This window comes from Toxorhynchites rutilus, chromosome 1, assembly GCF_029784135.1.
Source record: "Toxorhynchites rutilus septentrionalis strain SRP chromosome 1, ASM2978413v1, whole genome shotgun sequence".
NCBI lineage: Eukaryota > Metazoa > Arthropoda > Insecta > Diptera > Culicidae > Toxorhynchites > Toxorhynchites rutilus.
In genome coordinates, this window is record NC_073744.1 from 172576583 (window position 1) to 172645759 (window position 69177).

Consider the following 69177-nt stretch of genomic DNA (forward strand, 5'->3'; position numbering starts at 1 on the left):
AATCATGGAAAGAGAGATCATCTCGCGAAGAAAGCCAAGTTTCGGACAGAGCAAAAACATCACAATTGAATTTATGAATTAAAAATTTGAATGTATCCAATTTAGGGATGAGACTACGACAATTCCACTGTAAAACAGTGATATCTCCGACCTCTCTATTTAAATTAGTCATCAAGAGAGATAATCATTGCAAGGAGGGGCCATGTTTGCATCAATTGTTGCAAAATTGTCTTTAATACTGGAAGCATTGAGATGACAATGGTTCTGATGGAGTCGAAAACATTAAAACACTTGAAGATTTGATCCAGAAGGTCAGACAACTTTATAAATCCCGATTGGGAAGTTGAACTGGACGAAAAAATAGGGACAGTTGGGGTTTTTGATGTCCCCTCGAGTGCTGGGTCGTTCGAAGGTGAACTATTCCCACGGAAGCCAGGAGGAACCTGATTTTGCTTGTCCGCGGCACTCGATTTTTTAGGCAAGCTAACAGGGGGTATCACCGGGGGGACTTGTTCTTGAACTTTGGGAGTGGTCACATTCTTGCGCCGGGGATTCCCTTTGGAAATAAACGGTGTGTCCCCGCTAGCTGTGTCCGCTTCCATTTCATCAACTGGCAACGAGGAAAAAGTATTGTGTGTTGAGATTGGTTGTTGTTGTTGTTGGGTCAGTGGAGAAGCGCCCTTTAAAATTTCCGCAAATGTGCGCTTCGAGCGTTCCTTTAAAGAGCGCTTCTGTTTCTCCCAGCGACTCTTATAAGTTTCACAAGCTGAGAGCGCGTGTGGAGTTCCCCCGCAATATGGACATTTATGCTCAGTCGCACTGCAGGATTCCCCCACATGTTGCTCTCTGCAAGTTGCACAGCGCTCCTTGTTGGCACAATAATCTGAAGTGTGACCAACTGACTTGCATTTGTTGCAAGTCATGGGCTTTGGCACAAAGAGTCGCACCGGCAGTCTCAATTTGTCCACCATAACGTAGTCAGGGAGAGCGGAACCAGCAAAAGTTACTCGAAACGAGTCGGACGGCGTGAATTTAGTTTCTCCCCCTTCCTGGGAGACTTTGCCTAATTGGCGACAGTCCAAGATCTCGACTTCCATCGAGGGGAGCTTCTTGAACTTTCCATTTCCTTTTTTAATAAATTCACACGTCAGACCCGTTTCTGTAATCACTCCCGCAATTTCTACGTTATGGCAGGGCACGTATGCGCGATATTCTAAAATGAACCGCTTGTCGACAACAATAGCGTTAGCTTGCTTCCGATCAGCCACGACAACACGCAGTTTGTTCGGGCGAACCTTGGAAATTTCGACCACGGAGGAATAATTTTTTGTCAAATCTTTCATGATCTGAATGACATTCAGAGATTTTCCTTTAGGTTTAGGTCGGAAGAAAACAACCCATGGGCCAGTTCCAGTTGCATTTTCTGGATAAACCTTGACACGGGGTGGAGACACAACAGGAGAGGAAAGCGGGGTCGATTGTTGAGCGGAAGCGGAAACAGCAGGGTTGGGTGGCGTGATCGGGAGTTCAGCGGGAGCGGGAGCGTGAGGGGGAGCGAGAACGGGAGTGGGAGCGAGAGGGAGAGCGAGAACGGGAGCGAGAGGAGGAACGGGAGCAGGAGATTGAGGGGGTGAAGAGGAGAGGTTTGCAAATTTTCTTGAGGGGGGCTTGTTTAGGTGGGTTAATTCCTCCCCCAAAAAGACTTCTTCTGAAGGGGGAACGCGTTTAAGCGACTTCCCACCTCCCGTAGATGTGGAGGGACAGACAGTGGATTCAATCTCCATGTCAACGGGTTCTCCGCATTCTGCCATATAAAGTGGCAGATGTACAGTTTTTCAGTGATTTCTCAATCTTTTTTTCTGATTATTTCTTAAACTAAAAACCTTAATCTAATAAAAAATATACTTATATCGCACACCCGTGCGGTTGAATTAGAACGGTTCCCAGCGAACCGCGTGTCGATCGTACAGCACAGCTGCAACGGTGTATGGCTCCACAGTGCGATGATGATTTCGATGACGATGATATGGCGATAAACACGCCAGCACACAGCGCCCGCGATGCAGGTCTTCTTCCTTCCGCTTTGTTTGCTTCACACTATTGCAGTCCAAAAATCCCGTTTGGGTGAAACAATTATTTCACCAGCAGCGAAAGTAACGGTATCACAACAGTATCACAAGATAACGGTATCACCAGACGGGAGAAAATACACCCGGCGGCCTCGACTTCACGAAGACGAATCTTCATATTTTTATATAGAAAAATTTTCATTTCAGAAAAATAAATATTAGAATACTAGGTCAATTGACTAAAGTTTGACGACTAGTGGTGCATGGATCATTTTACGGAAATGTAAATATTAATTCCTAGAAATCGACGAAATTCCAATACTTTGAAAAATTGCAACTTTTCGAAAAAAAATACAATAAATTGATTTTACACGTAATTCGGCATGAGAAACTATGCAGGCATTATTATCCTAAGACCAACTGTTCTCGAGATAGAAAAAATCTATAGAAAATTATATATGATGAAAAAGCTATATGCGTAATATCATGAAAACTCAACCATAATGGAATCGTTTAATTTTCATAGTTTTGGCCAATTAAAGTTTATGCATAACCCATGTCTATAAAAGTCATAGGATCATAGGAAATAGCCTGGTCCTTCACAGTTTACGTGAGTTATTTTCAGAATATATATTTCAATTATGAAGAATGATATTAGTTAAAATATATCTAGCAGGCAGCTCAATTCGTTTATTGATAAATATGGAATACTCAGATTTGGCAGAATGTTTTTAAAGTCTTCAATACGGAACAGTTTTTATTTAATCTAGAATGTATCGGTAATTGTATTTGAAAAAAATATATATTATTCGTGTCCACGTGGACATAGTCTATACCCCCTCTCCCTTTCCGTGGACAAGCGTGGACATTTTCATACCCCCTACCCACTCCCAAAAGTTGTCCACGTGATATGTGGACAGCCCCTTAGACAATTTTAGGGGTGAGAGTCAAGAAACGCACCGCCTTGAATTCATTTTCATCACGGCGTAATCAATAATATAGAATAATACGAACAAAATTTTAATTCCAGTTTTCTGCTTGGAATCATTGAATGGTATAGAGGGCTGTCCACACATCACTTAGACAATTTTAGGGGCGATAGGGATTATGGAAATGTTCACAGTTATCGACGGTGAGTGGAAACGTTAGATAAATATTTGAAAAATAACTGGTATTTCAATAGGGACGCTACAAAAGTAGACCAATAGGGACAGCAAACGACGCAATACTTTTTCCCGCTCTCTTGACATTTCGCTTCAGTAAGGATTGCCATTTCATAATAGAAAGATATACGATCCAACAACGAGTCGAGATTATTGAAACTTACTACCGAAATTCGGAGTCAATGGCCTCAACTTTAAGAGCGCTACGTCCAATTTATGGTCGTCATAATCGTCCTGCCAGATCAATAATTGATCGTCTAGTGGAAAATTCTGCAACCACAGGCACAGTACAAAATGTTCCCGTACCAGTGAGACAAAGAAGTGCCCGTAGTGTCGAGGATATTGCTGTTGCTAGCGCATCAATTGAGGAAGACGCAAATCAGTCTCTCACACATCGTTCTCAAGCGTTGGGCATCTTTGTGACGTCATTGTGGCGAATTTTTCGAAAAGATTTCGGCCTTACAAGATCAAATTGACGCAAGAGCTGAAGCCGCTCGACCACCAGAATGTTCGTAAATTGGGCTGAGCAACAACTTGAAAATGATCCGAATTTTCATCGAAAAATCATCACACCTACTCCATGAGTCACCATTGTATCCCAAAAAAATTACGGTTTATGGTCAGTAGAAGCGCTGTAATAAAATTATTATATAGTGCAGATTCCAACTGAAGCAATCTTTAGCAGTATTTCTTCCAACGTTATTGTTCTCTGAAATAAGATCTCCTGTGGTATATACAAGTATAGACATTGGATTTATTGTTTAAGCCAGTACTTGCTGTTTCAAGGCGAAAAATTTATTCTAAAAAAGAGGAAGGCAAAAACAGTCGGAGAGAGTTACGGAGTTGAATGATTTTGAAAGACAATGGAATTTATTTCAGTTAAGAACCGATGGTGAAACAAAAAGTAAGAAAGTTGTTTCTGAGACGCGCACTGGGGAAGAAAATCGAGCATATCGAAAACATAAAGAATATTAGCAGATATTCCGAAGGTACCTGGATCATGTAGAGCAGGAGCTTATCAATCTGAAAAAATAACCAAAAATGAATGAAATCAAGGTGTTTGGCGGCTTTTTTATGGGACGTATCAAACGTCGATGCATCATTCGGATTCTCCGATGTCGAAAATTTAGTGGGATTCCAGGAAAGTCTGAAAGGACCTGCTCGGGAAAGTACCCAGCAAACATTAAATCGCATAACAAGCGTATATATAACATCATATGCCCTAAAATTTGGTTGGCATATAATGCGCCTAACTGGCATATGCATGCAAAAGTGGTAGTGCACCCGTGGCCGAGTGGTTAGCGTCTCACATTATTATGCCGGGTGTTCGGGTTCGACTCCCGTTCTGGCCGGGGGATTTTTCGTCAGAGAAATTTCCTTTGACTTGCACTGTGGTCACGCGTATTCTAGAGCTTGCCCCTCGGAATACATTCAAGGCATGTTATTTGGCTTAAGAAATCTCAACTAAGTATTAATAAATGACGCTAGTTGATGCATACGATGAGACGGCTAAAGTTCCACAGGGAACGTTAACGCCATTCAAGAGAAGATGCAAGAGTTGAGGCCATATACATACATGGCAAATGCCTACCGAATTTGTTTGGATGAATATGCAACTTTGACCGGCTATAATAGCGATTATGTTCGAATTGAATTGCGATCTAATATGAATATATTCATGAATTGTCAAAGCACCAAATACGACTTTTGCCATACTCATATACGATTTATTACAGACATAGAAAAAAAACAAGCAAAATATTTTCGTGAAATATTTATTATAGCCTCACGAATCGCCATTTTTATATATGAGTATTTATGTTTGTAGAAATAATAATTGTTTGATTAACTTGTGTTGGGAGTGGAATATGAATGTTTGAAATGGCACAGATTGATGTTTGGTGAAAACTGTTCCGATGTGGGTTCGAACTCCGGTAGTCTGGATTATCATCCACCAGCTATCTCGCGCGGCTATCTGAAATTTAATTCAACAGCGGTTAATACTTTCGAGTGCATCAGCATTTCATTGACATTTCAATATGATGTAATATGTTCTTTATTAGGATCTAATATGATTCACTGTTTCATGATTTTCTTCAGCATGCAACACGAATACACGAACACTACAGTACTGAATCGATTTAAATAATATACGCATATGATGCGGCTTAAATATATTTTACGACAATGTGCATCATAAAATTGATGTTTATTATACCGAATTGCGACTTAATTTGATAATGGTATTTAAACTCGAGTTTTTACATTTAATGCGATTTCAAATATACACGATACATACTTTGATTGATATTATATGCGATTATGATTTATTCGGATTTCTTGTAAGACTTGGCACGTGCAAAATTATACGATTTAATGTTTGCTGGGCAGTCTAGTCAAAATGGCAATTAAAAAGGATTTATTAAACCCATTGATTAAAAATTTGCTACTGAAAAAGAGAGTTCCTAAGATGTTATGTTATGTCATGTCATGTTGTGAGTAGCTGACAACTACTGAGCCCCGTATCGTTATTCCGTGGCTGGACAAAGATGCAGTTGAAGAATGAGAATCGAAAATTGAGATGGATCGGCCTTCGCTGTGATCTGTCATATTCCGCAATGGGCAAGGCCACCATAGACATAATTCTAGTGAATAGTTAATTCAGTAGATATTATTTAGTTTCTCGATTTTCTCTTTTTGTTTTTTTTTCATATTTAAAACATCTACAAAATAAAAACAAACAAATAGTTATTAGGGAAGCTTCGTAAAAACTCATGAACAGGTCCACTGAACATTGAAATTCGTTTAGAAAAAGAGTAAACTATTCCATGGTTGAATAAAGCATTTTTTCTTGCTGTGGTGATTGAGAGCCGACAAACGACCGTAAAGGGCGAAATAGAATATATATGCTGTTCAATTACTTCTTGGATTGTTTAGATAGAAATATAAAAAAAATATTCACGTGGACAATAGGAGGAGGGGCTTAGAAAAAGTCCATTAACTTATCCACGTGGACTTTACCTGCGCCTCTTCTCCCATCATCATATACACGTGTGGACATTTTCATAACACCCTACCCTCCCTAAAATTGTCCACGTGGTATGTGCAGTGTTGCCACATTTTAATCTGTACCAGGGGGGTTAAAAATATTTCCCATCTGTACTATTTCATCCAAAAATCTGTACCATCGAAAACATTAGTTGTAGAAATTTAGCATGAAAAAATACTCATTTATTTACTACAAATACTACATTTATATTTGCAAGTCCTTCGTGTGTTTTATAATGCTTATATATATTTTTTTAAATCTAGATTGCGTACTATCAAGAACCAAAACTTTAAAAAATTGCTCCAAGCGATACTGCTGCGTAAAAGTCGTCATGTACCTTAACGTTGCTTTGTTCAATGTAAGAAATTTCACACGCGGAAAAATCTGTACCAATCTGTACCAAAAATAACGAAAAAATCTGTACCTTTCCTGATAAATCTATACGTGTGGCAACTATGGGTATGTGTACGGTTCCTAAGTTCATCTCCAATTCGCGATGACAGTGGTTCAGTGTCGACGTCTGGTGGAGATTTTCAATTAGGGGCCATAGTTTAGATCCCAAACTCGTTAGTGTAATCTCTATCGGATTAAAAGACATGAAACCAATTTTAAAATATAAAAATATGAATGAATAATTTCACACCATGTTTTTTAGTTACTTGAAACACGTATTTCTGATTTTTATTTAAGCATTTGTCTATACATTTCCAACATTGTTACTAAATCTTTCCATTATAATACAAAGTTGTCTTCAAAAACAATTTTCCTATGGAATTTTTTCGTCACCTGCCAAAAATGTGTTTTTCATTCAAATAGAATACTTATTTGATATGGAAAAGTTAATTTTCATTCATAATTTCAATTTTAGAAACGTGTTAATTTAGCCTGAGAATCAATTATTCTTTGACGTTCCTCTAACTTAAGGTGGCCGTACACTGTTTGTCTGACAGATAAAGTTTGGTTTTAAAATCAAGCAAACACTATTTTGTTTGCCATTATCATCATTGGTAAACAAAGTCAAACATCGAACATGGAAAAAATCGACTGAAATGTTTGAAGTAACCTAACCATGTACTGAAAGGTTTGATGAACAGACCGAAAAAACATTTTAGGCATCCAAGAACTGAATATTTGCTTGTCGTGTTTTGTGTCGAATATATTCGATCAGTGCGCATTGGTCAATTTTTAGCTGCCAAAAAAAGTCGAATATTTGGCTTCGGTCAAACAATGTATGAGCACCCTTAGTAAACGAAGCTCAATGCCGTCAACGCGATTTGTATTTGCGATCTAACGTACAAATCTACACCTAGGCGGCGCTGCGGTGAAAGTGATGATGGTTTTAAATTTTGCCATGTGAGCTTATGGAAGGTTTGTAGTTCTTTCCATGAATTACAATGTTATAATCATAAAAGATTATTTGATTGCGATGAGTTTGTAAGAAATTTAATTCTGCGCAATTTTATATATAACATGTTATTTATTTACCCCTTTCAGTAGTGAAAACTATAAAAATGTTGACAATGGTTGAATTAAAGAAGAAAATTCGAGAACACAATCAAACACAAGTAGAAAAATGTACGATTCCTGCATGTGAGAACTACCTTGTAAAGCCCGGAAGTAAAATATACGTGATTTGTTTTTGAGTTTTAGGTTACATTAGCATCATTTTCGCCAATTGGCGATCTAACGTACAAATCTACACCTAGGCGACGCTGCGGTGAAAGTGATGATGGTTTTAAATTTTGCCATGTGTGCTTATGGAAGGTTTGTAGTTCTTTCCATGAATTACAATGTTAAAATCATAAAAGATTATTTGATTGCGATGAGTTTGTAAGAAATTTAATTCTGCGCTGTTTTATATATAACATGTTATTTATTTACCTCTTTCAGTAGTGAAAACTATATAAATGTTGACAATGGTTGAATTAAAGAAGGAAATTTGAGAGCACAATCAAACACAAGTAGAAAAATGTACGATTCCGGCATGTGAGAACTACCTTGGAAAGCCCGGAAGTAAAATATACGTGATTTGTTTTTGAGTTTTAGGTTACATTAGCATCATTTTCTTAGTTCAAAATCAAAATCCAGATGTCTCACCGATCGTTTACGTTTTGCGTTAGATCGCCAATTGGCGATCTAACGTACAAATCTACACCTAGGCGGCGCTGCGGTGAAAGTGATGATGGTTTTAAATTTTGCAATGTGAGTTTATGGATGGTTTGTAGTTCTTTCCATAAATCACAATGTTATAGTTATGAAAGATTATTTGATTGCGATGAGTTTGGAAGAAATTCAATTTTGCGCAATGTTATATATAACATGTTATTTTCTTACCTCTTTCAGTAGTGAAAATTTATGCATGTTGACAATGGTTGAATCAAAATCAAAATAAGAAATTCGAGAGCACAATAAAAAACAAGTTGAAAAATGCATGGTTCCTGCATGTGAGAATTACCTTGGAAAGTCCGGAAATAAAATATACGTGATTTGTTTTTGAATTGTAGGTTACATTAGCATCATTTTCTTAGTTCAAAAACAAAATCCAGATGTCTCACCGATCGTTTATGTTTTGCGTTAGATCGCCAATTGGCGAACAAATCACGTATATTTTACTTCCGGGGTCTCCAAGGGGGCTGTCCACATACCACGTGGACAGAAAAAGCATTATTTTAGACTCCCCCCTCCCCCACCGTGGACAAGCGTGGACATTTTCATACTCTTACCCCCTTTTGTCCACGTGGACATTTTTCCTTTTTTTTGTTAAAACAATTGGGGAAATAACTGAATTGCGCCTAAATTGCATTTTAACTCCATTTAAGTTTATTTTATTTCAAATTTTACTAGCTGTACCCTGCTGTACCTGCTTTGCTGTGGGTGGTGTTTTTGTATGGTAGAGAAATGACTAGCAAGTACAAAGTACAAAGCACATGTTTCATATGAGTTTAATTTTGAAATACTTGTGAGTATACAATATTTTTTGTCATCATTTGATATAAAGGTTATCTGGTTTGCCAAAACGGATTCACGCAATGTACAGTTGAGCAGGTGAGGAACAATCCGCATCTGAATATAAACTTTACAATTTCAAAGATTAATCTTGAGTTTACTAATCATGATTGCAAACGCCAATCGAAAAAAAAAATGAATTTAAAATCATCTTTAAATACAATTTCAGTATCCGTTTTTTTAAACATCTGCAAAAAATGTGTTGATATCACATAAAATACAAATTGCATACAGTTCATTTCGTTTTCATCGTGAAGTGACGTTCGTGATCAGGCTCTACATATTTGATACAAGAAAATTAATTTACGTTCACAGCTTTATTTCAGAAGAGTGGAAATCCGGAAATCCATGAACATCTTCGCCAGTAATAATGCAAATAATCTGATTAATTCGAACATTTTACTACAGAGATATTCTTGATCGAATGAAAAATTATCATTTCCCTTTGGATTATGAATATTTCATGATATAACGATCACAGAGCACATCGATTGGCAGTTGTGAAAGTATGAATATGTTCTATACAATATCCAGTCATTGCTTTGACAAATGCATTGTTTCATTATATAATTACAGCGTTCCAAAAATCACCCAAAATTTACGATGTCGCATTCCGTTCCTTCTTCTTTCTTTGTTTTTAAGAGGCTTTAAACTTTGCAGTTCTTTCGCCTCTATTTCCGTTCCTCTATTTTTTGTTGAGTGCAGTTCTTTGTCCCCTCCGGTATATGATCGATCACTGCAAATGACGATTCATATTCACTCTGTATTTCGGATTCACCTTTAGACGGTAGCGCAATACGAAACCTTTTCCGCCATAGTACGGAGAATTTTCTAAGGGATTTCTAACATTCTGCTTTGAGTGTCTAGATGACTTTTAAAGTGCTAGCGGGGAAAAGTAACATCAGACAACTTACAATTCATTCATTCCCAACAATGAAATCAAGCTCAAATCTCAACTATGAAAGAATTATTGAACATTTCTTGCGACCTATTTTATTGCCTTAAATTGACCCAAATTAAAGTGTGCTTAGAACGATTAAATTGCATTCATTTGAAAGATGAGACAAATTTGCGGGAAAGAGCCTCATTTCGTTGATAGAAACAAACAAGCTTATCATGGCAGAAAATAATGAAAAAACGAAATTTTTTATGTTTTTTCCACCTCTAATAGGTACTTAAATCCATCAAATTAAATGTTTTACAACTGCATTCTGTGCGAAATTTTCAGAAAAATAAATATTAAAATACTGGGTCAATTGATTAAAGTTTGACGACTAGTGGTGCATGGATCATTTTACGCAAATGTAAATATTAATTCCTAGAAATCGACTAAATTCCAATACCTCGAAAATTGCAACTTTTCGAAAAAAGAAATACAAAAAAAATGATTTTACACGTAAAACTATACAGACATTATTATCCTAAGACCAACTGTTCGCGAGATAGAACAAAATCTATATAAAATCATATTTGATGAAAAAAGCCATATCCGTAAAATCATGTAAACTCAACCATAATGGAATCGTTGAATTTTTATAGTTTTGGGCTATGAACGTTTAAACATTACCCCTATCTATAGAAGCCATAGGATCATAGGAAATAGCTCGGTCGTTCACAGTTTACGTGAGATATTTTCAGGATATGTATTCAATGAAGAAGAATTATATTAGTAAAACTATATGAAGCACTCTCAGACAGTTCAATCCGTCATTCTCCGTCATTCTTTGTGTGGACACCGACTGGACAACATCGTTGCTGGACGGGCTGGACGGCGAGGGATCGAGTGCTTTTCTCAAGGCAAGAGGGCGGAGGTGGTAGCGCTGGAGTAGAATAGAGTAGAGTTTTCAAAGGGCCTTTCTCAAGGCTAGAGACGAATGAACTGCAAAAGTTTAAAGTCTCTATAATACAATACCTTCCTTCCTTCAATCCGTTTATTGATCAATACGGAATACTCAGGTTTGACGGAAGGTTTTAAAAGTCTTGAATATGGAACAGTTTTTATTTAATTTGGAATGTATCGGTGATTATATTTGTAAAAGTATTTATTATTCGTGTCATCGTGAACAAAGTCTATACCCCCTCCCCCCTCTACGTGGACAAGCGTGGACATTTTCATAACCCCTACCTCCCCTAAAGTTGTCCACGTGGTATGTGGACAGCCCCAAGGTAGTTCTCACATGCAGGAATCGTACATTTTTCTACTTGTGTTTGATTGTGCTCTCGAATTTCCTTCCTTTAATTCAACCATTGTCAACACTTTTATAATTTTTGGAAGGAAGGTTTTTTTTACGCGGGGGATACGTATCTAGTAAAAAAAAACCGCGTTAATTGGAAAATCCGCGTAAAAAAAACGCGTGAAAAAACCTGGGTGTACGCTGCATATTCAAATTGCATCGGAGATAGACAATCATCGCCCACATTGCAAAAATCGATTCGTCGAGCTTGCAGCAATAGATCAACCTGGAACCAGTGAAAGAATACAAGAATTCGCGAAAACTGAATGAATCGATCGGAAAAAGTTACAAATGGGCCCAAAACACCCATAAATTCACATAAGATCTCCACCGACAAACAAATCATAAAAGTCAGTATGCTTCTAATTTCGGATTTTGTTTTAGAAATCATCGAAATAATTCTTTAGGACAACTATATCGAAATTATCAAAAGTAAAAAATGTTTGAATGGGCCGATGCTGCTAGAAGCCATGATGTGGGCTGACCTGGTACATCTTGTATTATTTCCTACATGATCAGTGTTCAAATTTTTACCCTCCATATATTCCTGTTAGACGCATTCCTATGTCAAAAATCAAATCGGGGATAAAACGCACAAATGTACTCACTAACAAAGGTTCACGTCAAGTTTAAACACTTTTCTCATAAATGAATGACAACAACTTGCTTGATTGAAATTGTCATTTTGGAATTTTCTTGATGAGAATGCGTAAAAAGAATAAGAAGAAAACAAACTATCTGTCATTCAGCTGGCTCCTCTCTCTCAGGTTTTCACTACTGAAAGAGGTAAATAAATCACATGTTATATATTGGCGATCTAACGTACAAATCTACACCTAGGCGGCGCTGCGGTGAAAGTGATGATGGTTTTAAATTTTGCCATGTGAGCTTATGGAAGGTTTGTAGTTCTTTCCATGAATTACAATGTTATAATCATAAAAGACTATTTGATTGCGATGAGTTTGTAAGAAATTTAATTCTGCGCAATTTTATATATAACAGGTTATTTATTTACCTCTTTCAGTAGTGAAAACCTGAGAGAGAGGAGCCAGCTCGCGTTTGTTGTGATCGCCCTTATGTCAGCGCGAACCAGTCACGGTGAACCAAGGGGAAGTATTGAAATATGTAGAAAATTTTAACATAACATTTTTTTTGCAAGAAATTTTATGTGAAAATGATTTTGACGTCGGACTACATCTTTCATTTCTATACTGGGGTGTAGGTTCAAAGCTTCAAGATCGAGAGAGTTACATTAGAGAAACCGGATTTCGAGCATTGTTAGTTGATAGAAATGGTATGTTAACCGCTTCATTCGAAAGATAGAATGTCTACCCGTTTTATGTTTGTTAGTTATTGATCCAAAAACTAGTTTCAATAGCTCAAAAATTGCTTTGAAAGCAAGCTATTGAAATCACAAAAATCTGTATAAGCAGGTGCCAGCTTGCGAATCCACTCAATTATGATTTTATAGCGGTTGGATCATGTTATCGCTGCTTAAGATTGATATGGTGAAGCTAATTATATCACACCTTTTAGTTTTGTGGACGAGACTGATTGGTTCACCTTCACTATCTGTTCGGGCGGTTTGAGGAAAACCCGCCGACAACAATGGTCACACTTCTTCTTCTTCTTATATGGCACTAACGTTCCTAGAGGAACTCCGCCGTCTCAACGTAGTATTACTTGCGTCATTTTCATTAGTACTTAGTTGAGATTTCTATGCCAAATAACACGCCTTGAATGTATTCTGAGTGGCAAGCTCTAGAATACGCGTGACCACAGTGCAAGTCAGAGGAAATTTCTTTGAAGAAAAATTTCCCCGACCAGAACGGGAATCGAACCCGAACCCCCGGCATGTTAGGTTTTGACGCTAACCACTCGGCCACGGGAGCACGATGGTCACACACTTACTAGAAATAAACTATCAATTTGTAGGTTAAAAGTTCTCTATATTTCTCTGGTATTTTTCGCTTGCACTTTCACGTTAGGACGTGTTCGCTCTGACTGTTTGAAAAGGAATGATTTCACTTCGTTACGCTGCTGTACTTCATTGCCCACTGATGGGCTGATGCGCAGTGGGGATGACGCGTTGATGTTGCTGTTGTTATTGTTGTTATTTTCTCTATGTGGTTCGTTTCTGCTTCGGTAGGATTATTTTGGAATTTTGTCGTTTGTATCATGGTCGAATGGAATGTGAAACTGAATATCGTGCGCGGACTGTGCACTGGTTTTGTAGAAAATGGGTTTGTGGCTACTTATAAATTTCATCATTTGTGGCTCTCAATAGGCGGATTTATAATACATGAATCTTACTTCCGTTGAAAACGGAACACTATCGGTCAATTTGATTGGACATTCAGTGCTTCTACTGCCTTGATAAGCGACCTGCATGCCAAATTTGAAATTTGAATATGAATTTGTCACCAGCGATGAGCAAGAAACGAAAAAGACGTCGAGAGACTGGCAGTATAACTCTCATTTTCTTCCAAATCGTGATCACTGCCTATGCAAACAGTTGGTACTGCATCCTTTTTAGTCAACCTATTATTATTTCCATCGGACAAAAAAAAAACTTTCCTCAAAATGCACCTGGTAGAAACTAATGAAATAATATATTCCACATACGCTGCACATTGCGTCGGGTAAAGGGTAATATCGGGGACATAACCGGAGGGACGTAGGACTACGCCAAAGGTTGTCAAAAATATAAATATTGGTTTATTTTCATTTGTTCGAATTTAGGTCAAGTTATTTCACTTCAGAAAAACAAGCTCTAAATACGTAATTCATTGTGTCATATTTATATACAGTGCAGATGTAATGTAGACAAACTAAATGCGCAAACCATTATCAAAGCAGTGAAGCAATAAAACATCCGAATAAACCTTCACCCTCAACATTAGCATGTTGATTGTTTGGTGCCAAGAGCAAAACTTCATCTCAAATGCTGTGAAAAACATCGTTCCCAAATTAATAATCCACAAATTTGTTTCTGCACCACCTTTCGCTGAACGGCTACAGTAATCCGAACCGAACCGGTAATGTTTTGGCAGCGTAGTGATGGCAACCGCCGCAAAACGAAACATTCCTTTTGTTTTCAATCGAAGAAAACTGCTCTCGCCGCTGGAAAATGCCTTTTTCACGCTTGACTTTGAATCCGGAAACCATGAATGAATTCGCGAAAACTAAATGAACGATCGGAAAAAGTCACAAATGAGCCCAAAACACCCATAAATTCACACAAGATCTCATCCGGGAAAGGAATCATAAAAATTTGTTTGCTTATTATTTTGGATATTGTTTTAGAAATCATCGAAATAATTCTTCAGGACAACTATATCGAAATAATCAGAAGTAAAAGAAACTTGTTTGAGTGGGCCGATGCTGCTGGAAGCCATGATATGGGCTGACCTAGTACATCTTTCATTATATCCCACATGATCAGTGTTCAAATTTTCGTTTTCCCCCCATATATTCCTGTTAGACGTAATCCTACGTCAAAAGCCAAATCGAGGATAAAAACGCACAAATGTACTCACAAACAAAGATTCACGTCAAGTTTGAACACTTTTCTCATAGATGAATGACAACAACTTGTTTGATTGAAATTGTCCGATTTGAATTTTCTTGATGAGAAAGCGCAAAAAGAATAAGAAGAAAACAAACTATCTGTCATTCAGCTGGCTCCTCTCTCTCAGGTGAAAACTATAAAAATGTTGACAATGGTTGAATTAAAGAAGGAAATTCGAGAGCACAATCAAACACAAGTAGCAAAATGTACGATTCCTGCATGTGAGAACTACCTTGGAAAGCCCGGAAGTAAAATATACATGATTTGTTTTTGAGTTTTAGGTTACATTAGTATCATTTTCTTAGTTCAAAAACAAAATCCAGATGTCTCACCGATCGTTTACGTTTTGCGTTAGATCGCCAATAAAATTGCGCAGAATTAAATTTCTTACAAACTCATCGCAATCAAATAATCTTTTATGATTATAACATTGTAATTCATGGAAAGAACTACAAACCTTCCATAAGCTCACATGGCAAAATTTAAAACCATCATCACTTTCACCGCAGCGCCGCCTAGGTGCAGATTTGTACGTTAGATCGCCAATCATGTTTATTGCTTTATGAATTTAACTCGGGTATACAACATATAACAAAACAACGAGAACGAAGAGGTTAATAATTCCAGACCAAACACTGCCGACTAGACACCGCATGCAGCACAGAATGTCAGTTCCATTTTTCTGTTCAGCGTGAGAACATTGTGTGTTGGCCAAGGTTCCATACCAGAGGACCTACAGGTCCTTAATCATTCATAAATCCTGGCCCGGAAACGAAGACAGTGAAAAAAAATACTCTTGATATTGTGCCTTTCAACTTAACATTCCAAGAAGAGAAAACTGATCTGTGATTTCGATATCCGGAAAAAGTACTTTAAATTCACCGAAGTAGTGTTACCAGTGTTACCGTCATTAGTTACAAAGTCGAGATGCTATCTGAAAACGAGACATATCTGGGATTAGATCTGAGCACCCAAAAGGTAATAAGGCTTCGAAGGAGCAATGACATTGATCGGTGGATTCTGTTACGAAAGTCTGCTGAGTTGTTTACATGTTCACCGGCTTGACTTTGATTTAACTTTTATGCTATCGCACACGTTTGCGAGCCGTTCGTTTATAAACTAGGAGATTAGTTCTTATCATGTGCACTGCGGGCTGAAGCGCAAAATTGCCAGTCAATAAAATGTACTAGTAATGATCAGGTTAAAATCCTAGCGGTATTTCGTGAACAGCAAGGTGCACTCTGCCGAAACACATTCCCCGGCAGCAACAATCGCCAACGAGCCGCGGTATCAGCAAGTGCAGCACTGATAAACAGAGAAAATTATACAATAGCACATGCTATAAACCGGTCTTTCCCATTTATATTCTCTACAGTTAATTTAATAAAAATCCTGTATAAAAATTGCTTTCGTTGGATACTGCTTCTCCTGGTAAAATAATCTGTTAGATCGATACAATGTGGGTTGTGGTCTTCCTGCTTTTGCGATGTAAAGTATGATGTCATTGTTTGGTAATTTGTTCTTCGCCGATGTGGGGCATAGGCAAGACAACCCGATGAGGGTCTACCATCATTTGAACTGTGCGCACGTAAGTTGTCACGTGATGTGCTTACACTCACACCAATGCACCAGTTAGCATAGAACCGAACGAGGCCTTTCATCTCCCTTGCTCGTCAGTTCACTTTCGTTAGCAGTCCCACAGGCAGGACGTGCGCGTTATAGCTCCGCGATACTCGGGCGATTGCCAGCGGCAAAATGGCAGACTCCACATTTGGCGATCCTGCCAGGAGGTGATGCGGAAGGGACCAGGCTGGACGAACCTATCTTGGGATGAGTGAGGTACGTGTTCTGTTTGCTCAACCATGAAATCGTTCACATCGTCAAACAACTGTCAGCACACATCATAAAGATGGAAAACACTTCAAACATTTATCGGATCGCGTATTTGCTGAAAACGCGATGACAGTTCCAACGACAAAGTTCTGCCCGCAAAGCAACAGAAACTCCGGGCACATAGCGCAAGCCAAGTATAGCTGTTTGCTACGAGTTGCAATTTTATGCGTATGATGAGGTAAATTGTAAATAAATAACTTTGTTGTCCGATCCGTCACGGGACAATGAAGCTCGTGAGGACCAGCGACCACCGATAAAGTTGGAATCTTTTTATAGAGTTTTATCAGCCTGAGGGCATCCGTATACTAGCACATAGGATTTGACAGCGTCAAACATGTCCGGGTCGCAAATGCAATTTGCGACCACTGTCACTCGCGAGAACTGCCAAACTCTCAAGCTGGTGTAAAACAAGGCACTTAACATACTACCAGGTGGGTCAAAACGTGAAGTGGTTTTCTGCAGCCATTTAAAAAATACACAAAAGTAAATTAAGACGATTGAGCACAATTTGTGGAATATACTGATACTTTATGAAATACTCATTGCTATATTCATTATATTCATTACGTTTTACGCTGCAAGCGTTTCATTTATTGTCTTTGCGTTGAAGGCACCATAATGATTTGCGCCATTTGGAAAACGAAATTAAGGACGAAATTAACACACTTCTAGAACAAAAAATAATGAATGAAAATTTACTTTTCTGTATTCAATATGTATTCTATGTAATAGAGTAATACGTTTCCTCGAAAATTGTGAAATAATATGAAACTGAAATTGTGTTTGAAATTATTGAAATAATGCAGAATTCATTCAAACCCTTTTATTTCACTTAAATTCTTTCAATTTCTTAAGTTGGTTTACATTATAATATAATACTACATTTCAAGTGATCAACCTAGGGTTCTACGTTTTATATTATCATTCAGACCCTTGTGATCATCATGATCATTACATTTCACATAATTTTTTTTTTCAAAAAACAATTCTTTTTTTAGTTAGCGAATGGGCGCACCTTGTTCCATAGATTTGCCTTGAGTTCGCCGAGTAATTTGATAGGTTTGGCAATGACAGCTAAATTTGTAGCACATCTTGACTCGCGGATCATACCCCCTTGCCCGGGGCTTGAGTTTTATTGAGTCGGCCCGCGCATGAATCGCATCGATGTTGACAAGTTCAAGGAAAAAATGAAACCGCGGCTACAGCAAAAAAACGAATACTAGAGCACCAAGAATGAATTCCATGGCAGCCTGCAACAGACTTACTGGGCTTCTATATTCGCCTGAATTGTGACAATAGAAATGGAAATATAAAAGTAACCACCAAAATGGGCCATAGAATAAACGCTGTATCTTGCAGCCTGTCATCTCACCAATATTTCGCATAATCGCTTTATCCCGTATCCCGTACGAGGTAGGCTTTCAACGGTTTGCAAAGAACCACGAAGTGGTGCTGCCTGAAATCGGCATGAGATTTGATTTTTTTCGAATAAAACGTCTTTAACGAGGCGAATGTGTGATCTTCTTGATTTCCAGTGTAAACGTGGCCTGAGAACGTTGATACTGAAAGGATTTGCATCGTTTCGCCAGAGAAATGCGTTTCATGAAAATTACAGCTCTCTTACAAGCAATCACTATTTTCCCCGAAGAAAACAAGTCCATTATATTCATTCAAAAATACCCCGGAATAAACTTTTGCCATTTGCTCTCAAATTTTTTCGTTCGCCTTTCTTTGAAGTGCTTAAACGCTGGGTACATCAGATTTATTATTATATTATTTCATTACATTTCCCATTAAACAAGAGAAAAACTGTGCGAAGTGCTTACGGAGGTCAATGCGGCCTGTTTCGAGGAAAAAAGCATAGTGAGTGGAAAAAAGGTCGCTTTACAAAAAAAAGGAAGAAGAAATAGTTTTTTGCCAGCGTTCATTGCGTGTTGGGATAACCGCAGATTGCTCATTCTTTTTTTCTTTCAACGTTCGTGTGAGCTCGGGATGACCACACATTGTTAGACAACATACATACGATATGAGGAAAAAAAAGGAAGAAGAAATAGTTTTTGCCCACTTAGCAACAGCGTTGTGTGAGTTGGGATAACCACACATGTAACAATTTGACGAAAACAAGAGTGTGAGTTGGGATAACCACACATGTAACAATTTAACGAAAACAAGAGCGTGTTGGGATAACCGCACTTTTATGACTTTCAAACTTGGAGCGCAACGTGAGTTGGGAGAACCACGAATGAAGAAATTAAGCAAAGGAAAGCGCGAGTTGGGATAACCGCTGTTAACTAAATTTATATTCTGATTTTTTAATTGTTGTTGTTTTGTTAGAAGCTAGCGAGAGTTTCCATTAAGCAAAGTGAATAAATCTGGACAAAGTGCAATGCATTTCGATTTAATGTACGATATTTATAATCCAATTCAAATGTTTAAATACGTTTTTCCATGGCACTTACATTTCATATGAATTTAAGGGAACGATTATTTGGTGTGGTTTTGATATATTTTTTTTTCTTTTTTTGGTAGCATTTACCGTACACCTCAGTACAACCCATTTTTTTTTAGAGAAGAGGGGAGATGTGGGGCATAGGCAAGACAACCCGATGAGGGTCTACCATCATTTGAACTGTGCGCACGTAAGTTGTCACGTGATGTGCTTACACTCACACCAATGCACCAGTTAGCATAGAACCGAACGAGGCCTTTCATCTCCCTTGCTCGTCAGTTCACTTTCGTTAGCAGTCCCACAGGCAGGACGTGCGCGTTATAGCTCCGCGATACTCGGGCGATTGCCAGCGGCAAAATGGCAGACTCCACAGCCGAGAACCCTTCACTGGCTTCGATACTACTTTTTGTAACTGAAACGCACGACCCATGTAGTTTTATTTGCAAACAAAACAGTCCAATGGCCAGATAAGGCTTTATCTCGCGCAGGCAACGTTGCATAAATAACATGAAATGTTTTCGCTCCATTCCCCCCTGGAACAATCGTAATTAAGTTCGGGCTTCAGGGGATCTTTGCATTCCCAGAAGTGCATATGCAAATTAGTTTACTAACGAGCACAAATTTCAAAACTTTGTTTGGCAAAATTTTTTATTTGGTATACTCGGAAACGGTTGGATTGATTTTCTCTTTGACTGTTCTTGTTTCTTTTAACTTTTTCAATCGTCTTCGAATGTGGATGCAATTTGCATTCAATGTTTAATTTAAATTCATACCTTTTTGTTCTGATTATAAACATCTTTCGATTTGAGGGAGAAAAGGCTATAGAGAATGTCCACGTGGACATGTGAAATAAATATGAAGAAATGTGAAATATTACCGATATACTGATTCTCAGATTTCCATGAAAAATGGTAGTTTTGTTCTTTATGGCAAAATATTAGACCCGTATTTTTTATTTTTTCGTTAAGGGGACCATTTCCATTTTAGGGTGGTCCGAAAAATCTTCTATTCTTCTAAAGCTATTCTGTAACAACACAAAGATGGTCAATGAGGGTCCTGAGTTTTGAACTCACGATCGATCGCTAACTAAGCGAACGCGCAACCAATGTGGCTACGGAGACCTCCCAATAATGATGGTTGTAGTTATTTTTTTGTTGTTTTCATGGCTATGGATATATATTTTTATATTTTCCTTGAAAGCTGAGGATTTTTTACATAACATACCTCGATATCAGAGATGCTATTTTTTCCGTTTTTGAGAAAGGATTTTTCAAAGTTAACCGGTGGTCCAAAAAAAAAAAGATTTTTCCCCTTTTATCCCAAAATAACTTTTTTTTTCAAAAATTCATAACTATTGAATCTCTGAACCGAATCAGATGATCTATATAATCAATTGAAGCCAATAAGCAAACATTCTTTGAAAAAATATCATACGTGTGGGAAGACTGGATTGTAGTCGCATAGGTCTAGTCTAGTCACATAGGAACATAGAACGAAGACTTGTTAAATATGGAAAATCATATCTCAAAAACGAAAAAAATAGCATCTCTGATATCGAGATATGTTATGTAATGTAAATTTAATTATGTTATGTAAAAAAATCCTCAGCTTTAAAAAAATATTTAAAAAAACATAGCGCCCTCTATCTTTAACCGAGTAAACTATGAAAAACTGACTCAATCAATAATTACAAAAATCAAAATTAAAATTTTTCTTAAAAGTAATATTTTTTTTCAAACAAAACTAACTCATAAGCTTCAGTTTGATATGTCGCTCTTCTGAATCGGTCCAGTAGTTCAGAAGTTATGAATTCTTGTAAAAGAAAAAAGGTGAAAAAATGGTTTTGTCGAACCATCGGTTAACTTTAGAAAATAATATCTGAAAAACGAAACAAAATAGCATCTCTGAAATCGAGATATGTTATTTAAAAAATCCTCAGCTTTCAAGAAAAAATACAAAAAAAATATAGCACCCTCTAGTCCAAAGCCATGAAAACAACAAAAAACGACTACAATCAAGAATTGCAAAAAAAAACATTTTTTTGCTGGTTCAATATTTTTTAATAAAACCTAGCTCATTGGGTTCAATTTGATATGTCGATCATCTAAAACGGTTCAGTGGTTCAAAAGTTATGAATTTTAAAATAAAGTCATTTTAGGGAAAAAGTGGAAATAATAGATTTTTCGAACCACCCTAAAATGGAAATGCGAAACGAAAAAATAGAAAAATACGGGTCTAATGTTTTGTGATAAAGAACAAAATTACCACTTTTCACGGAAATCTGAGAAACACTATATCGGTTTGGCACGGAATGGCTGATCATTCAAATTCAGAAATAGATGGAAACCGCTCTGCATTTTGAACTGCTGCCCGATCGAAAATTTATATTTCTTTCACATCTTCCGAGCTCTTCGCCGAAATTTGTAATAGGAAGGGAGGAATGTGAGGACATTAATCGTGATTGATCGAGCTATTTCCATTTATTCATTCCACCAGGATGGAGAAACCGCAAAAGAATGTTAATCAGCGAGTTCTTGGATAGAGCAATTCCAACCAAATTTCTTACACAATTTTCGATATTTAGTCGTAACCTCCAGCTGTAGTATACATTCTCTGTTACATATTATAAAATAACAAGCAAAAAAAAACTTCAAACATCAGAACCCAATTTGTTTTTCATGCAATTGAATTCGCGTAAGTCGCTGTTCTTGAATATTACTCCGTTACAAAATCATTAATTCATCTACTATTGAATTGAAGTAGCTCATTTTTTAAGGATAAAATAGAAACTTATATCCAAAGCCTGGTTTTGTGCGATTCTTCATTTGGGTGACATTGCTTTGATTGCGTTTTGCCCAATTGCTGATTTTGGAACATGGACATCTATGCGTAGAATGACAGCATAGAGTAAAGAGCAATGAAGTTAATTTATAATGAAACGTGTTCTTCAACGCCTTCTTCTTCTTCTTTGTTTTTAAGAGGCTTCAAACTTTGCAGTTCATCCGCCTCTAAACAACGCCTCCGAACGCCGCGAACAATAACATAGTAGTGACCAAGTACATAGTATATGTACCAGGTGAAACAATCATATGAAATGCACTTTCAGCCATATTGGAAATGCTGTCGGTATTGTTTACAAACAGCATCAGAACGCTGCCGGCGGCTCTCTACAAACTGCTACGACGCTTATTCGAACGATGCCTACTATGTTCGGGTCTCGCGAATTTATGTGAAAAAGAAAGAATGATTTTGTAGAATTTCATTCTCATATCCACTACTCTTGCATGTGAAAATGCAAAAATGGCGTATCCTAGCAATAACAAAACAAACAACCCCCGCTCCACAAACCGTAATCCCCTTCTTATTGAAGTGATGATGTTGCTTCACCTGTTCTACATTTATGCAAGCGCCTTGGTAGTGACTAGAGATGAGCAAACCGTTCATGAACTGTTCAAAAGAACTAGTTCATCAAAAAGAGTGAACGAACGGTCGTTCTTTTTTACTGGGCAACAGTTCACATGAACTGCTTACCCAGTTCAGAACGAACTGTGTACGAAGACCGCTGGCTGAACTGTGTATACAGTTCAGTTCAGAACGAACGTGGACAGAAAAAGCATGATTTTAGACACCCTCCTCCCCCTCCGTGAACAAGCGTGGACATTCCTTAAACCCCTCTCCATGTAGTCAATCGTGGACAATCCTCCGGTTTTGAGGAAAAAATCAAGAAATTATATTTTTTTCGCATAAATTTAATTTAAAGTTTGTTTCTATTTTCTATTCCATATTTTTATTGATAAAAATTATAGCCTTACCAATGGTAACGATTTGTCTTGAAATGTTCGATTTTTTTCAACATTGTCCGGGAGCTCATTATTTTCTTCCGAATTCCATTTACTTTATCTCCATATACATATCAAAATATCGATTGTGAACTTACTCTCGAGTATTTTTATTAAAGCTGACTGGCTGTTTGAGTTTTTCAATACGTTCAGCTGCTAGCAGTACTTGTTGGAATTCATCGAAACTAGTTGCTTGGTAGAAGTTCATGATACAGATTTTCATCCAGCCCTACCAGACCCAGCCATAACTTTCTTCAATCGAAAACCTGCTTCGGGGTTCCATTCACTTGCAAAGATTTTTTTTTTTACTCAACATTCTAGTGAATGATTTGCCCTTTACAATTCGCTACAAATATGTATTTTCGTTGCGTTTATGAAACGAATCGCAGATTGAGATAAGTCCCCTCAAGTGTTTTTCGGTAAAATAACCCCTTATTCCGGAATCCGGTCGGATTTGAAATTCGCACAATGTTGCGTTCTTTAAGAGGGTATTCTGAAATTTGAAAAAAATCAATTTTTTTTCTTCATATTTCTTTAATTCAGACATTTAAGAATGTACCATAGAAGAGACTTTTCGAAAATCTCATTATTTACCAAGTTATAGCCATTTTAGTGATGCGATATCTTATCTAGTACGGCCATAACAATTAACTTAAAACGCGTTTTTCTCGAAACATGTTTTTTTACAAACTGGCTCACACGATATCTCAAGTTCTACCTATCCGATCTTTGTTGATATGAATACAATCTGTATACATCTCTCTATCGCATGAACCGATAAAAAATCATAATTTCGTAATTTTACTATATTAAAAAAAGAAACTTGAAAAAAATGTTTTAAACAGCATTTTTTTTCTTCAAATTTCCGCCAATTTATCAAAAAAACAACGTTTTTGACTTGTCCGAGGTTCATGCGATAGTGGCATCTTTACTGATTCAGAATCTGTTCGATTTGTTTGTTTCAGATAACCAGAAGGACTGGAATCGTGTGCGCCATGGCAGAACTTTTTTTTTTTGAACCCCCTCACTTGGTCAGCTTCTAATTATGAATTTGTTTTTCCGTTCAATTTTTGTTTTATTGTTGAAAGATAGATAAACAAATGGATGGATGGATGGTAAAAATATTCTTTGTTTTACTTATTCGGAGCTCGAAGAAACACGTCCGGAATTTGTGTCTCTATCCCCCTTAATCTGACCGAGTCAAATCCTATCGGGTTGTGCAAATGTTGCAACTATGAAATGCAGAAGGCTAAAGTTTATTTCGTTCGGATTGCGATATGTCAAATCCGATCGGGTTCCGTAATATGGGTTAATATGCAGTCCATGCATTGTAGCGTTTTTCGTGATGCTTCGTTTCTCATGAACGGTGATTTTCGACATCTGTAGCGAATCTACTAATTCATGTGCATCAAGGATTAATCTTGATAATTGTCTCGATTTGATTGCCAGCAGTAGCAGCATAAACTTTCCAGACAACTCAAAAGAAGCGTATTACAAAAATTACCAGACATCAATGAAGAACAACATTATGCAAGAAATAGATCTGCAGAGATACGGCCGGTACACTAATGGAAGAATTTGTGGTTCGTTTCAATGTTTAGAAATCCTTGAGAGTTCTCGAAAAAAAAACCAAACAGTTTTGTCATCAAGAGCAAAAGCTGAGTTCAACCCGCACTTAATTCGTGATTTTTAATACTACAAAAAATCCAACATTCTTTGTGTTTTTGGGTGTCTTTATCCTGACAGATTTAATGGCCCTCTATTACCGATTGGACTAAATTGATGGATCCTAGTTCATGTGCGTTACCTTCAGAATTTCAGGAAATAAGTTCAGTCATATGAAAAAATATAGATGTTTGACTGAGCAGCACTCTCAGGCAATTCAGTCTTTTTATTGATGAATACTGAGTACTCAGTATTCATCAATACTGAGTACTGAGTACACAAATCGTGTAAAAACAGATCTCATTAGATTTTGACTATGAATGTTTTACTTTAAAAAATACTTAACGTGTCCACGTGGACATTATCAAAACCCCCTCCCCCCTCACCGTGGACAAGCGTGGACATTTTCGTAACCCCTACCCCCCTAAAGTTGTCCACGTGGTATGTGGACAGCCACTCAGAACCAGTTCAGAACGAACTGTGTACGATGACCGCTGGCGGAACTGTGTATACAGTTCAGAAAGAACTGACCGCTGGCTGAACTGTGCATACAGTTCAGAACGAATGATCGATGTATAAGAGGAAGGCGAGCGAACGAGTGATAGATTAATTCTGTTTCAAAACGACAGCAGAGATTAAGGCGTGTTCCAAATTTCAGATCAATCGGTCAATAGGAAGGCGGTTAAATTTCTATTGATGTGAGACAATCCTGCAGATAAACATACAAAAATACTTACAGTAGGTCATGCTAAATAAAACCGTTTAAAAGTATAGTATAAAAACTATATTTTTTGTTTTTGATTTTTTGAATATTTTACATATTACATATTTACATTTAAGTGCCTATTCTATCAAATTCCGTTTGAAAATCCTATTCAAATTCAACGAGAAAAGTGTCACCCAGATCTGGGTGACGGGGCATTTAAAGTGTTAAGATGATTTTGTGATGAAAATCATCATTTTCTTCACGATGAGGGTTCGTTCACACGAAGACACTAAACTGTCGCTAATGGATGACCTTTTATATGTTTTCAGCTTAATGTTTCATCACTCTATATTTACATTCAAAGCTCTTCGTCTCTCCCATCTAGCTTAAAGCCGTACTACTTAATGCGAGGCTAGAAAATGTGGCCCATGCCGAGGTTAAATTCGATTCCGATCTCCCGGAGTTTCGCACCAGCGGTGGAGTAAACGCTGGAGCGGCCAAAAATGAGTAGGTTTTACTTACAACATCACACACATTGAACATCAAATTCTAAGCGATCTCCCCTAGATTCTACGTCCAGCCGGTGATGTGGGTGAAGGCACTGGACATGGTCCTGGATCGCCTGGTGGTGCAAGGGGGTGATCTGAGCACGGTAATGGCCGTGAGTGGTTCGGCCCAGCAGCACGGTTCGCTCTACTGGTCGCGCAATGGGGTCCACACACTGCAACATCTGGATGCCGATAAATTCTTGCACACCCAAATTGACGACTCGGCATTCACCGTCCATCGGACCCCCATCTGGATGGATAGTACCACAGTCAAGCAGTGCGAAGCGATGGAGGAAACGGTTGGCGGTCGGGAGAAAATGGTGGCGATCACCGGATCTAAGTGCTATGAGCGCTTCACTGGACCGCAGATACGCAAGGTTTATCAGCAGCGCCCCGATTGCTACCGGAACACGGAACGCATTTCTTTGGTCAGTAGTTTTCTGGCCTCGATCTTTCTGGGGGAAGTCGCACCGATTGATTTCTCCGATGGTTCCGGTATGAATTTGCTGGACATCAGGAAGCGCGCTTGGTCCGAGGTCTGTCTGACTGCCTGTGCTCCGAATTTGGAGAGCAAACTTGGAATGGCGGTGCCAACAAATTCGGTGATCGGGAAGATTGGGCAGTTTTTTGTGCAGCGGTACAATTTTAACACAGCTTGCAAGGTGGTGGCATTTACCGGGGATAATTTGTCTGCCCTAGCTGGGATGACCATCGGAGATAATTGGCTAGCGCTTTCGCTAGGAACAAGCGATACAATCATGATGAAGCTCAACGAACCGCCCAATCTGCAGGAAGGACATGTGATGGTGCATCCAACCGATGATGGTTACATGGGTCTGCTGTGGTATGTATTTAAACAAACATAAGAATAATGATTTTTTGGTACGGTTCATAACACAAATTTTCAACAGCTTCCGCAACGGTTCTCTCGTGCGCGACATCTTCAAGCGTGCTGAAGCGAACGACAACTGGGAAAACTTTAGCGAACTACTGGATTCCACCCCACGGGGAAACTTTGGAAACATTGCACTCCATTTCATCTCGAAAGAAATCATTCCACCAATCAAGGGGTCCCTTCGGTGGAATAAATCTTCCAACTTGGACGATCCGGAAGCTGCCCGAGGGGTGCTAAAATACAGCTCTCCACAGAACGAAATCCGTGCGCTGGTAGAAGGACAAATGCTAACCAGGAAAGCGTACGCCACTGAGATGGGATTCAGTTTCGGCGAGAATACTCGAATTTTGGCTACCGGTGGAGCCTCCGCCAATAAATCTATCCTTCAGGTTGCCTCGGATGTGTTCAACGCACCTGTCTACACCCAGAAGACTACGGAAGCGGCACTGCTCGGTGCGGCCTATAGAGCCAAATACGTTCTCGAGCTGACCCGGGCGAAGGAACGTGGGAGCTCGAAGACACTTGATTCATACTATGAGTATATCCGTAAATTGCTTCCCGAGCACAGTACGGTGCGGGTTTGTGATCCATCCCAGGACAGTAGCGATATTTACGGCCAGATGCTTGAACGCCACCATCAAATGGTGCAGTACATGACGGATCATCAAGATTGAGTGGGTAAAACGGGCTGACGGATAGGATAAGAGCGCTTTGAGCATTCCATTTTGTTACAGTATAAGATACTAATCGTGAGAATCGTGCTATCATCCATACCACAGCGATTTTTAATATGCTAGTGTAAGATGGATTAGGAACCTTTTTTCTGTGTCTAGATAATCTAGGGAGATTTGATCTGAAATGCTAATCCCATCTTGTACTACTTTAGTGGGCTTCCTGGCTTTCGGACATATCGGTTTTCAAACAAGAGTTGTTCTCCGAGTCTTCGTTTCTCCGACTCTGTTCGTCATTTTATTAACTCATTTTTCATACCTTAAATCTAGTACTACAATAAAAATATATGGCAGAAGAAAGTGGGAGTTGTCTTAGAAGCTTTAGTTATTTACTGCCCATCCAATCAGAAATGAATGGTAAGCAAAACATAGTTATACAATCAAACGCGCGAATGGTACGCCAGTTGCGAAACCATAAATAAATGAAAACATGCTTGCAAAATGCGCTGAGCGTTCTATGAAGTTTGCTGCGCACGCGGAAATGAGTTGACCTAGTAACGCTTGTAAACACAAGTGTTCTGGTTGAAGTTTCAATATTTGGGCGACACAGTAAACATGTATGTTACTGTCGCTTCGTTATTTTTATTATGCCATTTGCGGAAGTATACAAATGAGTAAGCTAACGGGTTTTGAAATATGTGACGTTGAAAAATGGGTTGAATTTCTTATTGAAAGGATTTGAAGATTTGATCTCTTGAGAGAGATTGGAATTTAAAATAGTTAGAATACATCATCGAAAATAGTTATAGTACATCATCCCCCTTTAGGTGAATGATGTAACATAGTGGAAACATTCAAAAGCATTAACAATGCCTCTGGAAAAAAAAATCAAAGATTGCTTCAGACACTCTTACAAAAAAATTCTTTTTATTTAATATATTTTACAATATAATTTTTAATTATTTATTGCCATCTTTCATTTTTTTATAACACAATTTCTTAAATTTTTATTAGCCTATTTTTATGTACTCTAAATGCTTGTTGTGATATTTGATGTATTATTTCACAATTTGGTTCTTCTATTTCTTTTACTACATATGGTCCGTTGTAAAATGAATCTAATTTTTTTTTCGTTTAAATTTTTGTTTCATAAGTTCTTGTTTCGCTAATTCATGTGATTTTTGTAGTTTGTATTTCAATTCTTTGCTGTATAGTTCAAAATTATATATTGGATCAATTCTTCCTGTTTGTAAACATTGTAAATTTGGTGTTATTGGTTTTGTTCCAAATACTAATTCATATGGAGTAAATCCATGTCCTGAATGAGGTGTTGAGTTATAGTTAAAAGCATAAAATTGAAGCCAATCATCCCAGTCTGTATGGTGTTCACTGGCAAAGGATCTCAGATACTCATTGAGACATCTGTGATTTCGCTCTAGTGATCCCATAGTCTGTGGATGATATGCTGTTGCAAAAGTTTGTTTAATTTGGAGTAATTTGCAAATTTGTTCTAGCACTTCGTTTTTATATTCAGTCCCTTGGTCTGATTTCAATTCCAAAAATGTACCATATATGAGGATAAAATTTTCTACTAAGGCTTTTGCTATAACGTTTGCTTCCTTAGTTTGTATTGGTATCAATGTAATATATTTGGTTAATTCACATTGTATGGTAATAGCATATCTGTTGTTTTTAATAGTTTTTGGAAGTGGTCCTATAGTATCTATAGAGACAACTTCAAAAGGTTTCGAAGGTGAGGTTGTAATAACTAATTTTTCTCTAGTATGTGTTGTTATTTTATTGATTTTACACAATTCACAGGCCCTTATGAATTGCGCAATTGTCTTTTTCATATTTTTCCATGTATACCATTCTCGAAGTTTTCTGTACAGTCGATGCTGTCCACTATGTCCTCCGAGTGGTGTTTCATGGTTTTCCCTCAGAATTCTTTGTATTTCGCAAGGATCACTAATGAACTTTGCTGGTTTAAAAATTAAAATTTTAATATTTTTAAGTACACGGTTACACAATTGTTTTAAAATTCCGGCCGGAATAATGTTGAATATATCATCGTCAAATGGTAGCGCTATTATTTCAATATTCATTTTCTTCATATTATTATCAAGTTTTGAAAAGGCAAACTCTAATGTTTGATTTCCATTGTATATTTGTGTTTCAAACTCATACACGAATGTAGGGTGTTTAGTGTACGGCGCTCCATAGTATATTGTAAATTTGAGATTATTTCTGTGTGCTTTAACCATAAGCTTAGGTAAACGTTTAACTTTAGTTTGATTTTCGATGTCATACATAGCAAGGTGATCAATCTCGCTAGTATTAACACTTTTTTCCTTAGTAATATCTTGTTTATTTTTCCTCGTCATTGCTCTTGTATTAACCTTGAGTACAGAGAGTTGTTTTAACTCATCCGAAGAGGTTACAATCCGTGATAACGCATCAGCACAAACATTAGATTTTCCTTTTATATATTCTATTGTAAAGTCGTAATCTGATAGATCAAGCCTCATCCTAGTTAATTTTGATGTGGGATCTTTCATTCCAAAAAGAAAGACTAGAGGTCTGTGGTCTGTTCTTACTAAAAATTTTCTACCATAAAGATACGCTTTGAAGTGATTAACTGCCCAATGAATGGCAGTTAGTTCTTTTAAAATAACGGCTTTATTTTTTTCGCCTTTTGTAAAAGTTTTACTAGCAAATGCTATTGGAAGATCATTGCCATTTATATTTTGAGATAACACTGCTCCACATCCAACATCGGATGCATCAGTAGTGAGAATAAAATTTTTTGAAAAATCTGGAAATTGTAATGTTGTCGGTGACATCAGATACTGTTTAAGCGTTTCAAAAGCTTGTTGGCACTGCAATGACCAAATAAATTGAACGTTTTTCTTTAGTAATTGGTTTAATGGGTGTGCTATTATTGCAAAATTTGGCACAAACTTGCGATAGTAGTTGCAAAAAGCAACAAATCGTCTTACATCATCGTTATTTTTAGGTACCGGATAATTCAGTACAGATTCATATTTCGAGTCGTCAGGCAGAATACCATTGTCGGTTATTTTGTGACCTAAATACGTTACTTCGGTGCTAAAGAATTTACACTTTTTCGCGTTTAATTTCAAATTGTACTTTCTTAATCTGTCAAAAACTGTTGCTAAATTTGTCAAGTGGTGTCGGATCGAACATCCTACCACGATAATATCATCTATATAGACGAAAGCCATTTCAGGTGTTAAACCTGCCATTGCGATCGTCATCATTCTTTGAAAGCTATTTGGACTAATGTTTAATCCAAACGGTAATCTAGTAAATTGATAGTGTCCTGATTGTGTAGAAAAGGAAGTGTATTTTCTCGAATCTTCATCTAAATGTATTTGATGAAAACCTGACATTAAGTCAAATGTTGTAAAAAAATTTGCTCGACCAAGTTGATCAAGAATAGTATCAATTCTCGGCAGTGGAAACTTATCTGCTAGTATTTTCTTATTTAGTTGTCGAAAATCAACAACTAGACGCCATTTCTTTGTACTGTTTTCTGCCTTTTTAGGAACTAACAAAATAGGATTATTGTATGGCGATACTGATGGTTCTATTATGTTTTCTTTCAGCATCTTACATACTTGGTTATTAATTTCTTCACTTTGTGAATGTATAGTTTTATAATTAGGTATATATACAGGGACATTATCGATTAAATTAATATTTTGGCTATAAAAATTATTCTTTGATAGTGTTTCATTTGGTAAACAGAACACATCTGCATAGTTTTTTATTAGTTTAAAAAATTGATTTTTCGCGAATTGTGGGATATTTTCCATATCAATCTCATTAATTATTTCATTGATCCGCACTTTATTGCTAGGATTATTTATTTTCATATTAAATGAATAGTAAATTCGTAATGGTTCCATAATTGGGCTAAACTTATCTATATATACAGATTTATCTGTAGTATTTACAAATTTTATACAAGGATTATTGGGAGAAATTATGGTGTTTCCACAGATTATTCCAGGTTGGATTTCTTTGGAGAAAACTACCATATCTTCCGTTATATTTAATGATGAAATGTTTCTAATCACTTCACTCCGGCTAGGTAAAATAAATCCATTATTTATACTATCCTCTATTGGAACTTCGATCTGATGGTTATCGAAATAAAATTTCAATAGCCATTGATCGTAGTCTATTATGCATCTATATTTACAAAAGAAATCACGGCCTAATATGCCGTCCGTCGGTATTGGGAAATTATTGTCTACAATCTGAAGGTTGTGCCTAAGTGTAAGGCCATTATCAAATTGCAATATTGTCTCTGTTTCCGCGATGGTTTCGGTTGTACCATCGGTAACACCTGTTATTTGAAATCGCTTCAGTGGGTCAATTTTCTGCAACGTTGAAATTTTTCCCCGTTTGAAAACAGATATGTCCGAACCAGAATCAATTATGAATGAACATTTGGCGCCAGTCATATGTACGAGTATCGTAATAAAGTTTGTTGCACCCAGATTCATTGCATACGTTGTTCTGATTACGGGCGTTGTCCTAAAAAATTATATTGAGGTAGTACCTGCTGACCTTCAGTTTGGTTTAACTGATTCAGCATGTTTTGTGTTTGTCCAAACGGTGCATGTGTAAAACTGACACCGTTTTCGATGTTTGGTATATTAACTTGTGGGACAGCGAGTAACTGAGTCGCTGCCCCCGTGTATATTCTTTGTTGTTGTTGAAAGTTTCGATTTGCGTTAGCGTCTCCTCTTTGTTGTCTATTTCCATTGAAACCATTCCGTACGAAATTCATACTGCTATTATTGTTATAATTTCTGTATGAGTTGTGTTTATTGTGTGATCGTTGACCTCCGTTCACTCGGTGAAATTGATTGCGTCCCATTTGTAGGTTGTTAGTATATTGAGGCCTATTATTGCCTCTGTTTGGGTTATTTGACCGATTGGTGTATTGAAAGTTTCGGTTTGTTTGTCTACTCATGTTGGCAACTAAGACCTGGGCGTTATTTTCAGGGTTTTCGTTGACTTTGATAATAGCTTGCTTGATGTCTGTAAAATTTCCAGCTTTTAAAATTAATTTAATTTCATTGGATTGAATCCCATTTATAAGGGATTCCAACCCAACTCTTGTTGCCATATTATTTGCAACGTCTTCTGGAACCTTTTGTTCCAAATAAAGGCTTTTTAACTTAAGTGTGAGGTTTTCTACTTCCTCACAGAAATCAACAGTTGACGCTTTTTTCTTGATTTGCTTTAGTTTAGCAATCAAGGACTCTGGTTTCTCATAGCTTTTGCATCGTTCTTTAATATTTGCGGCGATGGCTTGGAGACTGTTCAAGTCACTTGGCAAGCCTGATCTCGCCTTATTAGTTAGTCTGGTTTTAATGAATTTTACGGCTGTACCCATGTGTTCAGCCTTAGTGGTCTCCTCAAGAAGGTTTATTGCATCAATGAACGCTTCTAAATTACCTGCTGAGCCATCGTACATTGGTACGATGGCTGTCGCTTGCTTTATGTCGAACGAAGTGTTCGTGGGTACCGGTTGAGGGGTAGTCATTTTAAAATTTTCTATTTTACTCTCTAAAATGCTTCTAATAGAAAAAAATGAGTTTCTTGCTGCTTTTGCTATGAAACTCAACTCTGTACTTGACAAGTCGTCTTCGTGCAGTATTAATTTTGCTTGTATATCTTTATATATTTCCTTCGCATACTCCAACTTTGTTTGTAATGTAGCTAGCTTAAAAGGTTTATAAATAGACTTTTTTAAATTTCCATCTAGCTGCAATAAAATGTTTAAATCCTCATTTATGTCATCATACTTTGTCATTACTTGACAAAAAAAATATTGAAAACTAGTATAGAGGTATGATATTTATTTTATTTGACTTGTGATAAAAATTGTGATTTACAATTTTGAATTGTCTTCTAGGGGTAACCATGTAATGGGATCATCCCCCGGAAGTTCTCTAATTCTCTTCAACAGTTCTTCCCACGTCAAGGGGTAACCTACTTCTAGAGGAGCGAAAGCTCCAGATCCATGTCCTCTTCCTATTTCATTTAGAAATTCCATAAATTCATTAAGTTCATTGTCATCCATTCTATTATTTCTGGACATCGTACAAAAAAATCAGCAATGTAAAAAAAAATATGTATATTTAAATTTCTAAATTATTCTAGGACTTCTTCTTTATTTTTTTTCAATTCGACGGTTGCTAGAACTCGTCGATCATATCCCAAATTTCCTGTGAAATTGGGTCTTCCATTGCAATTTACAAATTTTTTGTTTAAAAATTATTCTTCCCCTACTTTCTTTTACAATACCTGATTTTCTTCGGAGTTTAATCCCTTTTACTCCATAGCGCTGCTTCCACGTTCCATGTTGATGACCATTGGACCGGTTCGTTCGCTGGCTGCTGTATCCTGGATCGTTTAGTCCCCTCCGGATCTATTATCTCCATTTACGAGTTCACTTTCACATGCTTTCATAAAGTTCTTCAGTAGTAGTAGCCAATAGGATCTATTATCTCCATTTACGAGTTCACTTTCACATACTTTCATAACGTTCTTCAGTAGTAGCCAATATGATCAATTATTTCCATTTACGAGTTCACTTTCACATGCTTTCATAAAGTTCTTCAGTAGTAGCCAATAGGATCAAATATCTCCTTTAATGTACCCGATGAGTACTCAAAATGTCCTGTTATTGAGGGCAAGCAAACTAGAGCTGTATCATGCTCAATATTACTTTTAAATCTGTGGAAAATATTTCCTGAGGTAATTGTATTACATATTTCAGACAAGTCATCAAGATCTGCCGGAAGCTCCTTAATTAATTTCCTTTTCTCCTCCATCAAGTACTCACAGAGTTTTATTAAGTTAGACGCCCCCAGTTGCACAAGCCAAGATCTCATTTTTCCCAGTTTTAGCAGAGCTTTTGAGAAGCTTGACTTCTCCTGTATAGATATTGTTGACCTCTTCATTTTCTCCTTGGTAGTAGATCCTATAAATGGTCTCATAGGGCCAAATCTCTTGAAACAGTTCTTCGGATCATCGAAGATGGCTCCGGACACACGGACAAATATCCCCCTACCTTTTTCTTCTTTCCTAATTTCCCCCACTTTTTTGTTCACCCCTGCAACACCCAATTTTGTTATTATCTCAGTAATACTCTTATTACTGCAGTGATAAAGAGTTAAGAAGATGAAATCGTGTATCACTCTAAATAAGAAACCATTTGTCCCTTTGCTTCGGATACTTAGATGTACCCTGATATCATCAGTGTTGAAGTGTACACGTTCAATAATCTCTATAAGTTCATCATAAAATTTTGGGCAGAGTATAGAACATCCAACACGAACCCCAAAAACCGAGAATTTATCACTCAAAATCATAGCTCTATTAGGGGATAAATTGCATAGCATATTGCTAATCTGCATAGCAACAGAAACATAACTCTCTAGTCCTTTAAGTGTCATCTTCATGTCCCTCTTTATGAATTGTGCTCCATGAGTTTGGATCTTCTCTAACATACTATTTGTGAGACACAGGGCCTTGGGGGTCACCACTAAATATATTTCTGGACCTGTTGGATTACTCGAGATAGGTTTGTATAAGTCCCAGTGAATACCTGGAACATTAGATAAGATGGAGTTTACTTGTAGCCTTAAATCTATTATCTGAAACATCTTGAGAATAATTATTGGACAAAATTCTTTCAATATCCATAGGACTGTGGTTTTTAGAAACTCTAGGTTATTGGTCTCACTCTTTGACTCTGCATCAATAGTAACAAGTTCAGGCAAATGCTTTCTCATCATCTTGGTCATCTTACTCAGGAAAATAGGATGAGTAATATCAGTATGTCCTGTGATTAAAGGGTTGGGAGAAATTAGTCTACTAATATCCAACAGGGTACTAGTTGCGGCAGGGACACTGAAATCACCCGGTTTATCTCTGTTACAGATCTCAGGTTTCATCCATGTGTTGTACACCCCTTTCATTTTGGGAAATATGTTAAGCAGAGTGGTAATTGTTCCTCCAGAACCCTCTGCCAGACAATAGACAACCCCGTGTGACTGTTGGAGCATATTCGCTGCACCAATTATTAGGAGGATTTCGAGAAATTTGTTTACTGCTGATGAGATCACCCCCAAAGGTCTCGCTATAAAAGAGGCACAAGGTATCGCAATGTAACCTTCACCCTCATTAGATCTAGTGATGTTGTATTCCAAGATTTCCGCATAGGGAATAATTAATCCTTGTACACTCCCTGTCATAGATATTTTAGGTCGATATGGATTGAGTATAACTGATCCTCTAGCACTACCTCTCCATACAGCAATGGCGTCCTCGGTTTCTAGCTTGGTGTATTTATCAGTCATATTTAAAGAAATAAGAGATAATCGTATGTTTCCTTGAGAGATATTAGACCTGGCACTTTTATATGTTCCTTCAGGGATTTTCCTCTCTCTCACAAGTAGTTTTGAGAAGAATTTTAAGCATCTCAGAACTTGTTGTTTGCTTGTGTTAGAAAATCTCCATATGTGATAATTGGTGAATTTCTTTATGTTCGATTTGACAAATGTATTCATCGCTCGGGAAATGTAGGATGACACCCCGTAAGCGCAAACAGTCATACTATGTTCTGGCCCTGAAACATTAAAGAGTTCAATAAGATTAGGAACTAAATCAGCTTCAATTAGTAATTCTGATACATATATGAAAGATTTGTCATCAAAAAAGGCATCAATCATTCCTGGGCTTATAAAGACCAAATTACTGCAGTGACGTGAGTTTGCAATCATAGTTATTATTATCCGTTCAAGGTCCAACTGCCTCATATCATTTATTGATACTTGGCTCTTCTTATGCATTTCACGGCCCTTTTCGCCAGACGTGTGCTCAATCCGAAAGTTGTCATCAACGTTGGTTGCAAGAATACATCCTATACTATATGACATCATATCTCTAATATCTTCCTGATTTTCAGGAGCAACTAGATTGGACGCTTTAATATGGTATGGGATTGCGGTCATCCATTGATAGCCCGGTTCGCTTATTAGGTCGATGTCCTTGTTCTCAAATTCCTGTGTACACTTGCAGTTGTTGAAGGTTATCATATAGCATGGATGAATGATATTAAAAAGTTGACAAACTTGTGCAAAACACATTGTCATATAAACATATAAGAGCTGGTAGAAGATTGAGAAATCTTTCCCACCTGCTGTCATCTGTAATAGCTTTCTTTACCACATCATCAATATTGAATTGCTTACTTTCCCTGGGAGTGTTATCTACATTCCCCGATTGCTGTAGTAAGTGCATTAGATGGTTGTTCCATACCCTTTCCACGTCAAATGCGAACTCTGCATCTTGCATCCCTATCTTTTTCCCCATATCCCTCCCAGCTGATTCAATATAAACACTTGCAATAGCATCCCATCTACTTATCCTAAATGTTGGGAAGTCCAATCTGCTTCTCTTTATCTTCTCAATTATAGTTATTGCAGTATGGCTTAACCCTGCAGAGGGATTTAGGAAGATCCCGGTACTCAAATTGTAAAGGTTAGCTGTTATATTGTGTACCTGGGGGATAAGATTTTGGATGGCCGCGACAGTATTGGATAGTGTTATATCTAGTGGAGTAGTCTCATCTGCATTTGTTGTTGGTTTTGAGGGAGTGGAGATTGGTTCTACTGGCTGATTTAGGAGTGATGGGTTTTGTGACACTGATGGAGCACTTGCCTTTACATCCTTGCCTGTGCTCTTCTCCAAATTCTGCACCTCGTCAATGTAACTCTCATATAGGTCAGCAAGACTTTCCATTTGCTTGGCTGCTACACTTTTCTTGAAAGATTTAAGGTATGAAAAATGAGTTAATAAAATGACGAACAGAGTCGGAGAAACGAAGACTCGGAGAACAACTCTTGTTTGAAAACCGATATGTCCTGTCACGGTCGCCATTTAGTGGGCTTCCTGGCTTTCGGACATATCGGTTTTCAAACAAGAGTTGTTCTCCGAGTCTTCGTTTCTCCGACTCTGTTCGTCATTTTATTAACTCATTTTTCATACCTTAAATCTAGTACTACAATAAAAAGAAGAAAGTGGGAGTTGTCTTAGAAGCTTTAGTTATTTACTGCCCATCCAATCAGAAATGAATGGTAAGCAAAACATAGTTATACAATCAAACGCGCGAATGGTACGCCAGTTGCGAAACCATAAATAAATGAAAACATGCTTGCAAAATGCGCTGAGCGTTCTATGAAGTTTGCTGCGCACGCGGAAATGAGTTGACCTAGTAACGCTTGTAAACACAAGTGTTCTGGTTGAAGTTTCAATATTTGGGCGACACAGTAAACATGTATGTTACTGTCGCTTCGTTATTTTTATTATGCCATTTGCGGAAGTATACAAATGAGTAAGCTAACGGGTTTTGAAATATGTGACGTTGAAAAATGGTGGCCATCATTAACTAGGATGATGGCTGATAGATCGAGCCTCATCCTAGTTAATTTTGATGTGGGATCTTTCATTCCAAAAAGAAAGACTAGAGGTCTGTGGTCTGTTCTTACTAAAAATTTTCTACCATAAAGATACGCTTTGAAGTGATTAACTGCCCAATGAATGGCAGTTAGTTCTTTTAAAATAACGGCTTTATTTTTTTCGCCTTTTATAAAAGTTTTACTAGCAAATGCTATTGGAAGATCATTGCCATTTATATTTTGAGATAACACTGCTCCACATCCAACATCGGATGCATCAGTAGTGAGAATAAAATTTTTTGAAAAATCTGGAAATTGTAATGTTGTCGGTGACATCAGATACTGTTTAAGCGTTTCAAAAGCTTGTTGGCACTGCAATGACCAAATGAATTGAACGTTTTTCTTTAGTAATTGGTTTAATGGGTGTGCTATTATTGCAAAATTTGGCACAAACTTGCGATAGTAGTTGCAAAAAGCAACAAATCGTCTTACATCATCGTTATTTTTAGGTACCGGATAATTCAGTACAGATTCATATTTCGAGTCGTCAGGCAGAATACCATTGTCGGTTATTTTGTGACCTAAATACGTTACTTCGGTGCTAAAGAATTTACACTTTTTCGCGTTTAATTTCAAATTGTACTTTCTTAATCTGTCAAAAACTGTTGCTAAATTTGTCAAGTGGTGTCGGATCGAACATCCTACCACGATAATATCATCTATATAGACGAAAGCCATTTCAGGTGTTAAACCTGCCATTGCGATCGTCATCATTCTTTGAAAGCTATTTGGACTAATGTTTAATCCAAACGGTAATCTAGTAAATTGATAGTTTCCTGATTGTGTAGAAAAGGAAGTGTATTTTCTCGAATCTTCATCTCAATGTATTTGATGAAAACCTGACATTAAGTCAAGTGTTGTAAAAAATTTTGCTCGACCAAGTTGATCAAGAATAGTATCAATTCTCGGCAGTGGAAACTTATCTGCTAGTATTTTCTTATTTAGTTGTCGAAAATCAACAACTAGACGCCATTTCTTTGTACTGTTTTCTGCCTTTTTAGGAACTAACAAAATAGGATTATTGTATGGCGATACTGATGGTTCTATTATGTTTTCTTTCAGCATCTTACATACTTGGTTATTAATTTCTTCACTTTGTGAATGTATAGTTTTATAATTAGGTATATATACAGGGACATTATCGCTTAAATTAATATTTTGGCTATAAAAATTATTCTTTGATAATGTTTCATTTGGTAAACAGAACACATCTGCATAGTTTTTTATTAGTTTAAAAAATTGATTTTTCGCGAATTGTGGGATATTTTCCATATCAATCTCATTAATTATTTCATTGATCCGCACTTTATTGCTAGGATTATTTATTTTCATATTAAATGAATAGTAAATTCGTAATGGTTCCATAATTGGGCTAAACTTATCTATATATACAGATTTATCTGTAGTATTTACAAATTTTATACAAGGATTATTGGGAGAAATTATGGTGTTTCCACAGAATATTCCAGGTTGGATTTCTTTGGAGAAAACTACCATATCTTCCGTTATATTTAATGATGAAATGTTTTCTAATCACTAGGTAAAATAAATCCATTATTTATACTATCCTCTATTGGAACTTCGATCTGATGGTTATCGAAATAAAATTTCAATAGCCATTGATCGTAGTCTATTATGCATCTATATTTACAAAAGAAATCACGGCCTAATATGCCGTCCGTCGGTATTGGGAAATTATTGTCTACAATCTGAAGGTTGTGCCTAAGTGTAAGGCCATTATCAAATTGCAATATTGTCTCTGTTTCCGCGATGGTTTCGGTTGTACCATCGGTAACACCTGTTATTTGAAATCGCTTCAGTGGGTCAATTTTCTGCAACGTTGAAATTTTTCCCCGTTTGAAAACAGATATGTCCGAACCAGAATCAATTATGAATGAACATTTGGCGCCAGTCATATGTACGAGTATCGTAATAAAGTTTGTTGCACCCAGATTCATTGCATACGTTGTTCTGATTACGGGCGTTGTCCTAAAAAATTATATTGAGGTAGTACCTGCTGACCTTCAGTTTGGTTTAACTGATTCAGCATGTTTTGTGTTTGTCCAAACGGTGCATGTGTAAAACTGACACCGTTTTCGATGTTTGGTATATTAACTTGTGGGACAGCGAGTAACTGAGTCGCTGCCCCCGTGTATATTCTTTGTTGTTGTTGAAAGTTTCGATTTGCGTTAGCGTCTCCTCTTTGTTGTCTATTTCCATTGAAACCATTCCGTACGAAATTCATACTGCTATTATTGTTATAATTTCTGTATGAGTTGTGTTTATTGTGTGATCGTTGACCTCCGTTCACTCGGTGAAATTGATTGCGTCCCATTTGTAGGTTGTTAGTATATTGAGGCCTATTATTGCCTCTGTTTGGGTTATTTGACCGATTGGTGTATTGAAAGTTTCGGTTTGTTTGTCTACTCATGTTGGCAACTAAGACCTGGGCGTTATTTTCAGGGTTTTCGTTGACTTTGATAATAGCTTGCTTGATGTCTGTAAAATTTCCAGCTTTTAAAATTAATTTAATTTCATTGGATTGAATCCCATTTATAAGGGATTCCAACCCAACTCTTGTTGCCATATTATTTGCAACGTCTTCTGGAACCTTTTGTTCCAAATAAAGGCTTTTTAACTTAAGTGTGAGGTTTTCCACTTCCTCACAGAAATCAACAGTTGACGCTTTTTTCTTGATTTGCTTTAGTTTAGCAATCAAGGACTCTGGTTTCTCATAGCTTTTGCATCGTTCTTTAATATTTGCGGCGATGGCTTGGAGACTGTTCAAGTCACTTGGCAAGCCTGATCTCGCCTTATTAGTTAGACTGGTTTTAATGAATTTTACGGCTGTACCCATGTGTTCAGCCTTAGTGGTCTCCTCAAGAAGGTTTATTGCATCAATGAACGCTTCTAAATTACCTGCTGAGCCATCGTACATTGGTACGATGGCTGTCGCTTGCTTTATGTCGAACGAAGTGTTCGTGGGTACCGGTTGAGGGGTAGTCATTTTAAAATTTTCTATTTTACTCTCTAAAATGCTTCTAATAGAAAAAAATGAGTTTCTTGCTGCTTTTGCTATGAAACTCAACTCTGTACTTGACAAGTCGTCTTCGTGCAGTATTAATTTTGCTTGTATATCTTTATATATTTCCTTCGCATACTCCAACTTTGTTTGTAATGTAGCTAGCTTAAAAGGTTTATAAATAGACTTTTTTAAATTTCCATCTAGCTGCAATAAAATTTTTAAATCCTCATTTATGTCATCATACTTTGTCATTACTTGACAAAAAAAATATTGAAAACTAGTATAGAGGTATGATATTTATTTTATTTGACTTGTGATAAAAATTGTGATTTACAATTTTGAATTGTCTTCTAGGGGTAACCATGTAATGGGATCATCCCCCGGAAGTTCTCTAATTCTCTTCAACAGTTCTTCCCACGTCAAGGGGTAACCTACTTCTAGAGGAGCGAAAGCTCCAGATCCATGTCCTCTTCCTATTTCATTTAGAAATTCCATAAATTCATTAAGTTCATTGTCATCCATTCTATTATTTCCGGACATCGTACAAAAAAATCAGCAATGTAAAAAAAAATATGTATATTTAAATTTCTAAATTATTCTAGGACTTCTTCTTTATTTTTTTTTCAATTCGACGGTTGCTAGAACTCGTCGATCATATCCCAAATTTCCTGTGAAATTGGGTCTTCCATTGCAATTTACAAATTTTTTGTTTAAAAATTATTCTTCCCCTACTTTCTTTTACAATACCTGATTTTCTTCGGAGTTTAATCCCTTTTACTCCATAGCGCTGCTTCCACGTTCCATGTTGATGACCATTGGACCGGTTCGTTCGCTGGCTGCTGTATCCTGGATCGTTTAGTCCCCTCCGGATCTATTATCTCCATTTACGAGTTCACTTTCACATACTTTCATAACGTTCTTCAGTAGTAGCCAATATGATCAATTATTTCCATTTACGAGTTCACTTTCACATGCTTTCATAAAGTTCTTCAGTAGTAGCCAATAGGATCAAATATCTCCTTTAATGTACCCGATGAGTACTCAAAATGTCCTGTTATTGAGGGCAAGCAATTTACTAGAGCTGTATCATGCTCAATATTACTTTTAAATCTGTGGAAAATATTTCCTGAGGTAATTGTATTACATATTTCAGACAAGTCATCAAGATCTGCCGGAAGCTCCTTAATTAATTTCCTTTTCTCCTCCATCAAGTACTCACAGAGTTTTATTAAGTTAGACGCCCCCAGTTGCACAAGCCAAGATCTCATTTTTCCCAGTTTTAGCAGAGCTTTTGAGAAGCTTGACTTCTCCTGTATAGATATTGTTGACCTCTTCATTTTCTCCTTGGTAGTAGATCCTATAAATGGTCTCATAGGGCCAAATCTCTTGAAACAGTTCTTCGGATCATCGAAGATGGCTCCGGACACACGGACAAATATCCCCCTACCTTTTTCTTCTTTCCTAATTTCCCCCACTTTTTTGTTCACCCCTGCAACACCCAATTTTGTTATTATCTCAGTAATACTCTTATTACTGCAGTGATAAAGAGTTAAGAAGATGAAATCGTGTATCACTCTAAATAAGAAACCATTTGTCCCTTTGCTTCGGATACTTAGATGTACCCTGATATCATCAAGTGTACACGTTCAATAATCTCTATAAGTTCATCATAAAATTTTGGGCAGAGTATAGAACATCCAACACGAACCCCAAAAACCGAGAATTTATCACTCAAAATCATAGCTCTATTAGGGGATAAATTGCATAGCATATTGCTAATCTGCATAGCAACAGAAACATAACTCTCTAGTCCTTTAAGTGTCATCTTCATGTCCCTCTTTATGAATTGTGCTCCATGAGTTTGGATCTTCTCTAACATACTATTTGTGAGACACAGGGCCTTGGGGGTCACCACTAAATATATTTCTGGACCTGTTGGATTACTCGAGATAGGTTTGTATAAGTCCCAGTGAATACCTGGAACATTAGATAAGATGGAGTTTACTTGTAGCCTTAAATCTATTATCTGAAACATCTTGAGAATAATTATTGGACAAAATTCTTTCAATATCCATAGGACTGTGGTTTTTAGAAACTCTAGGTTATTGGTCTCACTCTTTGACTCTGCATCAATAGTAACAAGTTCAGGCAAATGCTTTCTCATCATCTTGGTCATCTTACTCAGGAAAATAGGATGAGTAATATCAGTATGTCCTGTGATTAAAGGGTTGGGAGAAATTAGTCTACTAATATCCAACAGGGTACTAGTTGCGGCAGGGACACTGAAATCACCCGGTTTATCTCTGTTACAGATCTCAGGTTTCATCCATGTGTTGTACACCCCTTTCATTTTGGGAAATATGTTAAGCAGAGTGGTAATTGTTCCTCCAGAACCCTCTGCCAGACAATAGACAACCCCGTGTGACTGTTGGAGCATATTCGCTGCACCAATTATTAGGAGGATTTCGAGAAATTTGTTTACTGCTGATGAGATCACCCCCAAAGGTCTCGCTATAAAAGAGGCACAAGGTATCGCAATGTAACCTTCACCCTCATTAGATCTAGTGATGTTGTATTCCAAGATTTCCGCATAGGGAATAATTAATCCTTGTACACTCCCTGTCATAGATATTTTAGGTCGATATGGATTGAGTATAACTGATCCTCTAGCACTACCTCTCCATACAGCAATGGCGTCCTCGGTTTCTAGCTTGGTGTATTTATCAGTCATATTTAAAGAAATAAGAGATAATCGTATGTTTCCTTGAGAGATATTAGACCTGGCACTTTTATATGTTCCTTCAGGGATTTTCCTCTCTCTCACAAGTAGTTTTGAGAAGAATTTTAAGCATCTCAGAACTTGTTGTTTGCTTGTGTTAGAAAATCTCCATATGTGATAATTGGTGAATTTCTTTATGTTCGATTTGACAAATGTATTCATCGCTCGGGAAATGTAGGATGACACCCCGTAAGCGCAAACAGTCATACTATGTTCTGGCCCTGAAACATTAAAGAGTTCAATAAGATTAGGAACTAAATCAGCTTCAATTAGTAATTCTGATACATATATGAAAGATTTGTCATCAAAAAAGGCATCAATCATTCCTGGGCTTATAAAGACCAAATTACTGCAGTGACGTGAGTTTGCAATCATAGTTATTATTATCCGTTCAAGGTCCAACTGCCTCATATCATTTATTGATACTTGGCTCTTCTTATGCATTTCACGGCCCTTTTCGCCAGACGTGTGCTCAATCCGAAAGTTGTCATCAACGTTGGTTGCAAGAATACATCCTATACTATATGACATCATATCTCTAATATCTTCCTGATTTTCAGGAGCAACTAGATTGGACGCTTTAATATGGTATGGGATTGCGGTCATCCATTGATAGCCCGGTTCGCTTATTAGGTCGATGTCCTTGTTCTCAAATTCCTGTGTACACTTGCAGTTGTTGAAGGTTATCATATAGCATGGATGAATGATATTAAAAAGTTGACAAACTTGTGCAAAACACATTGTCATATAAACATATAAGAGCTGGTAGAAGATTGAGAAATCTTTCCCACCTGCTGTCATCTGTAATAGCTTTCTTTACCACATCATCAATATTGAATTGCTTACTTTCCCTGGGAGTGTTATCTACATTCCCCGATTGCTGTAGTAAGTGCATTAGATGGTTGTTCCATACCCTTTCCACGTCAAATGCGAACTCTGCATCTTGCATCCCTATCTTTTTCCCCATATCCCTCCCAGCTGATTCAATATAAACACTTGCAATAGCATCCCATCTACTTATCCTAAATGTTGGGAAGTCCAATCTGCTTCTCTTTATCTTCTCAATTATAGTTATTGCAGTATGGCTTAACCCTGCAGAGGGATTTAGGAAGATCCCGGTACTCAAATTGTAAAGGTTAGCTGTTATATTGTGTACCTGGGGGATAAGATTTTGGATGGCCGCGACAGTATTGGATAGTGTTATATCTAGTGGAGTAGTCTCATCTGCATTTGTTGTTGGTTTTGAGGGAGTGGAGATTGGTTCTACTGGCTGATTTAGGAGTGATGGGTTTTGTGACACTGATGGAGCACTTGCCTTTACATCCTTGCCTGTGCTCTTCTCCAAATTCTGCACCTCGTCAATGTAACTCTCATATAGGTCAGCAAGACTTTCCATTTGCTTGGCTGCTACACTTTTCTTGAAAGATTTAAGGTATGAAAAATGAGTTAATAAAATGACGAACAGAGTCGGAGAAACGAAGACTCGGAGAACAACTCTTGTTTGAAAACCGATATGTCCTGTCACGGTCGCCATTTAGTGGGCTTCCTGGCTTTCGGACATATCGGTTTTCAAACAAGAGTTGTTCTCCGAGTCTTCGTTTCTCCGACTCTGTTCGTCATTTTATTAACTCATTTTTCATACCTTAAATCTAGTACTACAATAAAAATATATGGCAGAAGAAAGTGGGAGTTGTCTTAGAAGCTTTAGTTATTTACTGCCCATCCAATCAGAAATGAATGGTAAGCAAAACATAGTTATACAATCAAACGCGCGAATGGTACGCCAGTTGCGAAACCATAAATAAATGAAAACATGCTTGCAAAATGCGCTGAGCGTTCTATGAAGTTTGCTGCGCACGCGGAAATGAGTTGACCTAGTAACGCTTGTAAACACAAGTGTTCTGGTTGAAGTTTCAATATTTGGGCGACACAGTAAACATGTATGTTACTGTCGCTTCGTTATTTTTATTATGCCATTTGCGGAAGTATACAAATGAGTAAGCTAACGGGTTTTGAAATATGTGACGTTGAAAAATGGTGGCCATCATTAACTAGGATGATGGCTGATAGATCAAGCCTCATCCTAGTTAATTTTGATGTGGGATCTTTCATTCCAAAAAGAAAGACTAGAGGTCTGTGGTCTGTTCTTACTAAAAATTTTCTACCATAAAGATACGCTTTGAAGTGATTAACTGCCCAATGAATGGCAGTTAGTTCTTTTAAAATAACGGCTTTATTTTTTTCGCCTTTTATAAAAGTTTTACTAGCAAATGCTATTGGAAGATCATTGCCATTTATATTTTGAGATAACACTGCTCCACATCCAACATCGGATGCATCAGTAGTGAGAATAAAATTTTTTGAAAAATCTGGAAATTGTAATGTTGTCGGTGACATCAGATACTGTTTAAGCGTTTCAAAAGCTTGTTGGCACTGCAATGACCAAATGAATTGAACGTTTTTCTTTAGTAATTGGTTTAATGGGTGTGCTATTATTGCAAAATTTGGCACAAACTTGCGATAGTAGTTGCAAAAAGCAACAAATCGTCTTACATCATCGTTATTTTTAGGTACCGGATAATTCAGTACAGATTCATATTTCGAGTCGTCAGGCAGAATACCATTGTCGGTTATTTTGTGACCTAAATACGTTACTTCGGTGCTAAAGAATTTACACTTTTTCGCGTTTAATTTCAAATTGTACTTTCTTAATCTGTCAAAAACTGTTGCTAAATTTGTCAAGTGGTGTCGGATCGAACATCCTACCACGATAATATCATCTATATAGACGAAAGCCATTTCAGGTGTTAAACCTGCCATTGCGATCGTCATCATTCTTTGAAAGCTATTTGGACTAATGTTTAATCCAAACGGTAATCTAGTAAATTGATAGTTTCCTGATTGTGTAGAAAAGGAAGTGTATTTTCTCGAATCTTCATCTCAATGTATTTGATGAAAACCTGACATTAAGTCAAGTGTTGTAAAAAATTTTGCTCGACCAAGTTGATCAAGAATAGTATCAATTCTCGGCAGTGGAAACTTATCTGCTAGTATTTTCTTATTTAGTTGTCGAAAATCAACAACTAGACGCCATTTCTTTGTACTGTTTTCTGCCTTTTTAGGAACTAACAAAATAGGATTATTGTATGGCGATACTGATGGTTCTATTATGTTTTCTTTCAGCATCTTACATACTTGGTTATTAATTTCTTCACTTTGTGAATGTATAGTTTTATAATTAGGTATATATACAGGGACATTATCGCTTAAATTAATATTTTGGCTATAAAAATTATTCTTTGATAATGTTTCATTTGGTAAACAGAACACATCTGCATAGTTTTTTATTAGTTTAAAAAATTGATTTTTCGCGAATTGTGGGATATTTTCCATATCAATCTCATTAATTATTTCATTGATCCGCACTTTATTGCTAGGATTATTTATTTTCATATTAAATGAATAGTAAATTCGTAATGGTTCCATAATTGGGCTAAACTTATCTATATATACAGATTTATCTGTAGTATTTACAAATTTTATACAAGGATTATTGGGAGAAATTATGGTGTTTCCACAGAATATTCCAGGTTGGATTTCTTTGGAGAAAACTACCATATCTTCCGTTATATTTAATGATGAAATGTTTCTAATCACTTCACTCCGGCTAGGTAAAATAAATCCATTATTTATACTATCCTCTATTGGAACTTCGATCTGATGGTTATCGAAATAAAATTTCAATAGCCATTGATCGTAGTCTATTATGCATCTATATTTACAAAAGAAATCACGGCCTAATATGCCGTCCGTCGGTATTGGGAAATTATTGTCTACAATCTGAAGGTTGTGCCTAAGTGTAAGGCCATTATCAAATTGCAATATTGTCTCTGTTTCCGCGATGGTTTCGGTTGTACCATCGGTAACACCTGTTATTTGAAATCGCTTCAGTGGGTCAATTTTCTGCAACGTTGAAATTTTTCCCCGTTTGAAAACAGATATGTCCGAACCAGAATCAATTATGAATGAACATTTGGCGCCAGTCATATGTACGAGTATCGTAATAAAGTTTGTTGCACCCAGATTCATTGCATACGTTGTTCTGATTACGGGCGTTGTCCTAAAAAATTATATTGAGGTAGTACCTGCTGACCTTCAGTTTGGTTTAACTGATTCAGCATGTTTTGTGTTTGTCCAAACGGTGCATGTGTAAAACTGACACCGTTTTCGATGTTTGGTATATTAACTTGTGGGACAGCGAGTAACTGAGTCGCTGCCCCCGTGTATATTCTTTGTTGTTGTTGAAAGTTTCGATTTGCGTTAGCGTCTCCTCTTTGTTGTCTATTTCCATTGAAACCATTCCGTACGAAATTCATACTGCTATTATTGTTATAATTTCTGTATGAGTTGTGTTTATTGTGTGATCGTTGACCTCCGTTCACTCGGTGAAATTGATTGCGTCCCATTTGTAGGTTGTTAGTATATTGAGGCCTATTATTGCCTCTGTTTGGGTTATTTGACCGATTGGTGTATTGAAAGTTTCGGTTTGTTTGTCTACTCATGTTGGCAACTAAGACCTGGGCGTTATTTTCAGGGTTTTCGTTGACTTTGATAATAGCTTGCTTGATGTCTGTAAAATTTCCAGCTTTTAAAATTAATTTAATTTCATTGGATTGAATCCCATTTATAAGGGATTCCAACCCAACTCTTGTTGCCATATTATTTGCAACGTCTTCTGGAACCTTTTGTTCCAAATAAAGGCTTTTTAACTTAAGTGTGAGGTTTTCTACTTCCTCACAGAAATCAACAGTTGACGTTTTTTCTTGATTTGCTTTAGTTTAGCAATCAAGGACTCTGGTTTCTCATAGCTTTTGCATCGTTCTTTAATATTTGCGGCGATGGCTTGGAGACTGTTCAAGTCACTTGGCAAGCCTGATCTCGCCTTATTAGTTAGTCTGGTTTTAATGAATTTTACGGCTGTACCCATGTGTTCAGCCTTAGTGGTCTCCTCAAGAAGGTTTATTGCATCAATGAACGCTTCTAAATTACCTGCTGAGCCATCGTACATTGGTACGATGGCTGTCGCTTGCTTTATGTCGAAAGAAGTGTTCGTGGGTACCGGTTGAGGGGTAGTCATTTTAAAATTTTCTATTTTACTCTCTAAAATGCTTCTAATAGAAAAAAATGAGTTTCTTGCTGCTTTTGCTATGAAACTCAACTCTGTACTTGACAAGTCGTCTTCGTGCAGTATTAATTTTGCTTGTATATCTTTATATATTTCCTTCGCATACTCCAACTTTGTTTGTAATGTAGCTAGCTTAAAAGGTTTATAAATAGACTTTTTTAAATTTCCATCTAGCTGCAATAAAATTTTTAAATCCTCATTTATGTCATCATACTTTGTCATTACTTGACAAAAAAAATATTGAAAACTAGTATAGAGGTATGATATTTATTTTATTTGACTTGTGATAAAAATTGGGATTTACAATTTTGAATTGTCTTCTAGGGGTAACCATGTAATGGGATCATCCCCCGGAAGTTCTCTAATTCTCTTCAACAGTTCTTCCCACGTCAAGGGGTAACCTACTTCTAGAGGAGCGAAAGCTCCAGATCCATGTCCTCTTCCTATTTCATTTAGAAATTCCATAAATTCATTAAGTTCATTGTCATCCATTCTATTATTTCCGGACATCGTACAAAAAAATCAGCAATGTAAAAAAAAATATGTATATTTAAATTTCTAAATTATTCTAGGACTTCTTCTTTATTTTTTTTTCAATTCGACGGTTGCTAGAACTCGTCGATCATATCCCAAATTTCCTGTGAAATTGGGTCTTCCATTGCAATTTACAAATTTTTTGTTTAAAAATTATTCTTCCCCTACTTTCTTTTACAATACCTGATTTTCTTCGGAGTTTAATCCCTTTTACTCCATAGCGCTGCTTCCACGTTCCATGTTGATGACCATTGGACCGGTTCGTTCGCTGGCTGCTGTATCCTGGATCGTTTAGTCCCCTCCGGATCTATTATCTCCATTTACGAGTTCACTTTCACATGCTTTCATAAAGTTCTTCAGTAGTAGTAGCCAATAGGATCTATTATCTCCATTTACGAGTTCACTTTCACATACTTTCATAACGTTCTTCAGTAGTAGCCAATATGATCAATTATTTCCATTTACGAGTTCACTTTCACATGCTTTCATAAAGTTCTTCAGTAGTAGCCAATAGGATCAAATATCTCCATTTACGAGTTCACTTTCACATGCTTTCATAACGTTCTTCAGTAGTAGCCAATATGATCAATTATTTCCATTTACGAGTTCACTTTCACATGCTTTCATAAAGTTCTTCAGTAGTAGCCAATAGGATCAAATATCTCCTTTAATGTACCCGATGAGTACTCAAAATGTCCTGTTATTGAGGGCAAGCAATTTACTAGAGCTGTATCATGCTCAATATTACTTTTAAATCTGTGGAAAATATTTCCTGAGGTAATTGTATTACATATTTCAGACAAGTCATCAAGATCTGCCGGAAGCTCCTTAATTAATTTCCTTTTCTCCTCCATCAAGTACTCACAGAGTTTTATTAAGTTAGACGCCCCCAGTTGCACAAGCCAAGATCTCATTTTTCCCAGTTTTAGCAGAGCTTTTGAGAAGCTTGACTTCTCCTGTATAGATATTGTTGACCTCTTCATTTTCTCCTTGGTAGTAGATCCTATAAATGGTCTCATAGGGCCAAATCTCTTGAAACAGTTCTTCGGATCATCGAAGATGGCTCCGGACACACGGACAAATATCCCCCTACCTTTTTCTTCTTTCCTAATTTCCCCCACTTTTTTGTTCACCCCTGCAACACCCAATTTTGTTATTATCTCAGTAATACTCTTATTACTGCAGTGATAAAGAGTTAAGAAGATGAAATCGTGTATCACTCTAAATAAGAAACCATTTGTCCCTTTGCTTCGGATACTTAGATGTACCCTGATATCATCAAGTGTACACGTTCAATAATCTCTATAAGTTCATCATAAAATTTTGGGCAGAGTATAGAACATCCAACACGAACCCCAAAAACCGAGAATTTATCACTCAAAATCATAGCTCTATTAGGGGATAAATTGCATAGCATATTGCTAATCTGCATAGCAACAGAAACATAACTCTCTAGTCCTTTAAGTGTCATCTTCATGTCCCTCTTTATGAATTGTGCTCCATGAGTTTGGATCTTCTCTAACATACTATTTGTGAGACACAGGGCCTTGGGGGTCACCACTAAATATATTTCTGGACCTGTTGGATTACTCGAGATAGGTTTGTATAAGTCCCAGTGAATACCTGGAACATTAGATAAGATGGAGTTTACTTGTAGCCTTAAATCTATTATCTGAAACATCTTGAGAATAATTATTGGACAAAATTCTTTCAATATCCATAGGACTGTGGTTTTTAGAAACTCTAGGTTATTGGTCTCACTCTTTGACTCTGCATCAATAGTAACAAGTTCAGGCAAATGCTTTCTCATCATCTTGGTCATCTTACTCAGGAAAATAGGATGAGTAATATCAGTATGTCCTGTGATTAAAGGGTTGGGAGAAATTAGTCTACTAATATCCAACAGGGTACTAGTTGCGGCAGGGACACTGAAATCACCCGGTTTATCTCTGTTACAGATCTCAGGTTTCATCCATGTGTTGTACACCCCTTTCATTTTGGGAAATATGTTAAGCAGAGTGGTAATTGTTCCTCCAGAACCCTCTGCCAGACAATAGACAACCCCGTGTGACTGTTGGAGCATATTCGCTGCACCAATTATTAGGAGGATTTCGAGAAATTTGTTTACTGCTGATGAGATCACCCCCAAAGGTCTCGCTATAAAAGAGGCACAAGGTATCGCAATGTAACCTTCACCCTCATTAGATCTAGTGATGTTGTATTCCAAGATTTCCGCATAGGGAATAATTAATCCTTGTACACTCCCTGTCATAGATATTTTAGGTCGATATGGATTGAGTATAACTGATCCTCTAGCACTACCTCTCCATACAGCAATGGCGTCCTCGGTTTCTAGCTTGGTGTATTTATCAGTCATATTTAAAGAAATAAGAGATAATCGTATGTTTCCTTGAGAGATATTAGACCTGGCACTTTTATATGTTCCTTCAGGGATTTTCCTCTCTCTCACAAGTAGTTTTGAGAAGAATTTTAAGCATCTCAGAACTTGTTGTTTGCTTGTGTTAGAAAATCTCCATATGTGATAATTGGTGAATTTCTTTATGTTCGATTTGACAAATGTATTCATCGCTCGGGAAATGTAGGATGACACCCCGTAAGCGCAAACAGTCATACTATGTTCTGGCCCTGAAACATTAAAGAGTTCAATAAGATTAGGAACTAAATCAGCTTCAATTAGTAATTCTGATACATATATGAAAGATTTGTCATCAAAAAAGGCATCAATCATTCCTGGGCTTATAAAGACCAAATTACTGCAGTGACGTGAGTTTGCAATCATAGTTATTATTATCCGTTCAAGGTCCAACTGCCTCATATCATTTATTGATACTTGGCTCTTCTTATGCATTTCACGGCCCTTTTCGCCAGACGTGTGCTCAATCCGAAAGTTGTCATCAACGTTGGTTGCAAGAATACATCCTATACTATATGACATCATATCTCTAATATCTTCCTGATTTTCAGGAGCAACTAGATTGGACGCTTTAATATGGTATGGGATTGCGGTCATCCATTGATAGCCCGGTTCGCTTATTAGGTCGATGTCCTTGTTCTCAAATTCCTGTGTACACTTGCAGTTGTTGAAGGTTATCATATAGCATGGATGAATGATATTAAAAAGTTGACAAACTTGTGCAAAACACATTGTCATATAAACATATAAGAGCTGGTAGAAGATTGAGAAATCTTTCCCACCTGCTGTCATCTGTAATAGCTTTCTTTACCACATCATCAATATTGAATTGCTTACTTTCCCTGGGAGTGTTATCTACATTCCCCGATTGCTGTAGTAAGTGCATTAGATGGTTGTTCCATACCCTTTCCACGTCAAATGCGAACTCTGCATCTTGCATCCCTATCTTTTTCCCCATATCCCTCCCAGCTGATTCAATATAAACACTTGCAATAGCATCCCATCTACTTATCCTAAATGTTGGGAAGTCCAATCTGCTTCTCTTTATCTTCTCAATTATAGTTATTGCAGTATGGCTTAACCCTGCAGAGGGATTTAGGAAGATCCCGGTACTCAAATTGTAAAGGTTAGCTGTTATATTGTGTACCTGGGGGATAAGATTTTGGATGGCCGCGACAGTATTGGATAGTGTTATATCTAGTGGAGTAGTCTCATCTGCATTTGTTGTTGGTTTTGAGGGAGTGGAGATTGGTTCTACTGGCTGATTTAGGAGTGATGGGTTTTGTGACACTGATGGAGCACTTGCCTTTACATCCTTGCCTGTGCTCTTCTCCAAATTCTGCACCTCGTCAATGTAACTCTCATATAGGTCAGCAAGACTTTCCATTTGCTTGGCTGCTACACTTTTCTTGAAAGATTTAAGGTATGAAAAATGAGTTAATAAAATGACGAACAGAGTCGGAGAAACGAAGACTCGGAGAACAACTCTTGTTTGAAAACCGATATGTCCTGTCACGGTCGCCATTTAGTGGGCTTCCTGGCTTTCGGACATATCGGTTTTCAAACAAGAGTTGTTCTCCGAGTCTTCGTTTCTCCGACTCTGTTCGTCATTTTATTAACTCATTTTTCATACCTTAAATCTAGTACTACAATAAAAATATATGGCAGAAGAAAGTGGGAGTTGTCTTAGAAGCTTTAGTTATTTACTGCCCATCCAATCAGAAATGAATGGTAAGCAAAACATAGTTATACAATCAAACGCGCGAATGGTACGCCAGTTGCGAAACCATAAATAAATGAAAACATGCTTGCAAAATGCGCTGAGCGTTCTATGAAGTTTGCTGCGCACGCGGAAATGAGTTGACCTAGTAACGCTTGTAAACACAAGTGTTCTGGTTGAAGTTTCAATATTTGGGCGACACAGTAAACATGAGTTAATATTTTCGGATCACTAAGAACTAAAAAAAATATTTTACTAGAGCTTGTGCTCTTTTATTCACGCTTGCTTAAAGACTAAAATACAATTTGATCTTAAGCTCTAAAGTCAGCTCGCGTGCTGTGTTTATCTTTTCGGGTGGCCTGATTTCTGTCCTTGAAATAATGCTGACCGGCGGCTAGCTCATATCGTTGTTTTGATGAGTTATTATGTTTATGCTGGCGAGCTCCGTTCTCGCGATATCGGTTATGGCTGCTGCTAACTCCTTGTTTATGTTTACGTTTGGGCTGTCGCTAACTCCTCCCCTCTTAAATGATTTTGTCCTCAAAATTTGCTTGTCGTGCGATATGGAGTTGGAGTGTTTATGAATTCTTCGATTTCTCGTTTTCGTTCCTCTGATAAGTCGTTTGATGTTTTTGTTTCTGTTAAATTGATTTCCTCTTTGTCTGAATCTGGATCTTTGATGCTCAGCTGAATGTTTGTATTAGATTTCCAAGAGTGTAAGCAGAAAATGGCTATGGCTATGGCTGCGACAATTATCAACGTCATTCCGAATGATCCAAAAATATTTATTTTCCATTGCAAGGAATTATTTTGTAAATGAAGAGTTTCCAATTTATCTCGGTGTTCAAGTGTCAAATTTTGAAGGTATTCTACTGGTGGTTCATCAATGGTACTTATTTCATGAACAAGTAATCCTGTAGTTGGCTGATAAGATTTGCCGGTGAATTCATAATTAGTGTATGTTTCTCCATTAATGTAGAGATTGCAGTTGTGAAATTGTAAGAGAAATGATCCATTGAGAAATCTGTTAGAACTACTGCAATTTGATGATATTTCGGCTAATGCTTCGTTAATGAAAATAACTTCTTCATTAATTCGTTTGATGAGTCCTTTCGTGTAAACTTTTTCAAAGATACATGTTGAATGTCTTCCTCTAACGAGATAATTGATGCATTCTGTTGTAGGTTCCAGGTTGCTGTTATCACAAATGAATTTACTTCCTCCTCTGTCTTCACATGGTCCTTTGACTTCGTATATATGGGTTGAATTTTGTATTATGTAATTTTGTTTGACTGTTATACGTTTTTGATTCCTTATCACGGAGTCAATGTAATTGTATTGAAATTCATTTGGGCTTACATGAGGTACTTTCAAAATGTACATGATGTGTGAATTATTAATTGCAACTTGTACTTGTGATTGTGACAGGAGCTCTTCAAATGACGATATGTATATGTCTCGACTTTCTAGAAATGTACCGATTAGGTGAAAATCTTGAATGGATAGCAATTTACTGCTTGGGATGCCATGTTTTGCCATAAGTACTGCCTCTTCAATTGTTTCCACTTGGTCTTGAAGTGAATCCAAGTTTGAGAGTATAATTAGTTGATTTATTTCTGCCGAGTGATTTTTCATTCTTTCTGTTTCTAGGGTTAACACCTGGTTTGCAATTTTTGTGACTTCGAGTAATCGTTCTCCAATTTTTTTGTTGATTAATATCTGTTCGTTATTCTGACCGATGAGGGAGTTCATTGATGAGTTAATTATGCGGAGATCTTCAGCATCAGGGTTTCCGGCGATCCACTTCCATACAGTGCCTATGGTGTCCCATCGTTTGTGTCTTCTTTTGAAAGGTTTTATTCTCAAATATGTTTCTAATAATTTATAATGTTTTATTTGTATCAATTCGTATAATGCATTGTTAGAATATTTGTTTTGGATTTCTTGATCGAGATTTTCAATCGTTGTTTCTATTTAATTTAGATTTATTGGGTGGGCAACTCTTACGTGACCTATCTTTATTTTTGCAATACCTAAAGGTATTATGGCCAGAGGATTATTGGTTAAATCATGTACTTGTAATAGTGAGTATGCTACAGGTACGCAGAGCGCGAGCCTGAAAAGATAGAAGATGATGTGGAGTGGTTAGTTTTATTTTACACATTTTCTGAGATTCGATTTATGAATTTTTCGTCCTAATTCATCAATTACAAAAGTTTCATGATCTTCTTTTATTTTTATCTTTTTAAATTGTGGGTCTCTTTTAGATACAGTATTTGTTTTTTCATATGCGTAACAATTTTCTGGGAATTTTAAATATTTTGGAACTGTAATTTTATTATTTTTATTTTGATATATTTTAATTATTCGATCCAAATTTTCTTGTCTTTGTTTTGCAAAATCTGCGAATGACAGGTTGTCTCTGTTAACTCCAAGATATACATTTTTTGGGGTGTCATTTGTGAATGAATGAATTGTATTGTTGTATTTATGCACTGCTAATTGAATTAAATCATTCATTGGAAGATTCGGACTTGAGTTTCTGGTGCATCTCATTATTTCGCGTATGGTTGAATGTGCTCTTTCTATTTGACCATTTGTTTCTGAATGGTTTACTGGGGTTTTATAAATTTGAATACCTAAATTTTTAATGTGTTGTTCTATTATTTCTGATGTAAATGTTCTTTCGTTGTCGATTACAATTGTACAAGGGATGTTCCAATCGAATAGTAATTCAATAAGGGCATCTTTAACATGTGCTATTGATCTGGACTTTATTGGCTTTATTTTAACAAATTTTGATAATTTATCTATTGAAGATAGATATAAAAAGTATTGATTATATATAAAAATATCAATATGCACTATTTCTCCTGGGTAATGTGGTATTGGTGTTTCTACTGGTAATATTTTTTGTGGATGTCTATCATATTTTTCCGTTTTACAAGTTTCACAATTTTTGATATAATTCATAGTTAGTTTATTCATTTTTGGAAAATAACATTTTTTTATTAATTGAGCCACATTTTCTTTAGCATTTCTGTGTGCGTAATTATGGATCTCTGCAATTTTCTTAATTTGGTCATTCTCGTTGTTAATGTCTTCTACAATTTTCTGTGCATATCTGGCTCGTACAAACTTTGGATCAAATACTTCTTTATAAATTTCTTGTATAACACCCATTATTGGTTCGCTTGTCATAATACCATTCATTATTTTCGGTACCAGAAACTCTTTAAGTTTTTGTGTTAGGAATTCTTTAGTAAAACGTGGTTCTGTGAAGATATGCCTTTTGAATTTTCCAAAGTTGATGGTGAGTTTATAGCTTGAATGATCATTAATTTTGAAGATGAGTTGATTTTGAAAAACGTTTATGGGTGATTCGGTGGATGGAATGTAACATTGATCATCATTGTCTGAAGAATGTATTGTAGGAGTTAGTGAATTTATTTGCACACGGGATAGTGCATCGGCAACAACATTTGCTTTTCCATTTTTGTAAAATATTTCGTAGTCATGTTCCTCAAGATAGGATTTCCATCTTTTCAATTTAGCATTTACGTTTTTTGGTGAAAGAGCAAATGTTAACGGCAGGTGATCTGTGTATATCTGTATTTTAGCTCCATATATAAAGCATCTCAGGGAATTCAATGCCCATACTATTGCAAGCATTTCTTTCTCATTAGTAGCGTAATTTTCTTCCGTACGAGATAGAGTTCGCGATATGAAGGAAATGGGTCTTTCTCCATTCAAAGTTTGTTGAGAAAGAACAGCTCCAATTGCTGTGTTTGAAGCATCTGTGGTTAAGATGAAATGTTTTGAGAAATCTGTAAAAATTAGAACATCTTCTGACGTAAGAATATTTTTTAATGTTTCAAATGCATTTATTGCTTCATCATTTAATTTAATGGGAAAATTTTTTGATTCGTGTTTAGTTATTCGGCGGTGGCCATCCTCTTCTCTTAAAAGGATTGTTAAGGGTTTTGCCAACTTTGCATAATCTTTGATAAATCGTCTATAATACCCTGACAATCCAAGAAACATTCGTAGTTCCTTGATGTTAGTAGGTTTTGGGTATTTTTTAATAGCTTCAACTTTCTTGGGATTTGGTTTTAAACCATTTTCGGAAACGATAAATCCTAAAAATTCAACTTCATTCTTCAAAAATTCTGATTTATCTGGTTGTATCTTGAAATTAGCTTTTTTCAAAGTCTCTAGAACTTTTTGTAAATTTTCCAAATGTTCGTCGAGGGTTTTTCCGAAGATAATAATGTCATCTATATAAACATGACATATTTTTCCAATGTGTTCTCTGAGAACATCGTCCATTACTCTTTGAAAAATACTAGGTGCATTTTTTAATCCGAATGGTAAACGAATGAATTCGTATTTACCATTGTTTACTGAAAAAGCGGTTTTCTCAATGTCTTTCTCATCCAAGGAAATTTGATGAAAACCTGAAGCCAAATCTAAAGTTGTGAAGTATTTATTGTTGCCAAGGTTTGCTAGAACCGTAGCTGTTTCGGGAATGGGATATTTGTCACTTATCGTTTGGGAATTTAGTTTTCTGTAATCGATTACTAGTCTGTACTTGTTTGTATTGGATGCGTCTTCTTTTTTTGGAACTATCCAAACTGGAGAATTATAGGGTGATTTAGATGGACGAATTATTCCATTTTTCAAAAGTTTTGTTATCTGATTTTCAACTTCTTGTTTCAAAGCTTGGGGATAGGGATAGGATTTTGAATATATGGGATCGTTATTGTTAGTTCGTATTTCTGCTTTGACTTTTGTGGTAAATGTTAGTTTTTCATCTGGGGGCTGGAATAAATCCTGAAAATGAGATAATACGTTAATTAATTTCTGCTTTTCATGTACCTGTAGGTGATCGTTTCTAATGTGGATCTTGTTGACTTCTTGTAATTGGTGCTGTAATAATGGAATTTCATATTTGTTATTGATTATTAATTTTTCTTTTGATGTATCAATGACTGCTTGCAGCTCCTTTAGCGTATCATGTCCGATTATGGCGTCAAATGTCCTTAGATTATGCATATGGAAAAATTTAATATTTATATTGGAATATGGTTTGAATAATTTTGCTTGTGAGTATTTGCTGATTTGGAGATCTCCTCCAACTGAAGAAACTGTGAATGGTTTTTTCACTTGATGTGAAATAACTGCATATTTCGGATGAATATAGTTTTTATTTGAGCCGGTATCGATTAAGATTTTCAATGGTTTTTTCAATTTTCCATAATACAAAAAGTAAGGCAGGGTAGATTTTATCCTAAAAAATTCAACTCTGCTGATTCATTTATTTCTTCGGTTTCAGATTCATTTTGTTCTTGTCTTTCTACTTGGTTAGTATAATTTTCAAAAGATTGACCTTCCGGATAACTTTCTTCTGTTAGGTAAGGGATTTGTTCAAAGTACTGTGGAATGTCAGGATTGTCATTATTCATTCTATATTCGTTTGTTTCAATATTAAATTGTCTCGGTCTCTTATTTGGGAATGGAGGTCTATTTGCATAATTTATTTGGCGTGATCGAATTGAATGATCTACTTCCATCGGTTCTACACCATTGTTGGGTTTTGGAACGAATGGATTATTCTGAAACTGGAATCTTGGTGGGGGTTGAGGATTTGGTTGTTGTGGTTTTGAATGCTGAAATTGGTTTGGTTTAAATATGTTCTGTTGTGGGAATCGGTTAAAATATTGGACAGGATAACGAGTTAGTTGCTGATGACCAAAATTTGATGCATGATTCGGTTTTGGAATGAAAGGTTGAGCTCTAGGCGGAATTCTAGGTGCTGGAATCGGTTCATGTCTTGGTCTTATCATGGTTTTTCTGTATTCTGTATTCTGGTACGTAATGCAGTATGCATACGCGTTCGCCAATGATTCTGGTTCATGATTCTTTAAAAATTTTCCAACATCACCACTTAGTCCTCGAATGAAAGCATCTATAGCTTTCCTATTATACATATCAATCATAGCCTTTGAGGCTTCCGGATGACTATATGCAGGATTTGTTTTAATTTGATTAGCGATTGAAGAAAGTAATTTATTTATTTCATCATAAAAGCATTCAAGTGTTTTTCCTGATTGAGTCGAATTCATCAACTGATAATCAAGAGTAGTCAAATCTCTCTTCTCACCATAATAGGTTAAAAGAGTTTTTTTGATTAAATTCCAATTGATATTGACATCGGAATTCACTAGTGCATTGTTCGCCTCGCCCTTTATTTTCCTTCGGACGGCTGTACAGATCGCGTAAAATTTATTTCTCTGATCTACGGTGCTGTTAGCATTGGGTTGATATGCTCTCACTAATGCATCAACATCTCGTATCCAGGCACTCAATTCATTTGATTGTCCATCAAAAACCGGAATTTCTTTAATTAAATCGGGAAGTTTTTCAATTGGAGATGGATCTGCAGGTGTTCCATCTGGATGCACATAAATCAAAACGGGGTCACTATAATCTGTTGCCGGAAATGCAATGTTCATGCTTTCCAGTACATTCAGTCTGTTCAAAATATCTTCTATTTGATGGGCCATTGTGAGGAAAAAAATTTTTTGAACCTTATGATTTCTATATAATAATGAATTTTATTAGTTTTTGGTTTTCTGCACACTTTTTATAGTTGTCAGGGGCAACAAATTAAATCAAATCAAATCAAATAAGTTCACTTGTTTAATACTGTTTATTTATTTCACTTTATTATTAAAAACTTTATTTATTTATCTCACTTTTTAAACTACAAAAAATTAAAATTTCACTTACCAAACTAATCCAACCATCATGTGGGAACACCACACAATTGCGGGAGACGTACCTCCAATCAACAATCCTCTAACAGTGTTGATATTGGAAGGCTCTGGACGCGCGGCTGGGGCGTTGTCGACTCCTATTATTCCGAATCCTGTAGTGCCGGGTTGCACTTCGAGATGTCAGGATCCACGGGAACCCAGTTGTTAGCAATTAGTCCCGGTACGGCGGTTGCTTTCCTTTTTGTTCCAACTACACGTTTTCACTGCACTTTTCACTACTCAGGAGCCAATCCGTACGGCTGCGTTAATTAAACGCGGTCGTAATTGCGAGTGTTAACTTTTTTGCGAGTGAAAACACTGAAACTGTCAGTTGTTGTAACACACTGAGTCTTCTTCAGGTATCTCAATTTTCACTCCAGTTAATATTTTCGGATCACTAAGAACTAAAAAAAAATATTTTACTAGAGCTTGTGCTCTTTTATTCACGCTTGCTTAAAGACTAAAATACAATTTGATCTTAAGCTCTAAAGTCAGCTCGCGTGCTGTGTTTATCTTTTCGGGTGGCCTGATTTCTGTCCTTGAAATAATGCTGACCGGCGGCTAGCTCATATCGTTGTTTTGATGAGTTATTATGTTTATGCTGGCGAGCTCCGTTCTCGCGATATCGGTTATGGCTGCTGCTAACTCCTTGTTTATGTTTACGTTTGGGCTGTCGCTAACTGTAACCTTCACCCTCATTAGATCTAGTGATGTTGTATTCCAAGATTTCCGCATAGGGAATAATTAATCCTTGTACACTCCCTGTCATAGATATTTTAGGTCGATATGGATTGAGTATAACTGATCCTCTAGCACTACCTCTCCATACAGCAATGGCGTCCTCGGTTTCTAGCTTGGTGTATTTATCAGTCATATTTAAAGAAATAAGAGATAATCGTATGTTTCCTTGAGAGATATTAGACCTGGCACTTTTATATGTTCCTTCAGGGATTTTCCTCTCTCTCACAAGTAGTTTTGAGAAGAATTTTAAGCATCTCAGAACTTGTTGTTTGCTTGTGTTAGAAAATCTCCATATGTGATAATTGGTGAATTTCTTTATGTTCGATTTGACAAATGTATTCATCGCTCGGGAAATGTAGGATGACACCCCGTAAGCGCAAACAGTCATACTATGTTCTGGCCCTGAAACATTAAAGAGTTCAATAAGATTAGGAACTAAATCAGCTTCAATTAGTAATTCTGATACATATATGAAAGATTTGTCATCAAAAAAGGCATCAATCATTCCTGGGCTTTTAAATACCAAATTACTGCAGTGACGTGAGTTTGCAATCATAGTTATTATTATCCGTTCAAGGTCCAACTGCCTCATATCATTTATTGATACTTGGCTCTTCTTATGCATTTCACGGCCCTTTTCGCCAGACGTGTGCTCAATCCGAAAGTTGTCATCAACGTTGGTTGCAAGAATACATCCTATACTATATGACATCATATCTCTAATATCTTCCTGATTTTCAGGAGCAACTAGATTGGACGCTTTAATATGGTATGGGATTGCGGTCATCCATTGATAGCCCGGTTCGCTTATTAGGTCGATGTCCTTGTTCTCAAATTCCTGTGTACACTTGCAGTTGTTGAAGGTTATCATATAGCATGGATGAATGATATTAAAAAGTTGACAAACTTGTGCAAAACACATTGTCATATAAACATATAAGAGCTGGTAGAAGATTGAGAAATCTTTCCCACCTGCTGTCATCTGTAATAGCTTTCTTTACCACATCATCAATATTGAATTGCTTACTTTCCCTGGGAGTGTTATCTACATTCCCCGATTGCTGTAGTAAGTGCATTAGATGGTTGTTCCATACCCTTTCCACGTCAAATGCGAACTCTGCATCTTGCATCCCTATCTTTTTCCCCATATCCCTCCCAGCTGATTCAATATAAACACTTGCAATAGCATCCCATCTACTTATCCTAAATGTTGGGAAGTCCAATCTGCTTCTCTTTATCTTCTCAATTATAGTTATTGCAGTATGGCTTAACCCTGCAGAGGGATTTAGGAAGATCCCGGTACTCAAATTGTAAAGGTTAGCTGTTATATTGTGTACCTGGGGGATAAGATTTTGGATGGCCGCGACAGTATTGGATAGTGTTATATCTAGTGGAGTAGTCTCATCTGCATTTGTTGTTGGTTTTGAGGGAGTGGAGATTGGTTCTACTGGCTGATTTAGGAGTGATGGGTTTTGTGACACTGATGGAGCACTTGCCTTTACATCCTTGCCTGTGCTCTTCTCCAAATTCTGCACCTCGTCAATGTAACTCTCATATAGGTCAGCAAGACTTTCCATTTGCTTGGCTGCTACACTTTTCTTGATAGATTTAAGGTATGAAAAATGAGTTAATAAAATGACGAACAGAGTCGGAGAAACGAAGACTCGGAGAACAACTCTTGTTTGAAAACCGATATGTCCTGTCACGGTCGCCATTTAGTGGGCTTCCTGGCTTTCGGACATATCGGTTTCAAATCCTTTCAGGATTTGAAGATTTGATCTCTTGAGAGAGATTGGAATTTAAAATAGTTAGAATACATCATCGAAAATAGTTATAGTACACTACTGTATTGATTACACTATGAATAGAACGAATGCTTCTATATATTTAGAGATTATTTACATTTTTGTTAGATACGTGTTGTTTTTATATCTAATGATAATAAACATGTTTAATTTTGCTGTCCTTGAAGCTAAAATTCCATTCCGAAAGTTTGTACATCATCCATAGTTCGAGGTGGACGAGTTTTTGAACGTTCTGGGTGTTCGGTATTTTCCAAGCTTTTTCATGGATAATGCGTGACTTCTATTACCCAAGAGACGAATGAACTATCAGAGTTTAAAGTCTCTTTCATTCAATACCGTTACCGTTCTATTACCCAACGCGCTCTGAGAAGCCGAGAATGATTCTTGCGTTACTGCTGGTATGTCTAGTGATCCCCGATAATCGTTCGATTAATCGATTAATCGAATACTTCATACAGAAATCGATTATTAATCGAACGAATACTGAACAACCAATAATCGAAGCGAACGAATAGTTTACGTCGATTAATCGATCCAAGCCCAGAGCAAAAAACAGGAAGTGGGTTATATCCATGGTATAACCGCAAGGGTGACGTTGGACTATCGTTGATTTAGAGATCATTTGTTTGAAGTTGAATCTAAATCCATTCTGAATGAATCAATAAATGAATATTTGGGGGACGAGAAAACGAGAGCGTTACGTTGGAGGCACAAGGTGTTATGCATCCAATATAGGATACGAAAAACCTTGTTCTGAAGAATAATCTTTACCAGCTTTCCTGCTAACTGTACTTGATTAACAAATCACAAACCCAAATGTATTATATGGATATTTTATGGACAGAAAACATTAAAATAAACTCTTTCGCTTGAATGTAATTTTCAATTCCAAGGGGAACTGGCAGATTATTTTCCAGCAACGATTAGATATTTCCAAATTTTCCTCGATACTGGAAGCCCACCAGTGGTTAATGCTAATTCGATAACCACCTGTTAATAGCACTTGGTTGAAACATATTTGGTCACAGTGTTACATGGATAGAAAACATTCAAATAAACCCTTTCACATGAATGTATTTTTAAATTCCCAGAGGAACTGATCGATTATTTTCCGGATCTTTCTCGATGCTGAATGGCATCCAAACGGAAAGAATTCTGCGCGTGTATGTGTGTGTAGCGATGTCTTCCCGGGGAACCGTTTGTGGCATCACTCTCCTCCTGATGGATTCCCTTCTGGCCTAGGGTGCACAAACAGGCTCTTGGTGACACCGTTCATCTGCGCTTTCATGATAAACGAAGAGTTTCACCACAACAGCGACAACATGCTCCAATCGCTGTTCAATTAGAACTGAGTGGATTTCCGAGTGGCGCTCGCTTATATACCGATTGGTGATTTCAATAGCCTGTTTTGAAAGCAATTTTAAGACTATTGAAACAAGTTTTTGGATCAAAAAGTAACAAGTATAGAACGCGTAGACATTTTATCTTTCGAATGAAGTGTTTATCATACCATTTCGTTCAGTTGTTTAGGAGCTATTAACGCTCAAAATCTCGGTCTCCGGCGTAACGCTTTCGTTTTCGAAACTTTGATTTTACACCCCGGTATAGAAATGAAAGACGTAGTCCTACGTCAAAAAAAGTACGGCCACTGCAGTTTTATCCTGAAAATCAACCAATGACGGCGCTCCCCTTAACTTGTAAACGAAGCTCAATGCCGTCAACGCGAATTGACCTTCCTTTACGAGTTTAGGGGAGCGTAAAAGATAATAATTGTTTTTCAGGCGGAATGAATACGTTTTTGATTCCAGATGGCTTTCTAACAAATTTGAAATATTAGTCTAACTTATTATTGCTTTCAGTATGACGATTAATCGATTAATCGATTATTTGGGGCGATTAATCGTATCGAATAACGAACTGCTGAAAAGTATTCGATTAGTTGATGAACGATTAATTTCAAAAATCGGGGATCACTAGGTATGTCGAATGGTGCGATGCTTGATGCTGTACGACTGGATGTGGGTAACGTGCGTGTATATGTGCGTCAAGTATATGCATAAAAGGTGGGATATTACTGTGAGATATAACAGGCGATATCGGCAAGGTTATTATTATAGCTTATGGAGCCACACAGATAACATCATTCTTACTGGTGTACGGAAGTGTTTTGTGACGAACAGGAGTGATCAGAAGCGAAAACAAGAAATTTTCGGGTAGAACGGAATCCAATCACAAGGACGCCATCTTGCTTCGGAGAGGGGATACTTAACCTAAAAATGAGCGGAGTGAAAAAACCACCTGACCGGTTGGAGTCACATTTCCCTTCGGATGAGGACGTGGATCTGAATAGCGATTCCGCTGGAGCAGCCAGCTTAGAGGCTCAGCAGGAAACTCGGTCCCAGAAGAACAAAACATTTTCAAAAATGGTGTATAGGATGTGGATACAGGGCCATACCGGCTATACATGGAGCTACGGTATAATGGTGATGGACAAAAAAATAAACAAACTTGTTGAGGCACCGATGAGCTGTTTGTCCTAATCGTGCTACCTTGATAGGAGTACCTTGATGATTATCAATGTTGTTAACAAATTGACAACAAACCACTATTGTGTTAAAGAGACAAGAAAATTTGATTGAATAGATGTGAATAGTTCGATTATTGGAGAAAAGTTAAATTATAATTAGTTTAGAAAAGTTGATTGAATTTTGAGAATAAGATGGAAATTTGAAAGCGTATATGAAGAGAAGCGTAAGTGTAATTGTAACAGCGAGAGTAAGTTATAAGCTTGAAGAGTATTTTTATTGTAAATTACAGGATTTACAGAAATAAAGGAGGGATTTGAAATCGAAGGAAAGGATTCAGAAAGTGTAGAAAATAGAAAACTACTCATGTGAGCCTCTGTATATTTCTGTATTGTAAAAAAAAACTAATTTTGTGAATTTACAGTTTTGAGCCGTTAGTAAAAATACACGAGCTGCGAAAAAGTGGTTTACATTTTCTGAAGTAAGAAAATCCCTTGGAACATTCTCAAAAATGAGTAGACCAGGTTCTAACTTGGATCAAAACGAGACAGTATACAACTGCGGAAGCTGTGCCAGACCCGATCATGACGAGAGCCAGATGGTTTATTGTGAGAGCTGTGAGCGCTGGTTTCATTTCACCTGCCAACAAGTGACGTCCGATGTGAAGGATGATGCTACCTGGGTGTGTATTGATTGTTCTGCGAGTGGTGGCAATCCTAATCCTCCTGAGAACACTGATCCCGTTGATGCAGAGCTGGCTGAAGCAGAAAAGGCCCTCACCCGAGAGAGGGAGCTCTTTCAGAAACAAATGAAAAAAAGGATGGAGCTGGCGAAAATGAAGCTGAGGCTGGAAAAAGAAAAACGGGAAATGGAGTGGGAATTTGAAAAGCAGGAGATGGAAATGAGAATTGCGGCAGAAGAAGAATTTAATCGAAAGCGACAGATAGAAAGAGATTGGATGCAACGAAAATTAGACAGCGTGATTAATGAACGGTCGGAAATAGAAGGTAGATTGAAGAAAAAAGAATATAAAGCAATGTCTAAAACCGTATATGAGAGATTGAGACTAACAGGAGCGACGTCTTCAGAATTTAGCATTGGGAAACCGAGCAGTTCAACGCCTTTAGAAGATAGAACAGCGCAGAATATTAGAAAGTCAGAACAAACGAATCAAAAACATCAAGAGAATGATAGGGAAACACCTCGCCGTAATCCCTCAGTAAAAACAAAAAAGGATTTGTCGAAAGAAACTCAAAAGAAAAAAGTCGTAGTCCAGGTAGGCGGGGGCGCTAATGACTCTAAAAGTAAACATGCAGAGCATGATAGTGATAACGAATTGTCAACGGAAGAGAGGCAGACTGAAACTTGTGCTGAAGTGATTAGCGAAACTTCAGATTCCGAAGAGGAAGAAATTTGTTCTAATAAAAGTTTAAACATTGAAATGGAACGACTAGAAATAACACCTACAAAAGCGCAGTTGTCGGCCCGTCAATTTCTCTCTAAACGGCTACCAACGTTCTCTGGAAAACCAGAAGAATGGGTTATGTTCATAACGACCTACCAGACAACAACGAAAGCATGTGGGTTTTCCAATCTAGAAAACCTGGCAAGGTTACAGGAATGTCTGAAAGGTCCGGCGCTAGAAGCCGTTTACACTCGTCTTCTTCTCCCGAGTTCGGTACCACGAATCATTAAAGAGCTTCGAGAACAATTTGGACAACCTGAACAAGTTTTGGACACATTGATGGCGAAGATACACGCTGTAGATGCTCCCAAAGTCGATAAACCAGCATCTCTCATTCACTTCGGCAGGTTAATACAACAACTATGTGATCACCTCGAAGCAACAGATCTCAAAGATCACTTGATTAATCCAATGCTTATCAGACAACTAGCGAAAAAACTACCACCATCTACCAAATTAGATTGGATCCGATTTAAACGAAACGAATGTAGCAAGGGCATAAAAATTACATTAAGTACATTTGCAGAATTTCTTTCGGAAATTGTGTCGGTGGCGACTGAAGCCGTGAATATTATAGATGGTCCAGCTGATAATAGTCACATCGATAAAACAAGAAAAATCAAACCGAATGAACGCGAAGGCTTTTTACATGCCCATGGTGCATCGGAAAATGAAGGGACACAAATGTTACAAATGCAGAATAGAAGACCATGTTTGATGTGTGGTGAAATTAATCACAGATTGCGTAACTGTCAAGATTTCTTGAAGCTAACTGTGTATCAACGTTTGCAAGCTGTTGACGGATGGGAGTTGTGTCGCATATGCTTGAATGCTCACGGGAATGCCCGTTGCAGAATGAATATACGGTGCAGAGTAGCAAACTGTCAAGAAAGACACAATACATGATTACACCAAGAAGAGTTGCAATCTAATTGCAATATGCATAACATGCAATTTCAACAACCGATCATTTTTCGAATGATTCCCGTAGTATTATCTCACGGAGACAAATCAGTGAATACATTGGCATTCCTCGATGAAGGTTCTTCATATACTCTGATAGAAAGCTCGTTAACAAAATATTTACAGTGTCCCGGTGTAACACAACCTCTTCGTGTTACATGGACAGCAGGAATGACACGATTAGAACGTTATTCGCAGAAACTGGATTTGTCTATATCTGCTCAGGGTTCAACCGAAAAATTCTCAATAAGAAACGCGCATACTGTTGAAAAACTACAGTTACCCATTCAAAGGCCACAGTTTGATGACATCATGAAACGATATGAACATTTAAGCGGTTTACCAGTGATTAATTATCCAGAAGAATCTCCAAGAATTCTCATTGGTTTGAAGGATATTTATTTGTTTGCTCCATTAGAATCGAGAGTTGGAAATCCTGGGGAACCAATCGCGGTCAGATCAATATTAGGCTGGACAATATATGGTCCTGTGGTAAATGAGCAGTCTCAGGCAAATATTGTAGGACATCACTCATGCACTGAAATATCCAATCAAGAACTCCATGACCTACTCAAATTTCAATATACGTTGGAGGAATCAGATGTATATGTGGCATTTATTCCAGAATCCGACGATGTTCGTAGAGCGCGAGAAATTATGGAGAGAACCACTGTCCGAATAGGGGAACGATATCAAACTGGACTGTTGTGGAAAGAGGACGTTGTAGAGTTTCCCAACAGTTTCCCAATGGCAATGCGACGCATGGAAGGGCTGAAGAGACGTTTAGCAAAAAATCAAGAACTTTTAGAGAATGTTAAACAACAGATTGTAGAGTATCAGAATAAGGGATACTGTCA

The 69177-nt window shown here is 37.1% G+C and overlaps 1 protein-coding gene across 4 annotated transcripts; it reads left to right on the forward strand.

Moving 5' to 3' along the window:
• Nucleotides 1-15750: 15750 nt before the first annotated feature.
• On the forward strand, nucleotides 15751-59319 carry LOC129763396 (xylulose kinase). Of its 4 annotated transcripts, none has more exons than XM_055762687.1 (5): nucleotides 16693-17163; nucleotides 17245-17416; nucleotides 26030-26151; nucleotides 26212-27036; nucleotides 27104-59319. In XM_055762687.1, exons 4-5 carry the CDS (start codon nucleotides 26231-26233, stop codon nucleotides 27759-27761), a joined length of 1464 nt encoding a protein of 487 aa, XP_055618662.1. In that variant the 5' UTR covers nucleotides 16693-17163; nucleotides 17245-17416; nucleotides 26030-26151; nucleotides 26212-26230; the 3' UTR covers nucleotides 27762-59319. The 4 variants fall into 4 exon arrangements, with proteins under 4 accessions (XP_055618437.1, XP_055618517.1, XP_055618662.1 ...); XM_055762620.1 differs by having other exon boundaries at nucleotides 17262-17416; XM_055762462.1 differs by lacking the exons at nucleotides 16693-17163; nucleotides 17245-17416 and adding an exon at nucleotides 15751-16070.
• Nucleotides 59320-69177: the final 9858 nt, after the last annotated feature.

What these genes read in the sequence shown, in the direction of transcription:
- LOC129763396 (XM_055762462.1), top strand. Translation starts at nt 16,020, where the DNA reads ATGCTATCTGAAAACGAGACATATCTGGGATTAGATCTGAGCACCCAA. An exon ending in TAGATCTGAGCACCCAAAAG is followed by an intron (nt 16,071 to 26,029) that starts GTAATAAGGCTT and finishes TCTCCCATCTAG; the next exon opens with CTTAAAGCCGTACTACTTAA. An exon ending in GCTGGAGCGGCCAAAAATGA is followed by an intron (nt 26,152 to 26,211) that starts GTAGGTTTTACT and finishes GATCTCCCCTAG; the next exon opens with ATTCTACGTCCAGCCGGTGA.